The 60,948-nt window shown below is 36.4% G+C and overlaps 1 protein-coding gene and 1 long non-coding RNA gene across 4 annotated transcripts; one reads left to right on the forward strand and one right to left on the reverse strand.

Annotated features, from left to right (window-relative positions):
- Window positions 1-15,397: 15,397 nt before the first annotated feature.
- HPGD (15-hydroxyprostaglandin dehydrogenase) lies at window positions 15,398-39,607 on the reverse strand. Of its 3 annotated transcripts, XM_039700129.1 has the most exons (7): window positions 39,384-39,607; window positions 39,091-39,214; window positions 35,024-35,130; window positions 25,626-25,722; window positions 19,444-19,520; window positions 17,324-17,487; window positions 15,398-16,225 (listed from the first exon to the last, which is right to left on the reverse strand). In XM_039700129.1, exons 1-7 carry the CDS (start codon window positions 39,474-39,476, stop codon window positions 16,087-16,089), a joined length of 801 nt encoding a protein of 266 aa, XP_039556063.1. In that variant the 5' UTR covers window positions 39,477-39,607; the 3' UTR covers window positions 15,398-16,086. The 3 variants fall into 3 exon arrangements, with proteins under 3 accessions (XP_039556063.1, XP_039556065.1, XP_039556064.1); XM_039700131.1 differs by lacking the exons at window positions 35,024-35,130; window positions 39,384-39,607 and adding an exon at window positions 34,909-34,987 and having other exon boundaries at window positions 39,091-39,211; XM_039700130.1 differs by lacking the exons at window positions 15,398-16,225; window positions 17,324-17,487; window positions 19,444-19,520 and adding an exon at window positions 24,323-24,800 and having other exon boundaries at window positions 39,384-39,603.
- Window positions 39,608-40,111: 504 nt separating this feature from the next.
- Window positions 40,112-55,940, forward strand: LOC120497957. The gene is made up of 5 exons (XR_005626596.1): window positions 40,112-40,785; window positions 48,257-48,364; window positions 53,494-53,606; window positions 54,217-54,393; window positions 55,549-55,940. It is a non-coding gene; the product is annotated as an uncharacterized LOC120497957 (long non-coding RNA).
- The last annotated feature ends 5,008 nt before the right edge of the window (window positions 55,941-60,948 follow it).

Raw genomic sequence — 60,948 nt, forward strand, 5'->3', positions numbered from 1 at the left:
TATGCTCTGAACAGTATGTTCACAAAATTGCTTAGAAAAACTCTTCAATTGTGTTTCCATCATGTCAAGTACAAGAACTACATGCAGAAGCTTTGGGCATTTTAATAATTAACTGGAGAACCATCAGGATTGATTAAAAATCCCAGACAAACACCACATATATGAAACAAATTAACCCCGCTGAGATAATAAATAAAAAAAAAAATCTAGAATACTACCTTCTTCTTTAGTACAAATAAAATAGTGTATATGTTTCTCTTGCCCTGCACATTTTTATGTTCATTTTTTTCCTATGATTAATATGTTTTTATTTACAGCAAAACCAACAGTACTCTCACTGCTTCCTTGTGAACATTTTGCTAACATTTATGTTTGCATATTATACACATGGTCTTTAATCTCTCTATAAACATGTTCTTTAGAAGGAATTTTTTGGTGATAAAATTTAGTTGCAAATCTTGCTATTGTGTTTTTGACTTAACTGCATTTTTCAGTTGTATTTCACAGTTAATTCTTGCAAATTAAAATTGGCATCATGTTCAGCAAAAAAATATAGTTTATTTCTTATCTGGCCATCTCATTTTCCAGTAGCATATTTCCTGCAGTTCACTGATTTTCCCCCATTTAAAAAAAATATATCTTTTATCTGTAAACATTTTTTCCTTACTATTTATTCTGCATTTTAAATTAATTATTTCCCACATCTTTGTTAGAAATAATTAATAACTAAACCTGAGGGCAAACCGATTGCCTTCCTTTTAGAGTCAGACCAGCACTTTCCAAAACAAACATGAGTAAAATTCTGGTGACATATACAGTTTACACATTACAGGAATTCATCCCTTAAAATTCCATCTGAAAATTGAAGTTCTTAGAATATGAAATCACAACACTTAGAGTGAAATAATCTTCTGTCTAACTGGGTAAGGGGTAGATGTTGGTGGTAATCTTGCATGTTTCATTTCTCAGGGTTTTATAAAGAAAGTGCTGTTTTGCTTTCCTCCACTAATTAAATGCTTGCTAGGTGCAAAGAGCAGCACTGTTTTGTATAAAAAGGACAGTTAAAGTGGTTAAAGAGCTACCCAGACGTTTTTTTAAAACATTCCATCTATTCCACCAAGTGTCCGTACAAAATACTATCTCCTTCAAAGAAAATTGTAAAAGCTCATAGACTTTTTGAAGTTGGGACTTCATCTTTAATGTCTTCCTGTTTCAAGTGCTCCACTGAAAATTGTAATAATTAATTTCTGCACAATCAGGCATAGATACTAAAGGGTGTGCTTCATTCATGTGAGAATAGGTACTGGTAGTAAAACATAACATAGCAGTGCAGAATGTGATTACAAGACTGGGATTTCTCCAATGTATTTAATTGTGCATAAAATTTTCTCTGTCTGGATCCCCAACAAAATTATAGATATTAAAAAGAAATATTATGAAGTAATTAGCATTCCAGAAATCATACAGCAGACTCTGGCGTGCGTAAAATTTTCTCTGTCTGGATCCTCAACAAAATTATAGATATTAAAAGAAATATTATGAAGTAATTAGCATTCCAGAAATCATACAGCAGACTCTGGGGGAAAGCAGGCAAGCAAATTAAGTAATGCATATTCCATTTCATTAGGGATTAGAAATTGTGTTGATCAGTATATAAACAAAAGATGGCAGTTAATTTTTAACTCTAAGTGAAGAAAAATATTTGAATTGAATCAGTTGAACTAAAAATAAAATTAGTATGGTTCATTCACTTCAGAGTTTGACTCGGTCATCCTTCTGGATCCCTTCCAACTCTGTGGTTTGATGCACATTAGAATGATGGAAATTTGGCTTCAGTTGCTCTAACTCCAGACTGCTTTTCCTAGAAGAGCTCACCTATATAACCCATATTCAGCAAAAAAATGTGTTTCTGAAAAAGGAGTTTTTGGCGTTTTCTTGTTAAGAGGAAGAGTTTTGGTTTTGTTTGATATTAGTCATGTAAAGATTTAGGGGATAGGTCAAAACATGAGCTGAGTAAGAGATGAAACCAGAAAACATTGTGTAATATTTTTATTGTAACTTCTGGTGTTATTTGGAATGTCAGTATTATTTATTTTGATCTCCATTTTTCACTCTGTTTTCTAGCTAGATCTTTAAGGCCTTTGCCAGCCCCAGACAGAAGCTGCTGGTACTGACTTCTGCAGGTTCCTCTTCTTCAGTAAGGGCATTTTGACAAAGCAGTTTAGGATAAAGTCAGTGGTTTGATAGACCCGAGGACAGAGTAAAAGGCTCCAACAAGTTCTTGGATGAAGGAGTGTGATGTAGCAAAAAAATAAGAGAAGGAAAGAGGTTGCCTGCTCCTGCAAACACAAACCATTTTTCATGTTCTAGTTCTGTCTTTGGTCGAGAAGAACTTGTTGGTAGAAGACAACGAGAGGACAGTCTGCCACTGCCTAAAGATCACATAATATGTCATCAATTTTCTCTGGTTCTCCATGCACATTCTAAGAAGGTAACTTCTGCCAATCTTATAACAGGAAGTTAGGATTTATAATGAACACAATTTTTCTGAAGCAAACTTTTTTTACTCAAACTAGGGCTGCTGATTTTGCAATGTACTGTTTCTTCTGAGAATAAATTTCACATGGAAATGTCCCAGAAAGTAAGGAATTCACAAGACATTTTACTGGCAATGTTTCTCTCCATATTTTCTTTTTAGTTGGTTCATAGATCTTTCATATTCTTTTGTAGCATTGGCAAGGTTTCTAGTGAGAGAGAGGACATTCATATTTGTTTAAAAATGGATTCATAATATATCAGAAGTTGTAATTTTTTTGGAAATTAATGATACATGCAATCCTCTGATGCAGAACATTCAATTGCAGAGAAATGAAAGAATTTTTTTATAGCAAACTAGGAACAGACAGCTAAAAGGCAGAGAGAAAAAACCCTGAAGCTAAAGGAGAAAAAAAAGTACAATTTAATCCCTCAAAATTTCAGCAGCCATAAATCAGCAAATGTCATCTATGCTTTGGAAATGAAATATTTAGTTAATCCAATAGGCTTTTCTCCTCAGGCCAGCTGTATGAAAGAAAAGCAGAACATGCAAGCCTGGTCATGTACTTATGAACATCTTTCTGCGAGATCAGGATGTGGGTTTGCTAGTCATCCTTGTGCCTCCACCATCCACACCAGTGCTGATGTCAGTGCTCCCTAGTGAGCTGAACTGGCTCAACCTTCTGAAAGTTGTCACACATGTTGTGAGGTACAAGGACTCTTGGATTACCGTGGCTCTTTGCCAGCAGCTGGATTGTTTAGAGGAACAGCTCGTTGAGGAAGCCTGTAACAGGACTAAAATGGCATCAGCTCTGGCAGTGAAGGACTGGGGAAGTGTGGGTATAGGCAGGTTCTTGATTCCACTGTCTCTTCCCTTTTAATCTCTCATCCTAAATTTCAATTATATCTGTGTATTTAAGCATGTCCTCCAAAGCTGAGGCTTTTCAATAAGCCCAGTTTTGTTGCTGTTCTATTTTTTCACACAAGAAACAAAAGGCGGTATATTTTATTGCATTTTTTCTCACAGAGCCTATGTAGTAAAAGTGATTATCTGTGAGCAGGAAAAAGCACTAAACAAACATGCACATATATTGCTCCATCTAATATTTCTTTTTGAAAAAAACTTAGGAATCACAGTTGCTACAGGTCACATGTTTATTATACATATTGCCACAAATGACAGCAAAAACATGGTAATTCAGCCTTTTTATGAAGCTTCATTCATAGTAATGTAATGTGACCTCCAAAAACCTGTCTGGCTACTTCAAGTATTTACAAGAGAGTAGGGAAGGTATGGTGTGCTGTTACATAGATGTTTTTAAATATAAATAGAAAAAAAAGTATCTTTCACTCTTTACCCAATCAGTTTCTTTCCTTCTAAAATGTATTATACTTTGAAGCCTAATCTATTTGCAATGCAGTATGATATCTGTATGATAACTAGTGTCCATGAAAAAATAGAAATTGTATTTGAGTATCAGTTACCAGTTAAAAAATAAAATTGCTACTTGCACAATAGGGTAGTCACAGCACTTAGTTATGCAGGGTCAAAGTGAGTTTCAGTTCCAAAGAGGTCATGGATTCTTGAGAAAAAACAATATGAGTTCAGGCCTGTAATGATAGAAATGCTTTCTATGGTGAAACAGCATACATTACCATTGAAATTGAAGTATTTTGGCCTGAGCTCCCTACCTGCAAAGGCAAATAATGTCAGTAGTTGCATCTAATACTCCTAGTCTGAAATAGATTAAAAAATTCAGGACTGTGTCTATCACTAACAATAAAATTTTCATATGAAGTAGTTCTGGGTTTCCCCTTAATGCTAAAAAAACATTAAAAGCCTTTTCAACATGATGCTAGCACAGAAATCAGTTTTTTCTTAGAAATCACAGAGAAATCAGAGGTATGAAAATATTGAACTAATTTAGAATTTGGTGGTTTTTTGTGAGGAATTCTAGCTTAATAAAGTAATCTCATTTAATTTCTTCACTGAGAGGATTGTTTAGCACTGGAACAGGCTGCTCAGGAATGTGGTGGAGTCACCATCTCTGGAAGGTTTCCAAATACATATGGACATGGCATCTAAGGACATGGTTTAGTGGTGAATATGGTGGTGTACCTGGGTTGACAGTTAGACTTGGTGACCTTATTGGACTTTTCCAAAGTTAATGATTTTATGATTCTATAATTTGCCTTCCATTTTGAAAATTGTCTGTTTTTGCAAAGACAAAAAGTGCTGTATCTCCATAAATCCTGCAGCAGTGTCCTCTAAGTTCCTTCTCAGCCTTTCAGTCCATTTTCATCGCTTGCTTTCCAAGCCTGGAAATGTGCTTTTTTGACACGATTTGCAAGCTGTATAATTAGGACCACCTGGAGATGCATTTCTTTCAGAGCCCAGATCAGCTGAACAATTCCTGCTGGTACATAGGCCAAGAAAGAGGATGAGGAAGGCAGGTACAGTAAAATCCCCAAACCCCCTGCTGGGCAGAATTATTGTTGAAGGGATGCACAAGCATTCAGATCATTCTGTTCCATCCCTCTCTGACATGTCTAGAGTTTCCTTAATGTAGCAGCATATTGTGGCCTAGGAAGCCCTTTGATTTGCTGGATGCCTGCTCTCCACAACCATTTCCAGGCCAGTGTAGGACAAACCTCTCCTTTACTCAGACTAGACTAGATGCGTTCTTTTGGTTGACTAGGGTATCTCAGAAGAAATTGCAACATTGCATGTGGTGCCCTCATGCTGCTAACAACACTGGGTTTTTTCTACCATAAAGAGAAATTTCCCTTCTTTCATCAGGAATTGCACATGGAAGTAGAACCTCTGCTGTTTTAGGTAGAGGCTGACCTCACAAACGGTTTCAGGTTTCTCTGTATTTTTTTCCTTCCCATTATACTACAGTTATCAGTATAATCTATTAATTTTATCAAGGTAAAACCCTGCAGCCCATTCTTCTGTAATATAATAATTTCTAAATTTCTATAATTTAGAAATAAATTCTAGATATAATTTATTATATATATAATTTCTAAACCTCTTGATCTGGTCATGAAAAGTAGAACTAGGCAGCCACACTCAGTGATTACAAGAGAAATCAAAACAAGGGAAAAAAAAAAAGGATAAAGCTTGATTTCTCTTTAGGAAGGAAATTCCCAGCCATACACTGTCACTATACACTGGATCTTTATGCCATTGCTTGCCACCATTTGACATGAACTATTTGTTGACAGATTAGAGTTCAGACTGCTTGTGGGGTGTAATGATGGTCTGAACATTAGTAGTCCCAGAAGCAACATGGTAATTTAATACCACCTGCAGGGTATTAAAAAAGCAATGTGCAGAACCGCAGATTCTGCACAGCAGGCTAGGCTGGAAGGGACAAAACCATATGGTCTAACCTTTAATTGGAAATGGAGCATAGATGAGATTATCAAGTACTCTAGAACATCAGAGAGCTCTTTGTCCCAGAAAATATGCCCCTAGGAAGGCTTTTCTGCAGCTTGTATGGATTCTTATCCTTTATTCCCTTGACTGGTACTGGCTTTTGTTCCCTCAGAATTTTGACACTTCACCTCTCAGGCTGTGGACTAATCTACAGCCAGTGAGTTACAAATTTCTTTCCAAATTCTTCTTTCTTTAGTCATCTGATGAGTGTGTTTCACCAGAATTCAAGTGAAACTTATCCAGTACCCTTCTAAAGAGCAGGGGAAACAATGACTCTGTGTCCTCTAAGATGATCTCAGGCTCTACAGATCTTCCTTGATGGATTCCTTTACTTCACCTTCTCATCCTTGACCACCAGACACCCTACTTCAAAAGGTAGAAAGATGCAGTTTTAGGTGTAGAAAGGTCAAATATGACAAAATAGTGTAATTTCATTTCAGCCTGGCACTAACAGAACATGAAATTAAAAACAATGCTTTACTTGATAAGGAAGAACTTACTGCATGTAGAGAGGCCCCAGTCCTCAACTATCAAATGTTCTATCTGAAATCACATCATTTAGAACAGGAAACCCAGAAAAATATGTTTCCTCCAGATCATATTGACGTAATGGTGTATATAAAGTAATTAATATTCTGGATTTCAAACTGGCCTAATGGAATCCTCCAAGGCAAAATGATATGAGAAAGCAAACAAAACATTTCCTTTCTTTTCCAGAGAAAGATAAATAGGAATATCTAATCAAGTCCTGACAAGCTTTAAAATCTGATATCAAATTCAATTGTATTATACCACCTAAACAGGATGCCAGAGTTGTTGAGAGTTGGTTGTTCCACTAAATATACCTTGTTGAAGCAAAAAAGTAACAGTTGGTGACCAGGAACTTTTTCAATCCAGAGCTAAAATGTGGTGTATCAGACTAAGAAGCTAAAAAAGCCAAAATATTTTCTAGATGTTAGAGCAAGCAAAACAAATAAACTCTCAAAGTGTTTACTGTTTGAGCCATTTAGTTAGGAAACAACTCTCAGAGGCACATAAAAACTGCACAAAAATAGCAGAGCAGATCTCTGAATGGTGGAGACTGATTATTTTAGTATTGCATCCAACTTAAGCTTAAAGAGCAAACAGATGTGCTTGAAGTTTATTACCCTTTGCACTGTTTTTTCCCTAATTCGATTAAGTAGACGGAGAGAAAGAGAAACAGAGAATGTGATTTCTCTCTCCACATAGGGCTCGCTATCAATATGCAGCAGGCTGAAGTCGATGGTTCATGTGACAAATTGATTAAATTTGCCCTTTTACTGTACCTCTGAGCTTCTGCTAAAAGATACACTGTGCTCAAGCATTTAAAATTTGTTCTTTTAATCAAGTCTGATGTAGGGCAAGAAGTTTGTGTTTTACCAGCTTCAAGTTCTTGCCTTTTCTTTGACCGCCAAGTAAGAGGGTGGTGCAGGATGTAAAAAAATACACTGATCTCCACTGGATTTAATGAGTACAGTTTTAAAAACTAATTTTATACAAATTTATCACTCTATTTATTTTTTTGATATGTGAGTGGAGTTATGTATCCAGTAAGAGATATGCAAACCCCTCAAAAGCTGCCAAAGAATACAAGTTATACAAGCGGGCATGTCACAGGCTGACTTGGTGACTCACGTCTTGGCAGCTGCCCTATAAACAAAGCTACTGAATTGGTTGAATCTGTCAAATCATAAAACATTTTATGCAGCTCACTTTCAAAGATATGCTGCAAAGAATTACTAGAGAGTGAAAATTTGATCAAAATGCATTAATTACTAATGATTTGAAAAATGAGACTAGGCTTTAGAAATTCAATTATAATAGTTGTATTTCAGTCTCTGAGTTTTAATCAGATATAAATGCATATTAAATCTAAACCAAAGATTTGCAAATCAAAATGCATTCTCTTAGTAATTTCCATTTCTGCTTTGGGAGTCAGCCAAAAAGCAATGCCAGAGCTTCTGATCATCTGAAATATTTTTGAATATCAGGAAATATTGAGGATTCTGTAGTCATAGTTGCTTTTAAAGGTGATTAGAGTCCTGCTCATTTATTCTGAGCACTTTAAATATTCAAAAACTTCTGGAATGCAAGGAGAAAAAAAGTAAAGAATTAGAAACAATTAACTATGATTCTACAGGTCAGATCTTTCCTCAAAGTTTTAGTACTACAGAGGTAGCCAGGTTCCAAGACAGGGTAGCGAAGCTGCTGATTAGCAGTTTTTTGCCAGTTTCTCGAAGTGTAAAATGTATTTATACTCCACAGTTCAAGAGCAATGAGTATTAAGCATTAACAGTTGTTGAGGATACCTTTGCTGGATTGCAAGCCCCCTTTAGAAAATCCCAGTACTGAAAATTTAGAATGATTACTATACTATAATGCTACAGTCTTTATAGGTAGATTTGCACTAATCTGCACCTGTACCTTTAAAGTCTCATCTTTCTTTCTCTTTTCAATTCTTCTGGAATGCTGGTTTCAGAACTGAGGACTCAATCACATCAGCCTGGAGGGGAGTGGAAAGTATTTGTGGTCAATTTGCCTAGACATTAACATTTTATTTAGAAATTGAGTGAGAACTCAGTTTATGCACATTTTCAACTACTCTTAGCAACTCTTCACAGTTTGTCACACGCTCTGGAGCAGCATTTGCTGGTAGATAGTTCCTAAGTCCATGTTAATTAATTTCTTCTTCTTCTTTCTTCTTTTTCTCCAGAATTGTAAAGCTTAGAAGGTGCAACCCAATAATATGGAGATGAATTTTAGTTTTCTGGGATAGGCCAAAATGAATTTAAACTGCATTTTTCCTTGAATATAAAGAAATTAAGGAGCTCTGGCAGCAAAGAGTTAACGAACTAAGACAGCTAACACAGCTCACTTTTATGCAGAAGTAAAGAACAATTTCATGCAGGAGGGAGGTCTTGGAGAGAGGCAGAAAATTCCATATTGTTTCTTTGGGGGATTCTTGCACAGTTTTCACCTTCCCTGACTACAAGGGCTATCCAAAAGTCTTAGTCCTCCCAGAAAGACTTGGCAGAGAGGGAAGACTCCATCAGGACCAATTTGCAGTTAATGCAGTGAATGCCTCAGTGCTATATGCTGTGCCATTATTTTTTTGTCTAGCACAGACTTGAACACAGATTCAGCTGACTTGTAGGCTGGTTCAGGCTCACTGAAGCTGATGACATCTTAGCATTTCCCTGAAGCTTAGCATGCAAATCCTGCTTTAAATACAGATGTTTCCCCAGCATGACAAATGTTTTAGTGCTGAAGTGTCATTTAACTTGAGAACAAAAGTGCTTTGTTATAAACACAGCACCAAGGCTTAACATTTCCAGAAATTAAGCACATTTAATTTATTTAAAATGATTATGATTGCTCTACAAGCTGTTGCTAATTGAAAAGGCCAAAATGAATGTCTAATAAAGTTTTAGTCCTTATGTCTGTTAACAGACTCCACAGATCTTTGCTGGCACCCTGGAGTATTTTAATTTATGTTACAAATGTGTTTTCAGGGCCAAATGTATTAAGAAGCTCTCACTGGAAATGAAGTTTGAATTTCACTCCAATGTGTAGAGTGAGTACTGAATCATTTTTCTTCCTTAAGCTGTTTAAATAACTTTTTTCCTAACTTTATGGTACAACAACAAATTGAGGGATAAATGGCGGCCAATAGGAAACTTACTATGCATACTAATATTTATAAAGGCTCTTTGTTGTTCATAGGAATGAACCTTACTCTTTCAGCCACAGAGTTTGCACCATGTACATGTCATAGACAAATATCTGTACTGCGAGATACAGCTATTTATCTCCAGTTCAGTTGAGTGGTATAAGCTTTGCACTTTATAGAAACATTTTGTTCTATATTTATGCTTTTTTTCTTGGCCTTTTTTAAAAAATGTTTGACATATTAGACATAATGGGGAATGACAAGGAATAATAAGACTACTCAAATGATATATTTCATGATTTTTCAAGTAGCACAGTCCCAGAGGTCAGCCTAGTGACCAGATTTTTGGTTTTGGCCACAGTGTAGCACAATTGTTCTTTTTAAGCAGAGCCCACTGTTGTATTCAGTGCACAGTTCTGTTCAATAAATGAAATGGCATTGTATGTTCTTTTATGCCTTTTTTGGGTTTCGGCATTATTGTTTCATTTTGTTTGCCCCTTCTGCACGTAAAAAGTAACAATGCTAGCAGCATAAAAAAAGAAGGAAAATTCATATAAAAAAATGTAAATTTGCCCTGTCGCAGGGTGGTGTAAATGGTCTTAAATATCTTTTCCAACCTAAGTGATTGTACAATTCTAAAGACTCTGCCATGCAATATTTGGGAAATGTCCCATGTTTAGCATCACAAACCATCCAGTGACTATCATTATCTATGATAGTATATAAAATAATATGCAAGAAATTATAATAGATGAGAGCATAGATTTGCCTGAGCAGGTGGCATTTGAGGGATCCATAACATGTCAAAGATTATACATCAGCTCATGTATGATTGTTTAAATTAAAGAGCAAATCTAATTTTGATATATTTCAGGAACTGAGAAGAAAAAATGAAACAGAAAATTCAATGAGGTAGAACATTTTCAATAAAAAGTAATTTATACAGATTTAAGCTTATTTCATGATCTTAAGACACCACATTTGGGAGATAAAATCCCTGTGAAACAATGCTTCACAACTGTTACAGAAGTTACTATAAGGGACATGCAGGGATAGTGACTACTGTTCTAAAACAGAAGATTTCTGTTGTATGTGTAGATTGTGAGTGTGTGATTGTGTGATTGTGATATATGTGAAGATGCATGTGAAGATATATGTGTATATATACAAATATATATACATATGTAAAAAAATGCTAGCTGCATTTTACCTAGTCTTGCATTAATATGTACCAAGTACAGTAATTCTCTTAAATCAAAACAACAGCAACAGTTTTGATAAGTGTCAGCTAATTTGTAAGCATTGCTGAGGGCAGTGTATTTAAACTGATTTACAATTGCAGAGAAGGATAAAAGCTCCGTAAAGGAATGTTATATCTGTTTGAAGTGATATTACCAGAAGGATTTTGTACAAGGAAGACCTTTCATTTTTGTAAAAACTGTTCCAGAATAAGCAGTAGAGAATTCAGTATTCTCTGCCCATCTCTGCGTCTTTCTTGAGAACTGCACTGTTTGTATATGTATGATGTTAACTGCTTGTGGTGTTAATTGCTGAAATAATGCTTCAAGGTCAAATGCTGTACAAGATTCTGAAGCGTTAGTAATTTAAATTAAGTAAATTTGAATAGCTAGATGAGCTAAAATACAACTATTTTTTCTGAAGAATTTTACATTCCTACATTCCAAAAATGTCTTTATTTCCTCTTCGCTTCTGTGGGTTTTGTTTGCAGCTGTGGGAAAGTGCACTGAAAGTTATCTATGTGTGGGTTTTTTTTCCTGCAGGCAGGCAGAAGTGTGCTTATTCTCATGTTCTACAGTGAAGAGTTCAAAGCTGTCTGACTGAGAGCCTGATTTCTTATTCTTCTTTCTTTCCTTTCTGAAGATTGTGGCTGCCAGGGAAAGATTCCATTGCAAAGAGACACCTTGAGCCATTTCTTTGATGGGGAGCATCATGTGAACTAATAATCTGGCTTTACAGTTTCTCTGAAACCAGTGAAATGAGTGATGTTTTAAGTGAATATGTTCTTGGCGGCTGCTGAACAAGCACAGCTGTTTTGGTGTAGCTGGAATGTAGTTCACTTCTGAAATGCTTGTGTTTAAGGTAGTCCAATGCAAAGATGAAGAGGAGGAATTGGCAGAGTCAGGGTGACAAATAAGGGATTAGGTAGATCTTTTGTGTTCTGCTTGGATATCACTACCATAAATCTCTGCTTGGTGAGGCTAAATCTAGAGCCTTCAGCCATTCAGAATTCCTGGACCAGATGTCAGACCCATCACTAGATGATAATCCTGTCCTGTGCAGCCTCTCTTCTGTGAGGAGGAGAACTAGGAATCTTCCAACGAAAGTGAAAGCTAAAAAAGTGCAATTCTTGTAGCAAGAAATTAATTCCACCTCTGCAGTAGCAATAATCTCTGTAAAGTTTGCCCAGCAGATACCAGAAGTGAATTAACACAGAGCTTGTGAAAAATCAAAGGACCTGAATATATAACTGTTTCAAATACTTCATTGCTGAATGATTGCTTGAAATAGTTAAATTTTTTTCATTAATTTTTACTGTGAAGATCATGATTTTATCCTCTGAATCTCTGAGAGAATAGTGTGTTAGACTGTCTTTGTGCAAATCAGAAAACATCCAGATTAAAATTGGGCCACAGTGCACAGTAAGGGCCTTTCACTCAAACAGTGGGGTTTAATTTACTTATTTTAAAGATGTTCCAGGTTTAGCCTCTTTGCATCTTCTTTTACCTCATTTGATCTCTTCCTGTTTATTGTCCCCATCAGTAAGAGCATTATGCTTGTTTACAGCCCCTTTCTGTTTTAATTTTAAATTTGACCTGACGTTAAGCTGTTCCTTTTTGTACTGGAGGGGGAAAAAAATCTAAGTCATATGGTATTATCTTTCACTTTCATTGCACCATCTGGATTCCTGGAGCTGGAGCTGAAAACTGTCAACATCTCTTGATGCAAAGCAAATAGACTCAGCTAAAAGGGAAGTTCAAGCTGGAGAACCATCCTGTCAAAAGTTTAGAGCAGTTCAACACTGGAGGAAGGAAATCATCATCTGTCAGAAGAGGCCATCCTGCCTAAAAGCCATAGCTTTAGGTACCTAATGCTTTCCTTTACAGATTAGTCTCATATTCATGATTTCAGTGGAAATAAGGTTTTGGTTCTATTGAAATTTATTTTTAGTCTACTGTTTGCAAAGCTTGTGTTCCAAACAAGAGGAAAAGGTCTAGTTTCTCATATCTGGACTTAATTTCAGAAAACTACAAGAAGGAGATGTTGCTCCATAGTTCACCCTGTCAATAACAAAACTGGTACCCATATGATTTTGTGGCACTCATAATACAAGTTAATTCCAGGTAGTTCTGAACTCTACAGAATGCAATGAAAGTCCACATAATTATGTAGATTATATACCTCTTAAATACCTTGAATTAAGGCATTAAATAATCCAAATAAACTAACACTGTCATGTAACAAAGCAATTGAAATGCCTTATGACTTTGGCTTTTCTGTAGGATCATAAGCACTGAAAAAAAATAGAGTTCATTAGCAATATTTATTCTTTATCACTAAGAAAAATCCTGCTTGAAACTCTAAGGACACACTGAAAATTAAGCTTGTGTCACATGGTTGAGTGCTCATTCCAAATAATGATAATTTTATCAGTCTAGAATATTACTTGTTATTTTATGTTCTTGGCAATTAGTGTATCTCATTTAAAATATTTATTTTTCCTTTTGGCTCAGTTTCTCTACAACATTGGAACACTTGTCTTAAAAATGACAGTCTCTTGGGCAAAATAAATCAAGTCTTGGAATTATGTCAAGACTTTTAACTGAAGATGAATTTTCAAAGCAGTCTTTGTGCAAAAAATGAAACTTACTTTCCCCTTTCAAGTCATCTTTCTACCTACTGCTTCTCTGGTGTTTCTCTCTTTTAATCAAACATATGCTCTCTTTCTTTCTGACTGGAAGTCTTCCAAAGTTTGGGGGGAAGTCTTACAGGAAAGCCTTCCAAAACATATGTAGAACTTGTTCTTCCTGTGCAGATAAAACCCCCAGATGTTTTTAAATTCAGACTATCTGAAACTGGAAAGCTCTAATTGGTTTGGGGCACTTTTTAATTAAAACATAGAATTTTGATGGTTATTTTTCACATTATGATTTGCATCAAGGATTTTGCTTCACTGTACATATTTCTTCCAGTAGGTTCCAGATTTACCTTAGTTTAAATGTTTATTTGATTCTGAGGCTTCCTTATCAGATTATCATATGGAAATCAGTGCAGTACATGCCTTTCATGAAGTTTTCTGTATGGCTTTGATTTCAAAACATCTGTCTTTTGAGTTACAAAATTAATCCAGAAGACCTAGACATGTAAGATGCAATTTAAATTCTTTCTCAGATATAGGCTTAGATTTTTCTGGCGTCCTGGAGTCTAATTGCATGTTTTTTGAATCTCATTTTTTCTTGTGTGACTATTGATATACCACATCAATGGAATCTTAGAATAATGCTAATTAATAGATTAGAATTTTACAGAAGTGCAATATCACAAGTTAATTGAGCAATGACTAAAATGATTAGCTGTAATTAACTTCACATTTCTTTCTGGTTCTCTTCCTTCAGGGAGCATACATTGGACTCCTAGCCTTTTGTTACTAACACTCTTAAATTATTTATTCTTTCATTGATTCCCTGGGGGTAGTCAACCCACCCTGTCAAGCAGAAATTTCTTTTGGGGTATCAGGGACCAGAGATGAGCAAAAGTAATCAAGCCTGCAATGTACCATCAATAATATTCCTAATGTCATTTGAAGTGTGTTGCTAAGAGAAGTTGCTGAGTTACTGTCCTAGTGTGGAGTTGGGTGGCTTCATGTTTTGCATGTACAATAATAACGATTATTATTATTATTATTATTTCTTCTAGACTATGTTGACATCCTGCTTAACAAGGAGACACACAGAGGTAGATGATTATCAGCTTTAGGACCTAACACACATGCTGACTTCAAGTTTTCATCACATCTATTACACTACTCTGCCACGTATTGGGAAGTGCTCTGATTTTAATGAGACAAACTTAGAAACGAGTACTATCAAATCAGAAGGTAGTTTTTAATCCAGAGGCATATACAGATGCTGTCAGGGATGCTAAAGGTGTGACCAGAATCCTGTGTACATTCCAAATGGGCTTTAAAAATAATGTTAACATACCCAAAAATGCAGGCATTGGGAGAAGGGTGAGTAATTCAAAGTATGTGTTTCTGTTTCTTTTCTTCTCCCTGAACAGGCATATTACTCCCTGACTTCCACAGAAGGTAGGTACTAATGTTTCCTTCCACCTTTCAGTAACAAAAATCAGTGGAATTGAAGTCAGTACTCCTAAGAAGGGTAAGTATGAACTTTCCAGCATTCCCAGGAGCTATTAAGTCTTCTTATGCCACGAGCCTAATTAAATTACCGTAAAAATATTATTTTTGTTAGGCATATAACCCATGTAGTATGAAGATTTTTGCATAATAGCTGAGGATTACCCTGGATTCAGAAGGTCCAGTACTGCTCAGGAGGTAGGAAGCTCGATTTTTATTTTCACTGCTACTATATGACATGCTATATCTGAGAATTGTACTGTGAAACCAAAATACACATGTATAAAACATGATTAAAAACCAGATTATTCAGGATTGAATTGAGAATTTACTCACTGAAGGCAAGGAATTAAAGGTTTAGAATATAATATTTAATAGGCAAGCAGACATTTCAATCAATGCCAAAATATTCATCTTTGTATATACAGAGTCAGAAAATTCACATATATATATATAAAAGAAAATAAAAAATATTTCTGAAATACTTTATAAATATCTAAAATCCAAGAAGTTAAAAATCTGTACTTCCTTATATGATATACAACATATTAAGTTGCACATACTTAACATTTCATAAGAGAAAGTTAATTCTTAACTCCTTATGGCTACATTTGTGATCTAGACTCCTGAACTGAATTCCTGGTCTGAAGAATTCAAGATGCAAATAAGTAGGCATGACAGTGAAAAGAATTATAACAAAGTAAGTCAGATCAACTAAACTATGCTTGGAGTATGTAGATCAGAACAACTAGAATGAAAAAAAATGACCTCTACTACTAAACAATAACAAAAAAAGACTTCAGAGCAGTATGTTTATAGTACTAAATAAATACTGTTACTAGTGCTTACAGAATCAGAATAGTGTGGTAGCATCTTCCCACAACAGATTTTCTCATCTATCTCTTTGTTATTAGGATGCAAATATTTGAGCACTGTCACTGATCTAGAAACAACACTAATCTTTTTTCCCCTGAAATTACTCTTTTCAAAAAATTTTCTATTTAAGAAAAGCCAAAAGTAATGACCCAAACCAATTATTTATCTCTTGGATGATGTAAAAGGTGTTTGGCCATATTGGTGAAAATGAATTCCTTGGGATGCTGTGATCTTCATAACTTCTCCATTTAGAGTATCATCTTCAATTATTGTTATCAATCCCTCAGCAATTATTGATGGGCTGAAAAAAAAGTTATTTCAGAGTTATGATATAATAGAACATGCAAAAAGGAGAAGAAACTCAATGTAAATCTATATATCTGAACATTTTAAAAAATGGTATTTGAACAAATTTATTTTGAGGAAAAGAAGAGGTGGTATACATATTTCAAGAGAGATATGTATTCTTCTCAATCAAGACATACATCTAAAGTGGTTACTTTACAAATCATCATTTGTTTGCTCTAGTTTCTGATAAATGCCTGTGGACATCCATCTGCCACTGGGCTTCCTATCAAAGTTTTCTCTTTCAGGGAAATGGACAGAAGTAATCCTTACACAATCTTCTGCAGCTCTTTGCTGTTGATTTACCCTGCTTCTGTAGCAGAGCTAACATACAAATTAGCATAAAGGAAAATTTCACATGCAGTTTGCTGTGGTCAATAAGCGCAAAATATTTTACATAAAGAAAAGTATAGGTGAAACAATACAGTCATACAATTTCCTTTGTGCAAAAGCATCTTGGAAGCTAATCGTAAGAAGCTAAAAAACATCACAGTGGTAAGAAGCTAAAAATATCATAGTGATATTAAAAAATATCACTATGCTTGCCATGTTCTCACAGTCTGTCCAAGCTGTCTGCTTTTGGCCTTTGTTGGCAAGACAGTAATGGGCAAGGTAACTCTGATCTAATCCATTGTGGCTGCTATTGTGCTCTTAGTCCAGTTTTGTCAGTTCATGGTCTGATTTCTATCTTGGTTCACTTGACAATTTTGTGAAAATTCTGTGCAAATGATATACCCTGTATCAAACAACAAGTTTGATTAAACAAATTCATGAGGGAACACCAAAGGCTATTAAAAACTAAAAGAACTATACTTAACTTGCTAATTTGATTTGGACCTTGCTAGGAAATGGGAATGCATAAAACGATATATTACTGTGCAGATGGTGTTCTTAAAATAGGCTTAGATATCTGCCATTTTTTCTTTCTATACAGATAATGCATTTGATAGTCTTTTATCTGAGGCAGTATTTCCCTTTTGTTTAATTTTGCTGAGTGTGTCCTTGTTCTTCATCAACAAAGTGCAAAACCCGCATTGTATCTGACTTGACTTACTCCATCACGCCATAGAACTGCATCATATTTTTTATCTCATCCTTGTATGAATAGTATTGTCCCATATTCTCTTCTTTATCTATTGACTGAAGAATTGGTGTGTTGACAAATCCTGGACAAATTGTGTTCAGTCTCACACCATAGTTGTCCATGTTAGCAGCTAACTAGAAAAGAAAGGGTAGGCATTTGTCATCAACATTTTAAGACAGTATTGTGTAAGCAGATTTTCAAAGAATGAGATTTACCACAAAGTACTTTTCAGCCTTGCTATGTAAGGAGATTTTGTTACTACTGATTGTTTTAACAACTAAGTTTGAAGCACATTTTCTCTAGTGATCATACTAGATTACTGGGAAAAAAACCCCACATTTCTTTTGTTAGGAGAATAATTCTACGAGAAATCAGAACTCTTTCCAGTAAGCTGTTTTTTTCCTAATACTTTTTGTTCTTAGTGCTCTTTAGCATGTCATTGACAGTATTCTGGGATGATGATACAACTCTTCTAAGCAAAACCAAGAAAGGTTCTCCCAAATGTATGCTTCTGGTTTTATAGGAGCTTTCTTTTATTAAAAGAAAACTCTGAAATAAATAAAATAATGTTTAAGATACTGTATTAAGATACCTTCCTCACATCAACAGAAATACAATATGTTCTCTACCCCTACAACTGTAATGCTAAACCTTTCTACTTGCTCTGTTGTTCCTGCCAAGGTATGAATCTATCAGTGAGCATCTCCACTGGAAAGTCCCTATGAACTGAATTTTCAGGAAATAGCTCAGGAACATAATGCAAGAAAGAAGCACAAGTTGTTCTGGGAGAGGTAGGACCCCTTGTTTGTGGTTCTACCAAAGTGTGCATGTAGCAAAGAAGTTTGATGAACATCCAAGCATGAGTCAAATGAACTGGATGAAGTGGATGAGCTGGATGAACTTTCAGAACTAATGAACTACACACAATGTATCCAAGAATAACCATAACTGTTAAACACTGTATTCTACTTATTTTAACATTCAATGGACTCCTTTCAGGAATTATGTAAGTCACATGTCATTTTCATGGCATGGTAGCCTGCCCTTTTGGTCTGGGGAGACAAGAAACTGAAGCCCTGGATGTAAGGTATGAGAACTGCCCAACACCAGGCTGTAGTGCCTTTCCTGGTAAATACTGTAGTTCACTACGTTTATTATTCTTTTTTCCTTGTCATTCTCATGTTCCTTAAATACAGCATTTCCTCTAATTTACTTTTCAGCTTAGATGGTGACATTTATATTTCTAATGAGAAAACAAAAATAGAAAACTAGGTTTCATGTTACTGATGTGCTTAATGTGATATATGCAACACTTATCCACACTATTCTATTTATGTTAATCTGAAAAAGGAGCTATTTGTGTGGGGATGGGGGCATAAAATATGGATAGACTGTAACTGATGTAATTAAATTGATGGTGTAATTTCAGATGTTTAATTCTGGAAATCAGACTGGAAATCTTAGTTAAGCAGATTACCTTTAACATTTATCTATTAAAGTGTAATTGTAGTTTCTCCCTCCAAGTTGTTTTATTACACTGCTTGTTAAATTTAACTAGAAAGTTTTGGAGTTAGAGGCTGAAATTTATAATATGGTCATTTTACATGCCACATCCTGAATGCATTATTTTTCCTTTTCAGAATATTAACAGTCAGTAAGAATAAATAATGATGTGTTCAAGTAAGTATTTTATACTTCAGTGCCTATTTACCATAAAAAAAGTCATTGACCTGTCTTAGAAATAAGGAAACCAAAATTTTAAATGACTAGGACAGGGTTCTGAAAAACTATTTTTAAAACTTGGATTAGAATTTTGCTTTTGGACTCCTCTCACTTAAATTACTCTTAAATTACTCTGCAACATCTTTCTTCTATGCTCTCCAAACCTCAAATGGGTCATAAACACACAGATGCTGTACTTATTCCATCTTCGGATTCCCTTTGTGAAAGGAGGGAACCTCCACTGCTTCACACACTTTGTTTTCTTTCAGAAAATTAATTCCAGTTGTGTGGCTATAGAGGAGGAACATGAAAAACGTAAATGTGTTCCCAAGGAGCTGCTGACACCCTTTTGGAAACTGCATACTTACTGCTATGGACCGTGTGAATCCAATGACACCGTGCTTTGTAGCACAGTACACAGGCTGGAATGCAGCAGGCATGAGTCCTTTAAAATAAAAAGTAGCTGAATGAAGATGTGGCATATTCCTGTTTTATGATTAACTTAAACACATGTATAGGTCTACAGTGTAAAAAACTCATGTCAGAGATGCAACAAAATGGATTAGTAGGCATTTGTAAATTATATTCTGTAATCTGGGATAGGCTAAGAAAAAAACAGATGAATGAAAATGTGCAGGCAAAAGAAGAGTAATAAAAAAGCATAACTTTTAAAAGGAAAAGTTGCATCTACAAAGTACGACTTAACATAGAGGACAAATCTGGAAGAAAACACTCAAGAATGGGATTTTTGAGGTATCTATAAATCAATGAAGTATTTAATATATACTGAGGAGCAAAGTCTTTTAGGTAGGCTTTGATATCTAATGTGTGAACTGGATACCTGCAATCATTTACAGTGTGTTCAGGGAGGAAGTATGGGAATAGGAGAAGCAAAAAAAATATTTTCTGATAACACTGTAAACCTTTATGGTCTGAGTGGGAGAGCACAACATTTTTATTTGTTGTAGAGAAAGAAGAGAAAACAGAGGTTTTGGAAGAAAACTAAGAACTTAATGCTGGTAAAACTGAGTTGATGGCAAAAAGCTGGTCAAAAAGAAATGACAGACTATGAGCACATATTAATTTCTGCCAATTATGCCAGCAGTTTCTAATATACAATGAAAGCTGAACTGGATCAAATAGATGCTGTAGTTCTACCTGAAAATTAGGCCCTTATGAGTAGCAAACTTCAGCCTGTCTGAAAGCTAGAGGACAAAATGTTTTCCTGAATGTGCTATTATAAAACAGGATAGTAATTTTAATGCCTTAATGTTTTATTCTAATGGAAATAATCCTTTTTTTTTTTTTCTCATATTTTTTTAATCTTTCATACTTCAGATCTTAATGTGATACTTTCAAGAAGGGGTGTGACTTACCTCAGTGGAGATGCAGAATTCGCTATCTAGCTCTAAGGATGGATTTGCCAGAAAAATTATATATGCCAGACTTGCATGGCCTCTTTGCACTGGGATCTATTTTGTCTGACAGAAATAACTTTATAAGACAGCCCAAAGCTCTAGTTACCAGCCTGACAGCTTTAAAGTTTTATCTTGATTTAAACACTGCCTTGATGATCCTGTGAAAGCAGCACTGTTCAACACTGGGAAATGAAGAATTTAACCTATTGTCTGGTTGTTCTTTTAAAATTGTATTTATTTGCTTAGCTTGGATTAATGTGTTATGCTTCTGTTTAAGAACTCAGTTTATGAAATGGCTCTTGTACTGTCTCCTGTGGGTTGTGATCACAACAAATGCTTAATATTCCTCTGTTTGTTGACTTTTTGTGATCACCATACTTGAGATCACTGGAAGCACTGGAATACTGGTGCATTAGAAAGAATACAATACTATTTTTCAAAAACCCAAACTCTCAAGTACTTTTACATGCTTCAAATAAAGGAAATTCTAATCAGGCTGCAGTTAACAGAAATAAAACAGAGAATGTCTATGGGGAAACATACAGGAAGAATTTAGAAGTAATTCTATTTTTATTTTTTAAACATAGTAAGAAAAATTACCTTTTACTTGAGAGGGAAGAGAAACAAAGTCAAGAAATAAACAAAGGAAGAGCACTGCTCAATAATGAAGCAGAATAAGGTTCAAAGACTTACTTAAATGCAAAAGACAGCAGGAAATACTAGGCAGGAAGAGAGGAACAAGTAGTGTTTTTTTTTTTTTTTTTAGGAAAACCAATTTAATGAAGCAGAATAAGGTTCAAAGACTTACTTAAATGCAAAAGACAGCAGGAATAACTAGGCAGGAAGAGAAGAACAAGTAGTGTTTTATTTTATTTTTTTTTTAGGAAAACCAATTCTTTCTTGATTGAAATTATTATCTTTGCTGAAGTAGAGACTTTGTTGATTGAAATTATTATCTTTGCTGAAGTAGAGAACCAAGAAAAAATCATCTCAATTTTGGATAAAGCGTCTAAGACTAGTCCTAGAATTCCTCACATAAAACCGTAACAGTCCTGTATCACTTTTGTTCCTGAATTCAGTACTCAGAACCCCAGTGAGGGCTTTCCAGCTCTGAGCTGCTTCCCTGCCCTAGGAAGAGCTGGGCCTCTGCTGGTGGCGTGTCCCAGGGACTCTCCTACAGTATTTTATGACGAGCCACTGTGTCACACTGGGTCTGCTCTGTCCACATATTTATTCAACCAGTGAGCAGAGATGAGTTCCTAACATATTAGTTAGGGCATCCATTTGTTAGAACATCTGGATTTTATTTGCTGCTGCCATGAATATTTAATTATCGTACGAAAAGCAGAATGGCAGTGAAACAGACTAGAGACAATTATGCACAAAATAATGGGGAGAAGAAGAGGAGGGTGTTCAAGTGGAAGGTGATGGGTCAGTGTACTTCTGGAAAGTGATACATTTGTGTTTTAATCTCTGTTAGACAGGGAGGAGGGGCATGATGCTATGGCTAGATTTTTCTCTCTATATATGCTGCTGGATGTTGAATTGAAAATGACTTTGTGATGACTCAAGATGCTCTTTGGCTTACCAAAACCAGTTCAAGCAGACCAACGAGAATCCTGTGCTCCAGTGTTAACTGCTCTATTCTATTTTTCTCAGTTCCTGGCAGGCTGAGAGAGGCAGCTGCACTTGTTTATACTCTACTCTCCTTGTTGGCGTCAAGAGCACTCTACCACTGAAGATATGGTGTCAGGTGTCTCAGTAGAACTCCTTATTTATCACGGTTAATAGTTTCAAAAACCACATCCTGAGAAATTAATGCTGAAGGTAGAAAATTCTATTAACAAGTTTGAATTGTATCAGTAGGTTTTGCTGAAACCAGTATTTCCTTTCATTCCACTTCGATGAAATGAAAGAACTTTGATAAAAACAGAATTAAGCATTTTTCCCCAGTAATGTTCTCTCACGGAACATGTTGCCCTCAGAGATTTGAATAAGTTCCTTTCTTTGAATAAGATTTATTAGCCTTTTCAGTTTTAAGAGGGACTTCGGCCTTTCTGGTTTTGTTTCTGCAAGCCCCCATGATATCATTTTAGCCTTCCTGAGTACCAAAACAAAGGTGCAACTAAAATCCTAGCAAAAAATTCTAAGCTGTGACAGTTCTATGATTTTCTTTTTTATAGTGAAGTCTGAAGGGAATAGCTTCTAATTCTTGTTAACCTCATTCTGGCAGATTCTGCTGAGCATTTTGCTTTTCACAAAGGGGAGGGACCAGAAGCTCTGTCATCATGCTGAAGTGAAGGCCTCAGTTGTACAGCCATTGACACTTCTGGTCCCCTGTATCCCTGTGACAGAGTCCTTGCTTGGTGAGGTAACCACATGCTTAGTTTTGTTCTTGTAATACATACACGATCTGGTCCTAAAAAAGCTTGTTTGCTGTGACAGGTACTTGAAATATTTCTTGTGGCTGAAGCTTTCAATAAAAGGAAGGCGAACCAGCTGTTTGAGGAATCAGAATGTTTGAAGTTGAGTGCAATCAAACCGATATGGCTGTGCAGCAGAAAGGTATCCAGATTCACTACACATTGAAAAGCCTCTCAAAAAAGTAGCATGATGCTACACTAAAAAATTGTAACATTTTTTAAACCTTCTGTAAGTACTCTGACTTTTTTTTTTGTCTGCTAAAATACAGACAAATTCATTTTCGTGGAAAACCTTCTTCAAAATATGAAAGTCATCAAAGCAAATTCTTTCTGCCCTTTTACCCTTTGCAAAAAGGGTGCAGGTACCAGCCACCACAAGGTAAAAAAACATGTTAAACAGCCTCTTGAGTTAAATTTAGGTTTTTATGCTTTCTCTGTTGCTTTTAACTATTCTATTAAATGCATTTAAAGGTACCACGTGTAGCTTACATGGAAGAAATTTTAGAACATTTTATTATTTGAATTTGAAAATTAAATCTATTCCAATGCAAAAACCTGCAAACATTGAAATTGTTTTTTATGGAGCCAAATTTGAAGTAAAACACATTTCTCATTATCTCAGTTTAGCAGAATTACTTCTTGATATGAATGCACAAATCAAATAAAATTAAATTTTGTAGCTTTGAGACATAGTTGAGTGCCTGCTGCATGTGATCACATATTTAAGTCCTGTCTGGGTCAAGACTAAAGAAAGAAAGACTCATTACTAGATAGACAGGCTCTGGCTTTGATTCAGCCAAATTAACACTTTTAAGCATCCACTTCACAGAAATAATTTTGGTAGTACCATGGGTGTTTGGAAATATAATACACTGTAAGGCTTGATTCTATCCCTAGTCCAAATCACTGGCAAAATTCCCATGGTGTTGTACTGATAAATACTAATGTAGTGAATTAATGTGCAAAGGAAGTATCATTGAATTTTACATAAGCACTATGTACAACTCTTGCTGCTCAAAAAGACATAGAAAGGTTTGCTGTCTGTATCTTACAGAGAACTTGGACAGTGGGGATCAAAACCACTCAGAAGTTTAATGATCAACAGAAGCTAGCTCTGAGAAAACACTTGAGGGGGATGTTAAGCAAGCAAATGGAAGTTTGTCTTTCATATATGGAATAAACTGCAGGACTTAGATCTTCAGACTGGAAAGGAGAACTACGATTACAAAGCACAAACAGTAGTAAGTAAATAAGCAATAAAAATTAGTATATGTTAGCTTTTAAAATGTGTTTTTCCCTTATGACCTTGGAAACAATTGTTAAACACAAGCCATGTAAAACCAAACAAAGCAACGAAACTGTTTGTCTTAACAAACAGAACAGCCAGAATCATTTTGTGTTCATTTGAGACCAGTTAGAAAAGGAATCAAAGGAATCACTTGCTAGCCCTACCCTTTCTTAAGCACTGCCTTGGGCATCGGTGTCTCTGTGAACATGTTTAATATTTTACTTGTGTTGATGACCCCTTGCACTGCAACAGCAGTTTCCTTCAGGTTAATTTGGACTGAATACAATGTCCATTTCAGCCTATAGAGATAAACTTACTGGTGTCAGTAGGCAATGTGTCAGGCAGCATGACAAATGCTGACTTAAAGGTACATGGAGTCTTTTAATTAGACCCCCTTACTCTTTGGACATACGTGCATGCATTAAGTCAGATCCTCAAGCTCCATATACATTATGTCAGTAGGGTGAACTGGACTTTTTATCACAAAAGCCAAGGTTTACAGGAGAACTTAAACTACTCAGAACATCCATACCTGTGCACAATCAAGCTGGTGCTATCTTAACTGGCTTTTCATTGGTAAAACACATAGAAATATCCTGGAAAGAAATGACTAGGATTTGGTAATCTTCAGATACAAAAAAACCCCTCTGACAAACTGAGTGTCAGGTAGCATATGTACTATTTTTCACAGGCAGTCTGCCAGTAGAAAGAGAAAGAGAGAACAGCTTCTCCAAACAAAAAAGAGAGAATGCAGGTACCACCCCAAAAAATTTTTGAGGAGGGTTGTCAGGTTACTTCATTCTCCATGTACAGTTTCCCCTCAGCTGTGCTTTTTTGCTGGGAGCCCAGCCACTGAAACATTGAGTATATCTACAGGAAATGATGAATTCTATTACTCCCAGCTGATGTAGGATCCACAGAATTCTATTTTTATACTAATAAATTGAAATACAGTTATAGAATAGATAAGTAGTGAGGAAACAAAGTGCTTGCTTAAGCTTGGTGAAATATGAGTGTTAATTTTATGACTTCTCAAGTACAGGCAGATCACAGATGAAAGGACTTGGAACACAGAGTGGGTGTATGAAAATCTTTGTTAATAAACTAGGTACAGTCTAGCCTTAGAGGTTCCTACATTTGTGTTCTTCTGGAGTTGAATGGAGGAATTTACGTCAGGTTCAAGATTTTAAAGGCAAGACTAATAGGTTAGGAAAATTACTGATTTTTTTCTATTGAATTGTGTTCAAAAAAGCAAATTAAATTTGTTTGATATTCCTTCTATTGCTATGATGAAAACCAGTTCAAAATATTTCTAAAAAGGACAGGGCCATAAAAAGAAGAAAAAGATAGATTGATCAGTATGGTTCATTTACTTAACAAGAGAACCCAGCAGAAATTGTTTATGCAGAAAATTTTCTCACCTGCCAAGGATGAGATATTAATGATTACTCCTCCATCACCTCCATTTCCTTTTCTCATGTATTCCAGGCCAAGGTAGGTTCCTCTGATCACAGATGTCTGGTGTAGAGAGGAAGGAATTATTGAAGAAACTCAAAAGATTATTTGAAACTATTCAAAATATTTTACTGAATTATTGATGTTATTCAAAATATCTATTGTGCTTCTACAAACTGAAAACTTTTATAGTGGTGCTTAGAACCTGTATTGCTTTACCAGTGATCTTATTTATACTTTGACGTTTTTAAGCACAGAGACACTCCACAGTATTGCCACTCAATAACTTCAGAAGCACAATTGCAACAGACAGAAGTAATACAGTTTACTTATTTCTCTCAATAAGATATAAATAAACTAAAATATTGAAATGTGAAATAAGAGCTGTGAAGGAAATGAAACAAAGAGTAAGTAAATAATTTACAGATGAAACACACACCTTATCTAAAAAAATAAGTGGTAGGTGAGCTGATCTAAATCTCATCATTTTTGTTGAGATAGCCTGTTCTATATTACAAAAAATGTACTGACTGTATCTGAAGATAATGTTAACACTTAAAACTGCATTAGGCTCAAGTCAAAAGTAATTCACACTTTTTAGGATTAAGTACCATGACATAATTCTGGTCCCAAGATACTAAAAATGTGTATTATTTTCTGACTAAAGTTACAGGAGTTTTACCATTCCTCTCAAATGAAAGTTAGCCCACATAGGCAAATACAGAGAAGGTAAAAAAGGCATTCTAAGAGATGTGAGATGTTGTTAGCATAATATTAGCTGTGACTTTTACAAACCTTTATTTTTTTAAAACAGAACTTCAAGGAAAAAAAATTTTCTCAGACATGTATGTATCATCTTGATTCCTTAACATCTGTTTTTGAACCCTAGTGGAGTCAGAAATTCTGCTAAGATTTCTCTCACTGAGATTCAGACTTTTAAACTGAGATGTCCGAAGACACATCAAGCCTTGGGTTATCAGCCTGCTGGGGAATCATGAGAGAGATTCTCCCAGAAAGTGTCACTTTATCTGAGAGTGAAATGAATAGTAAGAAAAAGAAGTGGTGGTGGAAGACAATAACTTTACAGAAACGTAAATTTCTCTAAATTTACTGCATTAGTGATGAGTTCTGTAACTATTTACCAATTTTTTTTTGATCTCTCTGTAAGAATTTCATATTTATTTTACAATTTCTACTTAAAATGCACAAATACATTGAGACACACTTTTAGTCTTTTGGAAATATTATTTCAGCTTTTAAATGAGAACTTAATTTGTACGTTATGACTTTAGTGCTATTTATTGACCCAAATAAACTAAGATGTCCAAAAGGTGAAGTGTGCATGATTATTTCAATATTTTTGCCGAGAGAAGTCTGCAGAATAATGGAGACAGAAATTTCCCATTAAAAACACACAGTGAAGAATCTATATTTGTCTAAAACCTAATGGACAGTGACTGAGAAACTGGAGGGGAAAAAGATGAAAGCTTTTAAAATCAGAATGTTAACTATTTTTCTGTCACTATCTAAATACCCAAAGCAAAATTGGAATAATCTTGAGATGGGTACTGTATTTAATTTTCATTAGCTGATATTTTTAGACATGAATGTTATCAAATATAAAGTAGTACTTCTAATTAATTTTCAGTTATCCTTCATGCTTTTTTGGTTTTAATAGTAATCAGATTTGGAAGAATGCATGTCCTACTTTATTAATATCACTGGTTCATTTTTCAATTAACATGAGGCTGCCTATTGACAGAGATACAACAACCTGAGACCTCATTACTAAGTTTGCTTTGGAATCTTGATAATGAATTAGCTTTTCTCATTTTCTATAGTTTCAGTGCTTAATGAGATATTTTTATAGTAATATATTTTCAGAATATCTATTTCCTGGAATAGTGTAAAACTCCACAAAATATGAATATTTCAAAATTCTGAAGTAATATTAAAATTTTTCTTAAAGAAAAAAAAATTCCATGGAAAACCTTGTTTAACCTATCATTTTTTAAAGAATTATTTTTATTAATTTAAAAAGGATGCTGTTGATTAAATGCTTTAACAGAAACTTTCCAAAGAACTGTCTTCAGTATCTTGATGCATACCAAACTAAATCAAATTTCTCTTGCATGTCCTGGAAAGTAGCAGAGTCCTTATAAGGGGTGATCTAGTGCTGTTTAATGTTGATTGTCACATATAAGTTTGATTTATTTAAACCAAGATTGTTAATGTACAGTAGTGTTGCTAAAAGATCTACTTATTCTGTACATAAACTTACTGGCACCTCAACCAAAATTAGATTTGGACTTAAGAGTGGAGTTTCTAGTGTGTGTGTGTGTGTGTGTATATATATATATATATATGTATATATATATATATATGTATGAGAGGCTGCACAGAAGATATTTGAGGAAGAAAGGGGTTAATGATGTCTTTGGAGAGCAGGTGCAGGTCCTGTCATGCCCTGGAGCAGTGGCTCAGCCTGCTGAGCAGAAAAGGAGAATTCCACTTAGGATGATTAGAGAAAATAAATCAGCTGAAGAAGGAAGTAGCTTGGGGCTCCTTGAAGGCTTTTCAATTCCTTCTAATTTAGAGATAATAGAGCTAGATGAGTCCTTGGCCAAACCACAATTATAAACCAAGAAAAACGTGGGTAGCTTGGCTGTCCAATCAAAATTACTGTATTGTTCTTTTTCTCCCTCTGGAATCCATTAACTTGGAGACATGTTCTCCTTTACATAAAGGCATTGTGAGAGCTGGTCTTCAAGTTAAATGCAAACTTCCATCTGGATATTGCCCCTTACACCTGGTATAGCCTTGTAATCCTTACCTGTGATCCTTGTAAAAACCTCAGTGAGTGTGGCTGATCTTGGGTCAAATGGCTATTTATGATGTTTGGGCTGATAAAATACAGAATTATTCTGCAGGTAAACTCTGAACCAAATACTCAGGGTGAGAAGAACTTGCCTGCACTCTCAGTAGATGGCACTTTTCTTCTACTGGATTTCCCATTCTCTTGAAAGAATCCACCTTTCCCCAGTCCTCTCAATATTTATGTGTTTTCTGAGCCCAGTTTTTTGGTTTGAGGTTATGATGAAAGTGTCTGTCATTTCCTTTTAATTAAATGAAAGAAACTAGAAGTATTTTAAGGTTGTGCAGTTCCCCAGTAGTACTTTTAAGACTAATAATTTAATCCCAGGTTCTTAACTCACAATAATTTATAGATTATCTATTAAATAAAAATTCTGGGAAAGTTAAATTTAAAATTAACTAATAAAAAAATTGTCTGACAGCTTAAGATGAAAATATGCTGGGAGACTTTGTACAGGAAAGCATTTTAGAGCAGAATTTTTTATGATTCCTTTGTTTACAACTGCATTTAGCTCATTCATAAATATGTTAAAAGCAAAGAGTATCAAAGTAGTCAGCTTTGTAACTAAACATAGATAAATCAAAAATTGGTGCAGCGGACTCTTTTTTTTTGGTTTTGTTTTGTTTTGTTTTTATCCTCGCTATGGAAAACCAGTATCCTTGAAGTCAGAAAATAATCTAAATAACTGTTCTTCTGGATGGTGACAATCATATGCTATCCCAACAACACTGCTGTTTATTTTCTTGCCAAAATACGGTGTTTTACTACAGCACATAATGAGGGTAGGCAATTAAAGTGCACTGGAGGTCTGAGTGTGCTCTCAAGGGAGACAATTTTACTCTTCAACTGTGGGCAGAAAATTTAGGATTCTTTTAAATAAAGTTATAGTGGTGAGTGCGGGAATATGTCTGAGCATTAATTACATAAACTACAGATTTAAATTAGAGGAGATTAGACATGCTGAAGTATCATATAGTAATAAACCCAATATGGTATCTGACATCATGGTAAACATTGCAAAATAATTGTGCAAATACTCAAAATATTTGCAGTTGCTTTTGAGAATAACGTATCAGTAATCAGTAACTTATTTAATGATTTCTTAAATAGCAATTTAGTTGCCAGTGTCAAAATGAGAACTTACAAAATCTTTGGTTCTTCACATTTCTACGTGTCCTTTGTCTGTATAGCTCTTATTCTACCATTCAAAAAAAAAATCATATATAGAAACTCTGATTCTAATTAGACACAGAGTCTTCAGTAGGGTACTAATTAATTTTTTCCACCTTTAGGAACCAATGTCAGCCAATGTGTACAACGTTCTTGTATTCCAACATTATATCTGTCAGTTTTCATACTTTGTGTTTCATTTTAGATTTATTTATTTAAAAAAAAAAAAAAGTGCTTTTTTGGTGATGGTGCCCAGGACATCATTAATCATCATCATTTTCAAGTGACACTTGCTTTGAAAGTAACTAAGGACATGGTGCTTTTTTTCCTCGTGTTTCAGGGCAGCTGTTCCAACTGACATAGTTTCCCACACCTATTTAATAAGGTTTTGCTTGCCACCACTTGTCAGATACATCTGGTACTTCATGCTGAGAAAATACATCAGCATCTTCAGTGCTGAAGATGAGCACTATATTGGTATCAAGGTGATATGGTAATACGAATTCCTTTGAGAATACAAAACAGTAATCACACCTAACACTATGTAGGTTCCTGAACTAAGATAGTTCAGTGCTAGGGGTACTGAACAAAATGAAAGAGCCACCAACTTGTGGTTTCATAAGGCAGGTTAGCACAGAGCTGGAATTTGACCCAAGATCATTTACCTATCATAGAGTGATGTTGTAAATCAATGACTATCTATAAGGAAATATTTAAAAGTACTTTGTGAACTGTGCAAGATAAACTTCACAATTCTGAAACTAAAAGTGCTGCTTGTGATATCCACGGGAAATTTTAGCATTTTGCTGTTGGACAAGAAGGTGGGACTAATTTTTGTAGATTTTCTAGGATGTAGACAAGTTGGAGCAAGCATGCAAGTTCCTTGGCATTCCTCTGTATAGGCTAGTTTGATTGATACATGAAATTAAATTTTAAGCTCTTGAGTATGAATTTCCAACTCAAAAAAACAAGAAGTCTGGAGAGGAAGAGGCAGAAAGGAGAAAGGAATATATAGCAGGATTAGATAATTTGCTACAAATCAACAGCTCTTTTACGAGGTTGGAATGAAACACTATGCTTCAGTTTTTTATGGTACAGATTCCTTCAGTTCCCTCCCCCCATTCAATACACCTCAACATTCCTGAAGGACATTGGCATAGTATTCTATTTTGACAGCTGGTCTTATGTTAGTTTGAAACCTTTGCATTTCATTATACTTCAACACTGGTTACTGTAAGCATACATTAAAACCATAAGCTAAAAAATTAATTGACTTACGGTGCTATTAAGGTAAGTAACTGTGTCCTTCCTAGTACAATATGAACAGCAAAAATAATTATACCTAGAGGCTTCTTTATGCACTTAGAGGATTGATCCTCGTGCCACTAATTTCAAGGGAAGTGTCACTTCTCATTTTTTGGCCACATCTCCCCTTAGACACTCAGTCTTCTGATATCAAATTATGCTGAAGAAGAGGTAAGTAAGCCACTGAGGTAGCCACTGGTTGTCAGTAAACCAGTCACCTATGCCTTTTCATCTGCTACAGACAGCACTGCTTGTTTTGGTTTGTTTCTCTGTTGCTGCCACTGAGAAATGGTGCTTGCCTTTGTCTCTATTCTGGGACCTAGTGGTTATTTCCAGCTGCTGAATCCAGCTATGTGTCCAGGTTACACTACTTTGGGATGGAAGTGCAGTCCTTCTCATTTCTCCTGTGGAACAGCCTAGTGATGATCATGATGCCGTTGTCACAAAAATAAATTCAATGAATCACTTCTGATGTTTGCCTAGTTGCCCTTCTGTCTTCTGCTGAAATGTTAACTGGCCTTCTGAGAAACAGGTCCCTACTGAAGGTATGCTAGTTTCTGGAACATGTATTTCACCATGAGCCACACTGAAAGGAATCACACATAAATATACAGTGGTGCATTATCTTCTCTGTAGTTCCAATTTACGTATTTTGCATGGACAAACCATGATGTTGGTAGACTTCATTTTAGTAAAGGACTTTTCTAAATTCTTGGAAATTTGTTACTTCTGTCACTTATGGAAGTAAATTGTGTAAACTCATGAAAAATGTAAAAATTTGGAATTATTGCATATTTCTACATTTTGACAAGTAATGAAGAATAAGACGTGATTCAGTTACATACAATACATTTAATTGTATACTGCAACCCATGTCAGTTTTCGGAAACCTCTGACATGAGCATAAAAAGAGACCCTGTGGGTAATTTGTGGGATTGTCTTTAGTATAAAATGTGCTAAGTGCATTTGTAATGACAAAAGACACTGTAATTATAGTGGCCACTTTAATTACAGTGGTTCCAGAAAGTCACATCAACATAAGATAAAATTATAAGCTTCTTGGAACACTCAGTTGTGTTTAAACAACATACATGTTCAAGGCTTGTAAAGATGTGGGGCCTTTTTTTGCTTTAGGGATTTGAAGAATAAAAAAAGTCCAACTATAAAATTTTTGGACCCCTTAGGTAAAAATTTGTATGAATGCAATAAAGACTGCCAGGTTGGAGGACTGTAGGTAGGACCCTTAATAAGAATTTATGTGTCACACACTCTTATGCTATTCTGTGCACAAATATGTGTGTGTGACAGACTGCTGAAACTACACTCTCTCTTTAACATGGAATTCCTTTATGGTTGCCAAGTTTCTTTTTTTTATGTGCCATAATAACAAGAGTATACCCTTGTATGAGTATCACTTGTTGAAGCCTCTGATGACCAAGCTGATATCAATCAAGCAAACACCATGAGATTTGGAGTCATTTGGCATTGCTGGAATATTTAAGTAAAAAACCCCCAGATGTATTAATAAAGTAATGAAAATATGGATGTTTAGCACAAAATGTAGCAAAATGATGGAAAGCACTGCAATAGAAATATCATTTTAGTAGTCAGTAATCCCTCCTACACCGCCTCCCCGGCTTTACCAAGTTGTCTTCTCTTGCTCTCAGCAAACTGTAACGGATCCAGTAGGAATTGCATTTTACTCCATTTTACTTCCAAATTAAGTCCCACTTTTTGAACCTTCTTATTCATGCCTTCTCAAGCAGTACTATCAGAGAACTCCCTTACACTCCTATAAAAATGTTCCTGAAGACCAACCGGTTCTGTGAACTGTTTTAGCCGTAAAGAACACACCCCAGATGTGTTTGTTCTGATTTATCTTGCTCTGTACTGCTCCACTTTTGTACTTTGTACTTTAAACTGGGGCAGGGAATATTTGTTATATCAATATATAAATTAAATCACTAAGACAACGACTGGCATGTAGATTTTTTTCCCCTTTTGAAATAAAAAAATATGTGCATAATGTGTATCACACTCAGTGGCTATAGCAGCTATTTCTGTTCTTAGGAACAAAACAAAGAATATTTAAACTATCCTACAAGAGGGAAATCTAAACATTTTAAAAGAATGCATTTCATATATATTTTGCTCTTTTCTACAAGAAACAGAAAAACATTTTATAGCACCAACCCATAGAAGATATTCCATGCATCAGCTTTTCTTTTTTTTTTTTGGTAATAATTAAATAACCAAAAAGTACAAAGTGTTATATCTTGTTTTACAGAAATTACAGTAACTAGCTAGAAATGCTTATGGAGATAAGCCAGTTAGTTGACTCTGTGTTAGACAGGAAAAGAATAATCAAATCAATAGGTGAATGGAGATATTTGGATCTTAGAGCTTAACTGTACTTCTGCTCTGATCATTTTACATGCTCTTTCAGTCACCAGCATGTATTTATGAAATTTTTCAACATTCAACTGTGTATTAGGTCATTAGGACATTTACAGTGAACTTACATATATAATAATATATAGACTATATAATATTCCTTTAGGAAAAAAAAAATTAGGGGACTAAATTGATAGTTAAGCATGTAGGTTTCTAAGACTTGGACTTCAGATTTTCTGCTACTTGAGACCACTTGTGGTCTGCTTCTGCTCAATTACTTATAATAAGAAAAAAGAAAAATAGAATCATGGAATTGTTTAGACTGGAAAAGACCTTTAAAATCATCAAATACAACTCTTAGCCCAGCACTGCCAAATCCACCACTAAATCATAACCCCAAGCACCACATTTATAGGCCTTTTAAATACCTCCAGGGATGGTGAGTCAGCCATCTGGGCAGCCTGTTCCAGTGCTTGATAACCCTTCTGGTGAAGAAATCTCTCCTCATATCCAATCTAAATCTCCTCTAGCCCTTCTGACCATTTTCTCTTGGCCTATCACTTCTTACCTGGAAGAGGAGGCTGTCTGTCCCCCACCTCATTACAACCGTCATTCAGATAATTGCAGAGGGCGATAAGATTCCTCTGAGCCTCCTTTTCTTGAGGTTAAACAACCCCATCTTCCTCAGCTGCTCCTCATAAGACCCTTTACTGATTTGTTGCCCTTTTCTGGGCATGCTCCAGCACCTCAATGTCTTTCTTGTAGTGAGAGGCTGAAACTGAACATGGGATTTCAGGCGCAGTCTCACCAGTGCTGACTACAGAGAGACAATCCCTGCCCTGGTCCCACTGGCCACACCATTCATGATACAGGCATATTTCACCTTACTGCAGCTCAGACAACTGGCCTTGGCCCATCAATCCAGTCTATTCAGATCTACAGAGCCTTTACAGAGCCTTCTGACCCCTCAGCAGATCAAACCACCACCCAACTTGGTGTCTTCTGCAATGTAGAAAGAGGAGGTTCTCAACAGCTTTTCTTTGAAGCTCTTGACATCCAAAAATTATTAAGATATCACTCTAAGTGAGGATATTTACCTTGACAGCAAGTATCACAGTCCAGTGATGATGGTGTAGTGGCCTATATTAAAACTCAAATTTTATGCTCCCATGTGTAGTGAGGAAAGTGTGGAGGTCTTGGCTGAACAAATTTACTTGTAATATCAACAAATGGCAATTCTAATGCAGGTCAGCTGAGCCTCACAAGTACCTAAAAAGTTCTAAAACATTCATATAAACAGACTGGCCTACTGTAGATACAGCTCTACTGCCTTGGGCAGTCAATTCTTAAACCTATTTGGGAAATTGGATTTTCTAGGAAAGGAATGTTGTCTGGTGACAGATAATCTGAGCAGCTCCACACAGTGTTGTATGTCTTGGATAGACAATTTTAGGGACCCACCACACACTCAGTTATGTGGTAATTGTTTCAATAGCTGTACTTACCAATCCAATAATTAATGTTCTGTCATCTGGCAAAATCTGTACAAGCCACAGGCTGTTAACTGTATTCCAACATTAAATACTGAAATATAGACAGGACAAAAGAGATAATGCTTACCAAGTTAATTTGTATAGTGCTTTCCCAGTCCTTCTCATTGTTCACTCCAGCATTATTAACCAAAATATCCAGCCTTCCAAAATGTTCAATTACTTTTTTGAAAGCACCTATAGTAAAATCCAAGAGTGACTTTCTTAGAACTTTAGAAAGATATAGAAATACAATGCATGCATAAAAATTAATGGTTTATTAGTATACCAAAATGTCTTCATTATTTTCTTAAACATTAGTGAGCAACATGCAATTAAATACTTTATCTAACATGCACCAACATTAGGTATGTTTAGGGAAAGTGGAAGGATGAAGATAATGTCATTGACTTTTCATTCAGTTTGATAATATCTGATAAGAGGAGCTGTAAGTTCTTAGCACTTACACATTTTGCATTAGATAGGATGTTTGGCACCCCAATTATATAAACTAAGCATTAATAGCTCCATTTGTAGCAGTTTGGTATAGCTACTAAAGTCAAAATTTGACACCATCTATTTTGAACGAAAAACAAAAACTTCAAGTGTTCAGAAAAATTTTCTTTATTCAGTCCAAATTTAGCCTAAGAGCACAGACTTTATTTAATAGTAACTGACATGAGTACTTCAACTACAAATAATTAATCATGATTCTTGTTTAGATATATCTATTTATGGATAAGTTGTTATATATCCTAATGTCAGGTAACTTTAATAATGTGTTTCCCATATTCAAATCTTCCCTTTTTGCTGAGGATAAAAATAGTGACCTGTCTTCCAAAGAATTTCAAAATGAGAACTGGGAAACTTCCACAATGACATTGTGTTTTCCCAGGTGACAGTGTTAGAACTGAGATAAAAGATGTGTATAGAAAAACATGATGATGTCATAGTGAGGAACAAACTTCTCAAGCCTGGCTCTGCTTTGACAAGATGGATGAGATGACTTCCAGATGTTCATTCCAGACTAAGATGTTCCAGGACTGAGGACATTTTCTGACATGTATATACACATAACTTGTTTTCCCCTCCAAATATTGTTCCTTGTCACAAAATATGTAATACCATTAAACCAAGACACCACCTCCCCAATATTATTTTAAAGAATATTGTTTGGTATTTGACTCAATATCAACAGTATTTCAAGTATACCAAAATTATGCTTGGTAGGCCTTGATGAAATTACTTCACTGAAAGGTGATCCCAGGAGCATCTCCCTTGTCCAATCCTTACTGCTTGGCCCTTCATGTATATCAGGTGCATAGCATCAGCTTTCAGACATCTATCCTTTTCTGCAGCAGTTGCAGAGTTTTACAAAGCTTTTCCTGCACCAGTCTTTCTTTCCCTCAATGCTTCATGTCCATCATAGCCATCATTGTGTGATCAAAACAAAAGCTGGGCAGCTGTTGGACAGGTTTTATTTGTCCAACTGCCTTTATTGTACAGATGTTTCTAATACTCTTATTCTATACTAGAATATTGTAATATTAATAAATCTTCTGGTTTGGTCCGTCTGCCCTTTTTTTTTGCTTTTCTTATGTTTGTTGCCAATTCATTCTCTGATTTCTCAACTCTTCAGTCACTTGTCTTTCTAATTCTGTATCAGCAAGGGCAAATGAAAACCTTTGGCTTTATTAAAAGCAGAAGTGAGTATTTAACTTATTTCTAATGAGTAAAATAAATACAATTTGGTTCCTTGTTTATCTTCCAAAATTTGGAAGTTGGCTAATTCCCTTTTAAGCCCTCTATAAATAACATCAAGCTAGATGTTTTTGAAGATTCTAAGAATGAGAATCTTCAAAAACCACCATGGACAATAATTATTTTGCCAATGATTTTTAAATTACATTTACACAGACTTGACTAATTGTAGTTTTCAGTTTTACATATTGAGAAAAGACCAAATGTTTTTGCATATCTGTGTTTGGAATATTTCTGGTAAAAGTTTATCTGCCTACAGTAATCTCATCTATCACCTATCCACAAAAAGAAGAATCTCTTTGTAAATTCTTAGTGAAGTTGTCACCTACACATCAGTATAAGCTGATTTATTCTTCCCTCTTCAAACGCAAAATAATTCTGTGTTTGCACTGCACGTTAATTAGTGCTTATGGAACCATAAAAAATAAAAATCAGATGATTGTTTGAAATATTGAGTGGGGAACGAAAAATTAAGAGAAGGATCCATTTTAAAGGAAAGGTGAGATAAACAATGCAAAGTCAGCACAAACACCAGTTATATGTGAGCTTCTTAAATGTCCCTGGAAGGCAATAGTAAGTATGATGATTTTTCAAAAGTGGGATGAGATAGGAGATTTTTGTGGAGGATTAGGTGAAAGAACCACCAGAGAAAAAAGTACAGGCAAGACTTGAAAGTAGATTAAGCAGATGATTTCTTGCCCATAAGCCTCATGTACTTAGAAATATTAGTTCTAGTACTGGGACTTTCTTCCTGCTGTAAGGGCTAAAGTTAAAAAAAAAGAGCAGCTTCATTCACATACATGACCTTTAACATAAAGTACAGGACTTGATTCACCTGATAAAACCTTTAAACTCTAAATGTGAAATTAATCCAAATTTGTGAAGTAATAGCTTACAACTGCAAGTGGAAAAATATGAAAACAGTTAAAATAAAAAAAAAAAAAACAACACTGAAACCAGCTCAGAATAAATATGAAAAGAAAACAGTTAAAATAAAAAAAAAAACAACACTGAAACCAGCTCAAAATCCCCAAAGAACTGTGAGACATGATTGCAAATTAATGGTAAGAAACCTGCAGCAGGATTAATGCAATGATCGGAGAGGCACTAGCAGCAGCAGTCGCCTGTTCTTGCTCTTTTCTTTGCCAGAGCCACTTCCAATTTTACTCTGATTGCTTTTTTCCAACTAGCTTGGTTCCAAAAACTCCCTTGCTGACCTGTCCTATTCATTCCAGCTCGTGGTTCACACCCTGTTGGTCCTGCACTCACCTGGCACTAAAGAAAGGAGGAGTTGTGGGAGACAAGGCACACTGAGGTAACACCCACACAGCAGCACATGTTATTCCTACCCCTAGGATGCTTTTTCTTGCTCCTTACTCCTCCCACTTGGAGAAAAAGTCAATCATCAACCTAGCTGATAAAAACTTTGCTGATTACAGCAGATCCCAGATTTAAAGTACAGCATCTTTCTTACAAACAGACAATGTAAAGCTATGGAATTAGGAATAATCATGCTATCTTGGAACAGGGGACAGTATGGCTGAATTCTGGAATAGCAGCAAAGTTTTCTGAAATGGCTATGTTCAATGACCACTGTTGAGAAAGGACCAGTGAAGGGTAATGAATGAAAACAGACCAAAACTGTTCACATTTAGCATGGCAGAAATGAATCTGGGGAAAGGGCACTGACAAAAGAGATGTCAAAATCTGAATCTGAGTCACTGCCTATGAATGTACCATTTAATAATGAAACTTTGATGAAGTGATGTGCCTGTTATGAAATATTGTGAAGGTACATCAACGTTATATGATACTCAGTAAGGAACACTGTTTATCCACTAAGTGAAAACAGAAATGCAAATCATTCATGAGGGAAGCTGCTTCCATTCCATGCATCTGCAAAATGTGTGTGAAATGTTATCACCCTATAGTTAACCCCATGATGAAGTAGCATGCCAGTTTTTGCCAGTTCTTTCAGCTGTGGCAGCACACAATGAAAGTAAGTGTGCTGTATGTAAAGAGTACTGAAACCCAGCACAGAATTTATTACTCCTGTGACGAGGGAATGCAGCTTGGAATCTGTACTGAAACCTCATAAAAAGCAAGTCTGAGCTTTAAAGTTTACATATATTACTCATAAAATAGCAATTATCTTCTGCAGAGGCTTTCATGCAAAAATATTACACCCAACACTCAATGGAAATGACTTTGGCTTTTCTTTCTGATGTGCCAAGGAACAAAGTGAAATTGTGGTAGTAATGCTGGTAGCAATATTTCTGCAGGTTCAGGAACAAATTGTTTTTGGGTCAGTGCCAGGAATGATCGGGAGCAGGCTGTCCCGCAGAGCTCGCTCGCTGGGGCTGCAGCCCGGGGCAGCGCTCAGCCTTCACCTCCTACCTTTCAGCTGCTCCTGATCCGTCACGTCGCACTGGATGAACAGCGTCCTCTGCGCTTCGAACTGCTCGTCCAGGGCCGCCTTGCTCTGCTCTCCGGCCTCGGAGTTGCGGTCCAGCAGGGCTACCTAAGCGGGGCGGGAGGAAAATGAGTGGCTGGCGGGAGGGCGGACGGACAGACGGACAGGTCGCCTGCTGAGCCGAGCCGAGCTCCGGGGGCTGCTACCACCCCCGGCCCGCGGGTGCCGGCTGCAGGCAGAGGGGAGGGAGAGGGAGGACGCGCTTCCCGGGACCTACCTTGGCGCCCTTGCCCAGCAGCGCCTGGACGAAAGCCCGGCCGATGCCCTGCGCCCCGCCGGTGACCAGAGCCACCTTGCCATTGACGTGCATGGCCGCCGCGCCGCTGCCGCCCGCTCCGCGCCCGCCGAGCCGGAGCAACCCCGCGCGGTGTCACCTGCCCGCTTTCCTTTCTCCCTCCTTCGTGCCCTCCCTCGTGCCCTCCCTCCTGCCCTCCTCCTCCTGCCGCCGCCGCTGCAGCGGCTCATTCCCCCCCACTCCCCACTCGTGTGACAGAGAGCCTCCCGGAGCTGCCTGGGCGGGGGGAAGCAGGGGCGGAGCGGGTCATTAAATCGTCCTCCTGAGTGTCTGGATGAACGCTGGAGAGCAAGAGCCGGAGAGAAGACCAGCTTCATCCCCTCTTCCCAGCCCAAGGCTTTCCGGGGAGGACAGGCTCGCGGTGTCCCCCGGAGAAAGGGTCCCAGGGCAGCTACAGCTCCGCTCGGTGGAGAGGGGGATTTGTGTGTGCGTGCGTGTAAATCGCGTGAGAAGCTGCTACAAGCTTTGATAAGGACTGTTGGCAGCTCCTGAGGCTATGCGAGTTTTGGTTGGCCCAAGTCGCATGAGGAATAGGGTGAGGACAGCCTCAAAAAAAAAAAAGGCCAGTTTTTCTCACTTCAGAACAACCCACCAGCCTTCTCCCTTTCTTTCCCCTAGTAGGCAGAATCTATTTGCATGAAAAAACAACCATTTAATGTTACAGATATTAGACATATCAAAATAAGTGTTTTTGAGAAATTTTCAGGTGCGTGGTTAATGCAGCTTACACCTTAGAATGTGTTTAACTCTTTTATAGCTTATAAGCCAAATTCTGTCTGCTACATTAGTGTGAACTGTATGCAACTCCAATTCCTCACTATAAATGCGTATGAGCATACAATAGAAATAAGAGCACCCTGAAATAAAAGCTGAAATAAATGCTCTTGTTCATTAGCTTGTTACGAGATTCACAGATGTTATCCCATAGAAAATGCAATGTTGTGGAGTGTTGGGTAGGCAGGAAAAATCCTTTGTTTTAGTCCTGAGCTCTATAAACATGTACATCATGCAAGTGTGTGTGTATATTAACACACACACTTGTCTTTTATGTTCTTTGTTTTCTTTTGCCTGGTGTATCAGGTTTAAATGTTTTACTTGTGCTTTCAAGGCCCTAAAGTACTCTGACTCAGACTGCATGTCTGTCATTAATGTCTTGTAATTTCTCCTCGTTTCTCAGTAGTGTTCCTATTTTGCCCTCTCTCTTATCCCTCTTCTGTTTTCTAGTAGTCTGCCTTTATCTATGGAATTCCCTTCTTTTCTATTACCTAGAAGAAAGAAATTACATCGCTTCTAGCACCCAGCAAGCTGTTACAGATCCATTAAGGTAACTATGTCACCTAATTGAATAATTCCAATAACACAAGATCTCGTTATTATAACCTTTGTCCTTAAAAATGTGAACTAATATTATCCAGCTGCTAAAATGGATCACAGCCATTAAGTTTTCCTAATGATCATGACTTACCGTGCTTCAGAAGAGCAGTCAAAGGTGGCCTCTGGGATAAGTGATTTGTTAGCATATGATACTTGTGTTTCTGGGAGGACTCCAATTTGCTTTGGAGCTGTGAAAATTGTGCCACCCAAAGTGCCATGCCTAATGAGCTCTGTTCCAACCAGCTGAGCCAGCTTCCCTAATTTGTTGGGACATAAGTAAAGTGCCAGGCTGAAGTCACATCATGAGAGCAGTATTACCACATAGGGATCTAATAATAGCATTGCAATGGAGTCTTTCACCTGCAATTTAACCCTGATACCCACCTGCCTCTCCTTCCCCTTCTTTCCCTCTCCTATGGCAATGATCAACATCTGTCATGGTCTTTATTTCCACAATGTAATTTTTTTTAAAGAGCTATGCAAAGGAGAAGATCAATAAACCCCTCTGTATTTCAAACAGCTGTAGTTGGAATGACTTTTGGCAACAGTTTTCTAAATTGTTGATAATTTGGCATGAATGCTAAGAACAATCTGGACTCTTTAGAAATGCTGGAATGCTTTAAAATCTGAGTGCACACGCTGTTTCCATAAAAAAAAAACAAAAAAAACCCAAAAAACCACTTATAATTCTGTGTCCAGAGGTCAGCTTGGTTGAATAGAATCTTGGGTATCATAGGTTGAAATTGTTTAGAAGTATTCTGGTAAAACTAAGCCAGAGTTTCTAACTGGTTTTATTGGCTAAGCAGACTCTTGCCATTATTCCATTGAAGAATATATGTGACACATCTTCCAAGATGGTAAAAAAGGATCCACACCGATACCCATAACCTTGGAGAAATATATTTGACATAAGAGATGGTGTTCCTAACTAGAACAGAATGTGCCAGTCCTCTGCAGGATGGAAGTAATTGAAGGATGGCTCTATGATTTACCCCTGGAGCCAGCAGATATTGCCTGGATTTAAGGGGTAGGTGTGCTTTGCTCTTTCACTGCACTGAATTTGTTGCCCACTCACTACAGGTACTCTTAAGAAATTTGCTGCCACATGGCCCTTTTACCATCGCAAGTTTTTAATTTGACCAATTGCATAACAGATAAAATATTGCCCATAGGAAGAATCCTCTTGTAGACATTTGTTAGAATTCCTGAGTTAGCATCTCAGTCTTCTCTGTGAAACTTGGGGGGTAAGAAGTAGTTATGAAGTATTTTTCTCTCCTATTCATAAATGGACAGTTTTTGAACCTTTCCTTCAGTTTTAACGTAAACTTTCATAGAAGCATGAAAGGACTTACATTGTCAATTTTTCAATGGTTCACCTTTTCAAATAACCCAATTTTAAGAAAAGTACCCAACTTCATACAAAATGTGGAAAGAGCTGTCACATCAGGCAGTAGCATACCATTAATCTGTTGATCTGTTTTCATAAGTGGCCCATTTACAGAAGACTGGATATATGCCTTGGGTACCTTATTCTGTGTATACTGGTATGCTTATTTAAGCTGATACGCTGATTTAAGAAAATGTGAGACAGTTAATAATGGTGCATTATTCAATGGTCAAGAGTCAAACCAAATCTTATCATTCTTGTGATTTTTTTCACCAAAGTGAAATTTGCACTAACACATGCCCTAAGTAATTTTTGTGTAATACATTAGCTAGACTCAAAAGTATCACAAAAAATCTGTTATCTAAAATCACAGGCATGAAAAGATACTAAATGAGTACACAAATATTTGATTTTGGTGCTTTGAGAGAAAGGTAATTCCATGCAATTTCTGTTCAAAGTTAAGAAATAATAATACTACTAAATAATGTCTTAGATGCTGAAATTACTGAGGTCAAATCTTTCACTGAAACTCCTGCACAAGGGTGCAATGTTGAATGTTTATTAACCTTTACATATTGTTTGTGTACAGAATGTCATTTCATTTATTGCTTTCTAGTAAACTTCTTGGCTAGAAATAAGTCTTTTTTCCCTTTCCTTTTATGTCTGTGGTTCCTCTTCCATTTCTCTCCATTTATTAAGTCCGTGGCTTATACTGTGCTGCTCCTCACAGACCACAGTGGAATCCAAGTGAAGGAGCTCCAGGCTGTCTAAATATATTTTTGTAGAGGAGACAGAAATATGACCTCTCAGACATATGTCACCCTGTTCTTCATTTTTTTGTTACCATGTTCTCATTCTCTGCAAGGCGTTATTCAAGTTCCTATACAGACCAAGTGGTATCACTCTGGGAATGAATTATCAGGCAATGCATGTAGCAGGGCATACAAACACAGCTAATCAGCATGTGTGTTTGGTATGTAGCTCAGCGCATTTCCCCAGCTTTTACTAAGAAGAACAGGTGGAATACAAAACTAGAGAAATGCCACAAATATCCAGCTTTGCATTGGGTAATTAAGAGACAACTTTCAGGTCACATACTTAATGTGGTGTATGTTTTTTTCATTAACAAGAAACTTACAGCAAGTATGAAGGAGTTTTCCATGTCCAAGAGGCTTATTCAAAATGTATTTTTTGTATTTTCTCCATGCACGTATTATGTTGAAAGGCATAAATTACTGCATAAAAGGAGCTTATGCAGCTATGCTGCATTTTGGATATTACACCTAGCTGTGTATACAAAAGATTTCAAGACATAGACTGACTGCCAGAAATATCTAACTAACTAACTCAGAGGGCAAGAAAATGAATGAATAACAGGCTTAGAGGTTTGCCAAAATGCATTTTTAGGGGACGACATCATATCAGCTCATGGTAGTGAGTGGCTAGATTATTTTGTTCACTCAGAACAACAGCAGAACATGCACAAAAATGTAATGTACTTGGGCCAAATCAGAGAAAACCAGGTACATCAAAGTAGAGTACAAGAAAATAGTTGTCAAAAATATATTTTTCACAGTGCTTGTACTATATGTTGAACATGTCATGACTTTCATGGTGAGATTTGGAGTGAGACACTAAAACAAATAGTTCTGTTTGCCTTTTCAAAAATAGCAGGCAGGATAGGGAAAGCAATAATGTGGGCTTTTTGAAAATACAAGCAATTGAAGTTAGTAGTATTGTCATAATAGAAGTGACAGTTGATGAAAATAAAAGGTCTTTGTTAGCTTAAAGAGGACCATACAGTGAAGGCTAGATCACTTTGCTTTATAAACTAGAAAAGGGAAGTCACTGGAGATGATAAAAAAGATACAGAGAAACTTGCACAGTGCAATTTCCTGATTCTTGAGAATGTCTAAAAAATTTTTGTGGAATTATGTGTCAGAACATGTGCGAGGATGTGATAATAAATGAGACACAGAGAGATGGTGACTGGTTTTTAGATTGCCTCTAATTGACTTTAGAGAAGGAAGGTTAAAAGAGATTCCTGTCATTTTTGAAACATCTACTACTACTGAGAGAAAAATTTTGAAGTTAAGAAAATAATGTAGTACCAAATATCTAGAGAAGAGGTTAAGAAAATAGCTGTCTAGGAAACTAAGGACAACAGATTTGGAAATCCTCTCCTGAGCAGCTATTCAGAGAGGATTTCTAGCTCTCCAGCATGCCTTTCCTTGATCAAATTACCTCTGCCATGCTCAACATTAATTCAGTCTGTATCTCAGGCATCACAGTGATAAATATTTCAATCCATTGTCCTGCATATAGGCCATATAAATGAGGAACACTTAGCTACTCATGTTTCCCCTTAGATACTTAATTCTGTTTAAAAAATAAAAAAGCTTAAAGCAATTAAGGTAACACAAGGTTCAATGAGGATAGAAGCATTATTAATAAAAATCACTTTTAAAAAGTTACTAGATAAGGAAATTTGGGGTTAATCCCATTCTTGAAAAGCAATAACATATTTTAAAAAATATAGTCTGCTGGAAGAATGAGAACATGAGCATGAGGCCTTGCTAGGAAGGCAGTTCTGCAAGGTGTTAAAACTTTTCAAGGCTTGAGACAAGCGCTAAATGAATAAGGAAAGATTCAGTGTTAAAGCATGCCCTGCCCTTTCTCTATCTGATATAATTATAGGAGAACCTTTAAAACCCTGTATTTGGCACTGTCTTTAAACACCACAGCGGTACGGCAGCTGGCAGCAAAACCAAAACAGAAATATGTGAACCCCTCCCATGCCTCTTGCAAGTCTGGCAACACACTATATGCAGGAGTGACTGTCTTCCCTATTAATTTGGTTATCAACCCATCAAGCACAGCAAATATCTATATGTTTGCAAAGAAAATATTGTAGGCTTATAATCAAATTGTAAAGGGCTTCCTAAAAAGCTGGGGTGAGCAATTAAAGTCACACTAGCCACCAAGTACAGTAACTTGAGTTTCTTAGGACTGTGTAATTGTAGTGCAAGTGACTTATTGTCTATTTCTTTAAAGGATTATAACCACAGAGTTAAATGGATTTTGATATTTGTTTAAATCATGGAGTCTTATTAATTAGCTTATTTACTAGATACTACTAATGTGCTTTCTTTGAGTACTATCCAGTTGAGAAGAAATATTGTTTTGATTATGTTTTAACATTTAAAAGAAAGAACCAAAAAAGACCAAAAAGAAACCCAAAAAAAAAAAAAAAAAAAAAGAGAGAGAGAAGCCCCATAAAACCTTTATATTAGCAGGCAACCATGAAAAGAATCAATCTTCTTATTCTGCTCTCCAGTTTTATGTATGGTCTGATGGTGATAGATGGTCTGATTATCTTTCAAGCTAGTGTTTTGGCTCCCTCCATTTTTTTATACATATAGTCAGTGTCCAGGTGCATCACTTTGTGGTAGTCCTGTTTTAAGAAAAAGCTATCATATACTCTCATTTTATTTTTAGATGGGGAGGATTATTTTTTGCTGCAGAGTGATTATAATATGTGTGTTCTAGGGAACATTTACTACTACTGAAAGAAAAGGTTTGGAGTAAAAAAAATAATGTGCAAAAACTTGGAAGTGATACATAAAACTTGTAGTATGCTGTAGATTAACAACTGGGCAGAATAATGAGGTAATCAATCCAGAAATAACAAGAAAAAGTGAACCAAAAGTGAATGAAAAGGTATGAAAAATGCAGTAAAAAACTGATTAATTATGTAGTTTCTAGAAATTATCACATTAAATGAAATTAAGAAATGAGTCAAAAATCTCAAATGTTAGCACCATGACACTTTTTCTTATAGGAAGTTTATTTTTTTTTTTATTAAAGAATGCCATATACAAAAGGAAGTTGTTATTGGATTAATTCCATCCTGAAGTAAACCAGGCAGAAGCCGGCAGCAAAGATAGTTTAACCTTATTTCATTTTATATGTGCACATAGAAAAATATTTTGAAGATTGTCCCATATGTCTTTGAACTGGAGAAAATAAAAAAAAAATTACAGGAAATGTTTAATTGTTCTCATGCATGTATCTATCTATCACATCTATCTCTCTATCTATCTATCTATCTATCTATCGATCATCTATTTCTACTGTATTAATCTAGAGCTAATGATCATTGTTCAATAATCTCCAAGTAAGTGAAGCAATGCCAAGCTATGAGGCACCTGGTCCCAGCTGGTTGACTCAGATAACTCAGCTGAGGCCTTCTATACATAAGTTTTTGTTACATTTAATTGAGGAGAATGAGGTGTGTGTTCTGAATGGGAAACTTTTCTGCTGAGCCTCTTAGAGCTTCTGAGTACGAATGTTAAAGATCACATAGGGCTTATGAATAAGCCTTGTACTTTGGATATCTGTTCATTTGGCTCCTCAACATCAGTGTGTAACTAAAAAGTAATATCTGACTATTTAAAAGATATACTAGTGGCATCAGAACCACTACAGCATGCACAATGTGGTTAGACTGTGAAACCCGTTGCCATAGGGTGTCATATCATTTTAAGCAAGTTCAAAAAATTATCAGTTAAATTTACAGAATCACATAATAAGCTGAGTTGGTAGGGACCCACAAGGATCATCGAATCCAACTCACAGCCCTGCTCAGCACTATTTCCAAGAGTCACACCGTGTGCCCAAGAATATTGTCCAAACACTTCTTGAACTCTGTCAGGCTTGGTGGTCTGTCCACTGCCCTCAGGAGCCTTCCAGTTCCAGTGCCCAATCACCCTCTGGGTGAAGAATCTTTTTCTAAAATCCAACCCAACCCTCTCCTGGCACAGCTTTGAGCCATTCCCTTGGGTCCTGCCACTGGTCACCAAAAGGAGAGATCAGTGCCTGCCCCTCCTCTGCCCCTCACAAGGAAATTGCATTGATGTCTCTCCTCAATCTCTTTTTCTCAGGCTGCATTATCTTTTGGGTGTTTTTCATTACCTCCCAGAATAATCCTCTCCGTAACTTTACCAGGCACTGAAGTGAGACTGACAGGCCTGGTTCTGGGGTCTTCCTTCTAGACCTTAAAAACTGAGGCACACTCTCTGGATTTCCAAGAATGCTCAAAATCATTGAGATAGATTTTGCAATGACATCAGCAATTGAATTTTCTTGGCTGAATCCCTTCAGACCCAATAGATCTGTAGGGATCCAGCTGGAGCAGCAGATCCCGGAGAGTTTCAGGGTTGATTGGGAGTTGATAATCCTTGCAGTCATGGTCCTCCAGTGTGGGGGTCAGGGATGAGAAAGCCATCTCAGGAATGCCCTGGGAAAGCACCATTGTCTAAGTCAGGAGAAATTAATTCCTTTCCCTTGATTGGAATGCTGTACTCCCTTTCACGTCCAGATCATCCTGTACCCTTTGTATCTTTCATTAGTTACTGCTGTGAAAACTTTTCCCCTCCCATCCCTCTCCATGTAGCTGTGCACAAGAACTGTAACTTTCCCCAAAGACGGGGCACTCGCCCTGGGGTCCTTCTGCTGGTTGTTACCCGTCCCTGCTGTCCCTCCGACTCTCTGTCCGTCCCTCAGCCTACCCTCCGTGTTTTCCTATCCCTTTTGGACCCTGCAATAAATCAGTTGAAATTGTCCAGGACTCGAGTTGCCCTCCTATCTGGTGAAGAGAAACATCTAGCCGGGGTCTAGTGGGTGAAAATCCTGACCCCTTCACTCCAGATCAGATCCCCTTGTTCCATGATCCATGTTGAAGGTAGAGGGAAAGAATGTATTAAACACCTGTGCCTTGTCTGTGTCCAGGTTTGTGAGGTGACCATCCTGTCCCTGTAATGGGCTGATGTTATTCTACACTGCCTATTGTCTTTAACAGATTTGGAAAAACTTTTTATTGTCCCCCACGTTTCTGGCCAGCTTCAAATATGCTTGAGCTTTGGCCACATGAATTTTCTCCCTGGAAAATGGAAAGCAGCACCTCTCTGTTCTTCCTGTGTCACCTGACCTTGCTTCCACTGTGCATATGCCTTCATTTTTTCCTTATTTACAGAGAAGATTCCTGTTCCTGTTCAGCCAACTGGGTCTTCTGCCTAGACCTCCAACATTTGGGAATTGCATGCTTCCATGCCCTTAGACACAAAACCTACCATCACTGAAGGTGAGATCGCAAAATGTGGAAGATTACAACATATATATATATATATATATATATATATATATATATGTGTGTGTGTGTGTGTGTGTTCTCATATGTTCTGATGACTGTCAAAGACAGGATTTTAGAATATGTGGATTCAGAATGCATAAAATCCTAGTTTAGGCATTGTGACAGTACTATAATGTTTATAAAGTTAACTAAATCTATTCCACAAATTTTTTTTTTCAGAACGCTTTTTACAGATATAACATTATTTTTGAAAAATGCTTGATTAAAAAAAAAATATCTAATTTAGGTATATTTCATTCTGTCCTCTCTATATCAATATGCACTCAATAATCAATGTATATTTGAGTGTGTTTATACAAATATACATAGGTGGCATATCTTTCTATATCTAGGAAAGAGGCTGGTTCTCCATTTCATTTATTTCTATTTGAATAATAAATTAGGCCATTATGAAATACCCAAACTGGTACAAGCTGGCAGAAGAGCAACAGTATTTATAGGGTGAGTTTATGTTTTCTTTTCTGGCTTAGGTGACATTTTGTGGGACTGAGAGAGATCAGTGTCAAGAAAAGCATATGTATGCTCATCTCAAAGAGCATTTTGATGAACTAATCTGATTCCATACCTTTAAAAATTGTTCTTGTTTAAATGAGAAAAAAAGAAATTTAGTGTGTGATATTTTTACACTTATACAGTAAGAGTTTTTGTTTTTTCTCCTCCTGGATTTCATGAGAATAAGGCCAAGCCCATAAGTCCAGTTTCTGTGTGATTCTAAATAAATTTCAGGCAAGCTGCAGGTATTTAGTAGCTCTTGTGAGAATTTGGTGTGATCAGATTCCACAACCTAAAGACAACTTAACCACAGAGTTTATCATATGGTTTTAAACAAGAGAAAACCAGTATTTTGGTTTTGGAATGACGGAAAAGAACGACATTGCTTTTAACAGACTTTCATACATGTGTTATTTTCAGAAATTATAGGGGTACAAGACATTAAAAACATACTTAAAAATATTCTGTGCCTCTGTAAAGCCAATTACCTTACTCAAATTCTGTAAAAAAATGAGTATTCTTCATAAAGAAGAATAATAATAGTACCATAACTCTTATTATCATGCTTGTTATTATCAATAGATTCCTATAGATATTAATTTATTTTAATTTGTACTTTTTGCTTTTACAAGTAAATATGGTTGTTTCTTTAATTCATGCATATCTTCTCTAAGGTAGGAATATGTTATCTTCAAGTCACTTACATAGGGGCTTCCCAGAAATAAGCCACAACTAAACTCTATATATGTTGAATCAGAGGGCTCCAGTAAGTATGAAGTCTACTGCTAGGGCTGAAGCCTTCTGGTTTCCTTTTTGCAATTTTGCTAAGGTCATGTTTTCACAGCGTTAAGTGTGTAGATGGAGCATTTGTTTACTCAAAGTTTTCAGTGTACCTTCTGTGTATGAAGAGTGAGGGTGGATCTTGGCACCACTGTGGGGTTTTTTTTCCGTATCTGTTTTGGCCTTTTTTTTTCTTTTAGTTTCTGGGCTCTAGCTCAGAGTTACTAACCACATCTGGCATCTGGAGCAGATAAAGTTCAAGGCAGGATGTCTCAACAACGAGCAAAGATGTCCAAAAATTGAGAGAGTAACTATGTGCAAATTCAAAATCATATACTAGGAATCAAGACTAATCAAATATTGCGTGACTAAATGTAATCCAATGAAGCTAAGATACACATGAATTATTTTATGCTGATTCACTTAGGTCTATGACTAATCAGGCAGAATTGACACAGGTTAATTAACACGGTAGCAAACTCAAAAGAGAATGACAGCTGAAGAAATCAGCAAACTTTGCAAAAATATCAGTAACTGGGAAAACACTTTGCTTAACACTTAATTTATTGCACAAATTCATTGCATAGTTTCCTTCTATTGCTCTGAGAACAAATAATCAGCCTAAACAATCAGAGATGTGTCTATACTAGCCTTTTGCCCTACATCTCTCAACCATTAGCGTTAGTGAGGAGGCAGTCCTCATGGCAGCTGGTCCAGCACCCATAGCTCCTGGCACGCAGATGTCTTGGGAGTCAAAGGCAGAGTCAAAGCTTTCCCAAGCAGATTGCTGAAGTTTTTCATTGTACTGTTCTAGTTCAAATCAAGATACAGAGGGTTTCATGCCAAGATCCACAAAACTATTATAGTGCCAAAAGTGGATCTGTAGATGGTTGCAACTTCTAAACCCAAGACTGTGGTTCTCGAAAGTCCTGCTGAAACATGTAAGGGACTGTATTTTTGGTGGCAAAACTCCTCTAATGCAAAAGATTCCATAAGTTTCAGTGACTGCCATCTTGCTAGGATTGAGACTGGTAGCTATTTGAAACTCAAATGCCATTATTAGTCTGAAAAAATTGGGTTTTTCTGTTAATGTCTTTACCTGTGCAGCTTCACTTTAACTTCAGTCAAAATATAGATCCTTTGACCACTTTTTAAAACTTAAAATAAGAGGTGGTAAAGGTGATATGTCTTCTCTTTTGTAGAATACCTGAACAATTAAAACATTAATATTCATAGAATATGGGGCTAAAGGGGTTCAAGACTTTCTATAAAATGAATGAATGGAAATCCATATCTCCCTAGAAAGTGTCTTACCACAAGGCTGTGAGGCTGTACAGTGAGACTGGTTTTGGTGTGAGGGAATGCTCTTCTTTTGAAACTAGGGCACTTTAAGTAGTCCTCCAGTGGTTGCTGAAGTATGCCTGTGTATTTTAAACTAAGTGATCATTATATGTAGCTGCAGAAACACCCAGGCTTATGTGAGATATTTATGTTATTTGTTTATATGAATACCAACATGATTAATTTAAATTCTAGACAATGTAATTTTTTGCAAATAATCCTGTCTCACCCTGTGGGCTTAAAAAAAATCCTGCAATTATTAACTCCAAATATAAATGGAAAATTCCAGCAGAAAAGTCAATTTATTGTAACTGTGGATTAAATTTTGCATCTAGATAGTGCAAAATTAGTCTTCAAGAAAAAAAAAATAGAGAAGTAAAGCAGAAAGATCTCCCAGTCTGTCGAATTCTTACATGGGATAGTTTCTGGTCATTTAACCTAGTTGTATCAGCAGGAGGTGTCATTTATTTTGACATTAACTAGTTGTGACTAGTTAATCCTTAAAAAGGATTATTTTTGCCAAAAATGAGTTAAATAAATACAGCTGAGTAACAACACACTTCGAGACAGCTGTTCTCTTTGTTTTTCTGGCATCAGCCAGCATTTTTTGGTCACTGAATTCAAATGAATTTTCAATTCTGTGATTATGAAAGGCATATGTAGTCAGAATGAAAGTAAAATAAGAAAAACAGAAGTAAAAAGAGAGAGACTGAAAACGAGAAAAGTAAATAAACAAACAGTATGTGGTAACTACAATTTAGTATACCATAAATGTGAAATACAGATGGAGTATCCTGTGACAGGGAAGTTGCAACTAGACATCTGTTTCTTCCAAATTTCCAAAGAAAAAGAGATTCACAAATTATGACAAAATGTTTAAGAAATTAGACTATACAAACATGTCAGAAAATGTCAAATTCATATTCAAATTTTAGCAACTTAATTTCTGTGTTTATAGACTGTTTTTAGTACAGTCACTGTCAAATAAACAATAGTCAATAATAATACAGATTTGCACCATGATTTTTTTTCCTTTAGAGCTGTCCCAAGAGAAGGTACGTCACAGACTGTCTATGTGTACTAATAAAGAAAGCAAATAGCCCAGCTTTTGAGCAGTGGCTGTTATGGCCATCTTCTGTTCCCTAAGAGTTATTCACAGAAAGCCTCAAAATAGTTATGTCTCAAAGCTAAAGTATTGAACTAAATCTTTGCGGTGCACTGTATTCTGTGAGACATCTATTACCTCATTGTAGTGATAATGGTGGCAAGGATTCTGTTGCTTAAACATTGGCATCCATATAATTTTATTTGCTTTAAGGAGTAGTAGATACTCCTTAAAGCAAATAAAATACCAGTAGATACCACTGGTAGATTTGATGTAGAGCATTCAAGAAATGCAGATTTTCTGGAGCAAGAGTGAAAATGTAACCATGCAGATAACCATGAAACCCAAGTTTGTCCTATGCAACAAGTGGAGGTTTCCTGTATGCAAATTAGCTTCTCTGAGACATAAAAACTGTCATATCCTCGTGATAGTCTTTACAATCCTGAGATCCAAGAATTACTCTGAGGTGACAGAGTATATAGGTGCATGTGTACGTGTGTCATACATATACATGGGTGGAGATAATGAGCTAATGAGTTCATGGTAGCATGAAATGTTTGAGACTACATAAATGATTAATTCTTTACTCATTGTGAAACAATTTTAGATTAAGGCTTGTGCTCTGTCACCTCAGAACAACTCATTCTAAAGGCATCCTAGCCATGGAACAATATAAGGTGATAAATAAAAAATAATTTAAATATTTTTGTGTCATACCAGGATGTTTACAGCCAGCAAGTATGAAATGAATTATTGCTTCAGGATGACTGCAGGAAGATGGTATAATTGTATTTGGAAGATGGAAGATTTAAAAAAAAAAGTTGCCTCTGGCACATGAGAGTCTGTTTTTCATTTCAGTTTCCTTAATGAATTTATTACTAGTGTGTAATTTAGCTGTAGTGACTATATGCTAATAGCTGCTATATAGATTCTTTGCAGCACAAGTACATTCACGTGACTATTCACTTACATGTCTTTAGTAGGATTTTAGCTCCTCAGTTTGTTCCTAAATTAACTTTAGGAACTTTTAACTTTTAACTGTTAACTTTTTTGTATCACCACTGAATAAAGAATAGATTTTGTAATCAGTGAAAGAATACTTTGAAGATCAAATCTCTGAGGTTTTATGAATCTATTTTGCACTTTGCAAATAGTTTTCACTAAAGCTGGTCCAAATTTTTCATGAGTAGAATTTTTTCCACAGTAAATACTGGTAAACCAAAGCCACATAATTTGTACTGGCTTCAGAAAAATTTCCAGTAGCATGCTCAAGCTAATTGAAAAATATGTTGCCTATTTGGTACAATGGTGGTTTTACTGTTTCATTCTGATTTGACTTCAGGAACTTCTCTTGCACATTATTGCATGTGTCTGTTGACTTTGTGAGCACATACTGATGATACACCTGGCTCAGCCTGGAGAGGATGAGACTGAGAGGTGATCTCATCAATGTATGTAAGTATCTGAATGGAGGGTGTCAAGAACCAGTCCCTTCTTGGTGGTGCCAGGCAGCAGGGCAAGAGGCCACAGGCAGGCACTGGAACGTAGCTTTTCACATGAACATGAGGAAGAACTTCTTTGCTGTTTGGGTTACTCAGCACTGGAACAAATTGCCCTGTGAGGTGGAGTCTCTCTGGAGATATTCAAAGTTGTTTGGACACAATTCTGAGTAGCATGCTCTAGAGGATCCTGCTTGAGTAGGGAGGCTCCTGGAGGACATCCAGTGGTCCCTTACCTATTCTGTAACTCTGTGAAACTGCAATAACACTTAAGTCTGCCCCTTGTTGTAGCTGTAAGATTTTCCAATTGAAACTGTGTCTATTTTCAGTGGTGAAGGGAAGGGACTGCCCAGAGGAGCAGGAGAAGCAGTCTGTAAATGATTCTTTAGAAAAACAGATTGATTGCATACATAAGTGTACTGTTTGAATGACGAAAAGATGGATGACGACCTACTAATTTCCCCGGTCCCAAGAAAGAAAGGGAGCTACCTCTGATAATGCAATATTTTTACTTGATCTGGCAATTTCACAATTCCCAAAGCCACAAATTGTGTTTATGGTTCTAGGAACAGCAGTACAGGCTGTCCACAGCATTCCTCTGACCTTTATTTCGGAAGAAGAAACAGAAAGAAGTCCTCTACTTCTGGAACACTGCTAAGTGGAACAGTTAATCTGGAAGTTTTGCAACATGAATCCCAAGAATCAGTGATTGTGAATGACCTAAGCCAAACTCTGACGTAGAGGTACAACCCTTCGCTTTGAGAATGTTAATGTTGTCATCTGTAATGAGCCTAGGATCACCTGAGAAATCTTCTTCAAAGTCTCAAATCTCAAATCTCTTTTCCCAGAGATTGTTAGTTAAGTCTGTAATTGTGATCAACGTTCAATTACAGAAAGAATATTGTTGTGTTTGTTCACAGCACCAGGCTAGATGCATCCCTGATTAGGAGATGAGGTGACATATTACTTGATAGAGGTCATCTCCATTTGTAATTTTTTAAACCCAAAAATAATGAGTGGCCTTTTGATGGCCATGAAGATGTTTTGACTGTGATCTGAAAAGGCTGGGGACATTAGGCATGACAAAACAAATTAAAAACAGTCACAGAAGAAAGTATTCCCCAGAAGCTTACTTCAGGTGAAAAGGAGTCAAGCCCTTTGTCTGCTGGCAATGTCCATATAACATTTAACTGTTGCTTCTCATGATTTCATCAGTTCATTCCAGCAGCATGGCTCAACTTTAGCAAGTCTTTTCAGAGGCAGCAAAAATATCATTGCAAACACCCTGGAGCCATGAACTTCACCAGGTAATGTGTATGGATGCTGACCACAGTTATGTTTTCCTCTAGGGAGTAGCAGAGACATTGTATGCTTTGTTGCTGCTCCTGTCTTCACTGACAGGGTCCTGGTAGTCTTAAAAAGGGCATTTGCCAGGCCCTGTAGTGCCATGAGAAGAGAACTCCTGTACAGAGGTGATGTTGGCAGAGTGCAACTCATCATCTACCTTGTCCACAAGTGTCTGTAGGATGGCCCTGCCTCATGTATCACACAAATAAAAACATACTCTAAGGAGGACATGTCCAGGTGGTGCATTTTCTAACAGGTGAAGAATAAAATGCTCTCAGTGGTATCCATGGAAAAACACAGGACCGTGAGTGAGAAATCCTAAAAGTTTCTGCTGACTTTTTGGAACATGACAATAAAACTTCACAGGCAGAAAAAATGCTCACTTTTAGCATGAAAAAATAGAAGTTCTTAATATGCATGAGCTATTTTCCAGGTGGATGATATTGTTTTAAACCCCAAAATATTATTTGGTCTTCCAGAAAACTGGTATTTCTATGCATTCAGGAGTCAGAACACTGATACATCAATTGTAACTTCTTTTCTTTCATCAGGAAGCAACAATGCAAGGGAAAAAGAGGTCCTGAAAAACCTGACAGACATCACTGAAATCTGTCTGAGTTCAAGACAATGTCCTCATCAGACTGATTCATCCTTTAAATTTGTCCTCAAAACCCTTATTGAACATTTTTGGTTGTGTCTTGAGTAGTATATCCTTCTTCTTAATCCTGAGGATGGAACCATTGGAATGGCCTAAATAGATGTGTTCCTCGAAATCTTTTAACATAATAGTTCTTCTTCTGACTTCGATAAAATCACATATACTACTGTACTCATTGCAGCATACAGTTGTGAGCTGTGAAGTCAAAGTATATTCATGCACAACCCCTTAAATGTGAAAAAGAAAATAACAGCCACAATTCTAAAAATGTTTCAGAGATACTGAATAAACCACTTCTGAATGGTGTAATTAAAAGCAATTCTTCATGCTTACACTATCCTTATACAAATCATATGAATGATATGGTCTCAGAAGATTAGTCGTGTGAAACATTCTTTACAGAATTTAAGCTTTCTTTTAATGCAAATTTAGTCACTACTTTGACAGGACAGCATTAATCTGTTGAGGATTCAGAACTAACATGCAATGTATTCAAATTTAAAAGAGTATAAATACCTGATGCTCTTAGAACAGGCTGAACTGACTTCAGCTTTAGATCTCTAGCTAAATCTACTTACTAAAGCATATTCTCTCAGCTGGAACAAAAGACAGATAACCTTCAAGACCTTGCAGAACTTTACAGAAAATAACAGGAACTAAAGTGTCTAAAATTGAAAACAAAGGTCTTGATGCTTGAGTAAATGTTCATTAAAAATATTTCAAAAAAGCACGTACTGACCCTCTTTGAGGAAGTTAGGAGTGTATTTCTTTGGGGGATGTCTGGAGCCAGAAGATATCTTTTGGATTGAAGGCATACCAGAACACAAGCAAATAGACTGAAAGGTTGCATTTTAAGGAAGTCAGATGCGTTGATGTGGCAGTTCTGAACAAAGTGGCCATTTTGCACAAAAATCCACACTGAATACAGAAGGTGTGGTATGTAAATGAAGATTGTTTCTTTGGTGATGTGAAGAAAATGAAGCAAAGATCTAGGATGTGATCTGTGATACTAAAGTGTAAACTTCTAGTATAAACCCTCAAAAGCATTCATCCTTAAGTGGGGTATATTTTGCCCTTAAATTTGCTTGAATGCACAAGCAAACACAGCCTTGTTTTGAAATCGGTGTTGTTGCGCAAATTCCAGCTGATCGTCTGCAGTTTTAGAAAGAGCTGAAGTCAGTGCCTGAGGCACAGCTCCATAATATGTAATAGCATAATAACTAAGTTCCATAAAGAATCAGATCAAACGGCCAATATATTCCCCAGAGGCAGCAGTGAGCATTTTGATGTAAGAAACAAGGCAGGGAGAATGGTTCTTTCCCTTTTATACACATAATGATCTAAAAAGTAAAGGAAAGCTTAGTTCAGTTCCCCGTTAAAAAGCATTATGTGTTCCCATGCCTCAGACAGTGCTTCCAAGTAAGAGAGTCATTCCTCGGCCATTGGGCAGATCTGGAAGCATCTGTCAAAGTGTCAAAATATGCAGCTGCAGGACATTGCAATGACTAAGATATGGAAAAGCAAAAAAGTTCTCTGTTTTGGCTGCTTAACCAGACAAGAAAAAGAAAAACATATTTTCTATTAAATGGGTGTACTTTGTTGTTTGCAATACTGAAAAGAGCTTGATCCTTATTTCGTTCCACAATTCTTAAGAAAACCCTTCGTTCAAAAGGAATGCTTTCCAGGTTTTGTCAGAAAAGCAAAAAGAGGGAGTGCATTCACAAATCCAGTGAGAGGTCACCTTTTCTTTTGCCAGGAGGTTGGGATAATCAGACACTGAATATAGTCTGGCATTTTCTATGAGGAATTTTTGAGATTTGAAATAATGTCCTTTACCTCCTGAAAGAGCATTCTGACTTCCTGGGTGTGGAATGGCTCCCAACTATTCCTATTACAGTCCATCTTATGGAAAGTGCAGAAAGAAAAGAGTGAGACACTAAAAACTGGAAGAAGAAGAGTAACTGTATTTGGTCATTGGGACATTCACTATAGAAATAGGCCCCTAGATTCTCATTTCACTGAAATACTATTGCTTGCAAGGGTAGGTAGAGAAAACCTTCCACTACTAAAGAAAGTTTATTTAAGAGGCAGGAGATGCAAATAGTCAGCAAGTTTGGAAAATATTTTTTACAACTTTAATATCAAACAGACTTTTCTGCACAAGCTGGTGCTTGCTAGGTATGTGTTCAAATTTTGGGAAGTAAAAATTGTGTTTCTTTTTGCTCTTTCCTTTTTTTCTGAGGTATGAAAGCATGCAGAATTTTTAGTAAGTTCCTTGTATTCAGTACTTAGTTGTTAAACAAAAACCTTACCAAATTTTAAAAAAATTACCAGAAAAAAAGAATCTAACCACTGTGTATTGATTTACAATATTTGTTTATATTTCTCTATACTTGGATGCTGCCAAGTTTGGCTTTTCTCTCCCTCTAAATGCTTATTATTGTATGTGGAAGTATTAAGCTTAATCCTATTGTGGTTAAATGAGAAGGTTTAGCAATTTCATTTCATGCCTTCAACTGTTCTTAGCCATGCATGCATGTCTCTTGCTACTGTTTGATTGGGAGAGATTGGGTTCAGAACATCGTCTATACGGAGATTCAGCAGTTATGAACACATGATTTGGGGGTTGATAACAAAGATATTTGCTGTAAGATTGCATCTTCTTAGTGGTAAGTAGTTGAGGGAGAGAACAATAAAGCATTTTTGATGGTCACGTCATGGGTGTAAATTGCTCAAGGGATGGAGCCATGAAAAAAGGCAAATGAGACTGAAATATTTCCCTCCAGGAGAATTCCAGGGGGGCCAGTGAGCAGGACGATGGTGCTGTGGTCATCAGGAATAGTTAAAACTCCAGTCACAGATATGCAAAAAATTAAACTGAAACGAGTTCATTTTCAGAGAAGACTACAAGGGTGACAGCAGGAAAGGAGAACCCAAGTAATGAAAGATAGTGGAAGGGTGTGATTTATTTAACTTTGCAAAAGGAAGGCTGAGAGGGGCTAAGACTGTTCTCCTCAAGGGTAAACACCATGAGGGAACAGATCTGTTTAAGTTAAAGAACAATGCTGGCACAAGAACAAATACATATAGACTGACCCTGAAAAAAATTATTGGATTGGATGTTAGAAGAATGTCACTAACTTTTTATAAAGTGTTCTTCCAGCAGTCGCAGCCATCCTGCAGGATGACTGGTGTACACCTGCAGGTGAGGCTAAGAGGTTTACATCTCTGTAAACCTGAGAATGCATTGTCCAGAGACTGAAAGTGTGGTGTATTTCTCTAGAAGCACCACTGTTTTTCTCTTTAAATTTGGTTTGCCAAATGACTCTGAAGGTTTTATTAACATGGACTCAGTTGTAAAGGCTCTCTTCCAAGCTCTCTTTCCACCACATTCCCAGATCATGCTCCCATTAATTTCTTAAAATTTAGCTGATAGAAGTTCTGTTTTTCTGTACTGTGATATAATTCAATTCAAGAGCAAGTTACTGACTTAATGCAGCATTTACTTGCTGATCTGCTGTGCTGTGTGTACCTGGTCATAACAAATGATCATAATAGTGCCTTCTAGACTTAAAGCCCATTAATCTGTGGATGACCTGACCATGGGTTCACTGGAAACCAGGGTTTCATTGTTTTTTATAGATAACAAACACATTTTTTAAAAACAGCAATGTATTTTGCCAACAGAGATTTTGAGGTGTCAGCTATAAAATCTGCCATAAGCTTTGTTATGACATTCCAAAGAGAAAGTCAAGGGGCTTTGAAAATTACATAATTTACAATAGATTATTTACTTTTGGCTGTCAGTAATAAAAGATTTAGAGTCTAGCCCAAGTTTTATTGCAGAAGAACATTAGGGGTTATGAACTTAAAGACATCTGTTTTTTTTATGTATTATTAGACTGATATGACATTTGCTGTCATATGTTGTAATATTTGCCTTGCAGGTAAAGCCTCTGTTCCATTATTAGCATTTTACTGAGGAAAAATATATCCAGCTATTGAATACTTTATGTACAATATCTCCACTGTCATACGGAATATAGGAACATATTCCCATAGGAACAAACACCTGGCATAAAAACCTGTAAGGTCTGTTGAGAGGACTACAGTTAGATAAAAGAAAATAAAATTATTTTATAGAAGAAACTAAAAGTCTTTTAATTACTGACTTTTTAAAATTTACATATCACTGAGGTCTTAGTAAAATTTTTTTTGTAACAGAGTTGTGTTGCACTTAAATGATAAAATGAGAAGTATGCTCCTAAAATGTGACAGGAAAGGATATTTGGGTTAGGAAAGAGATCCAATGGAACTTGAGGTAAACAAAGTCTGAAGGGGGACCAACTTGTCCAGAATAACTCCTGTTCCCTTGATTGAACAGTAGGTGAAATACATGGCACATATTTTGGTGCTTGCTATGTTCTATTCTCTAATGTGCTGCTGAATATTGTGTGAACTGGATTCCTGAAAATCAATTTTTGGTATACAGAAGAAAATTTTCAGTGTATGCAGATTGACTAATAGATAATATTTTGTCTGTCTTTTGTCCGTCTGTGTGTGTCCATCCTTAAAAAGACTTAGCAGCAATAAGAAAGTGTAAGAAGAATATTGAATATTTGCAGTTATGTTGCAATATGTGGCCAGACCTCAGGTAACAACTCTGAGGGATTGTATGTGACCTGGCAGTGATTTTTGGATACAAGAGCTCAAAGAAAATAAGGGAGACTTAAAGTCATATTAACCTGAGCTTCTCTTGCATGTGCCATTATGCTTCCTCACATGGGAAGTGACAATATTTATAGGAGAGCTAAATGATAGAATTTCAGCTGAAAGGCATCAGGACTGAATTCTTGCATGCAGATATTTCTCTGGGACATGTTTATTATAGGTTGAAAATAGTCTTTGGTTAACTCAATAAAAAGTAGGCTTCCACTTTAAAGTCCGTCCCAAGTATCCTGGTTCATAAGATAACTTATTGCTGGGGGTCATGCTGAAAGGTGTTTACTGGCAGAGGTGAATACAAAACAAATATAGAACAAGTGTGCTAATAAGGGAAATATCAGAGACACAAACTTTTAATAGCTTCCTGTTCTCCCTGAGATCTGGAAGAACAAGCTGTACCTCCAGCACCTGCCCTATGCTCTGTGTATCATCTCAGCAAACATGCTGTCTACTAAGCCCTGACACAGAGAAAAAAGCCTTCTTTGAGCCTGTGACAACATTTAAAGAGCTGCTTATTAGCTCCCTATTTCAAGCAAACATTTAAAAGGTAGATTGGTGCATAACGAAC

This window comes from Passer montanus, unplaced genomic scaffold (genome assembly GCF_014805655.1).
Source record: "Passer montanus isolate IOZ18808 unplaced genomic scaffold, ASM1480565v1 scaffold14, whole genome shotgun sequence".
NCBI lineage: Eukaryota > Metazoa > Chordata > Aves > Passeriformes > Passeridae > Passer > Passer montanus.

Excerpts from the sequence above, each read along its gene's own strand:
- HPGD (XM_039700129.1), bottom strand. The coding sequence starts at position 39,476 with ATGCACGTCAATGGCAAGGTGGCTCTGGTCACCGGCGGGGCGCAGGGC. Across the intron at positions 25,723-35,023 it reads GCACTATACAAATTAACTTG|ACATCTGTGATCAGAGGAAC; the intron begins GTAAGCATTATC and ends TCTCTACACCAG. Across the intron at positions 17,488-19,443 it reads GATTCACACGGTCCATAGCA|TTAGCTGCTAACATGGACAA; the intron begins GTAAGTATGCAG and ends TTTCTTTTCTAG.